General features: G+C 43.1%; 4 protein-coding genes across 7 annotated transcripts in view; 3 read left to right on the forward strand and 1 right to left on the reverse strand.

Annotated features, from left to right (window-relative positions):
- The first annotated feature begins 18,462 nt into the window (after positions 1–18,462).
- Positions 18,463–20,201, forward strand: LOC134025107 (transcription factor HIVEP3-like). 4 transcript variants are annotated; one of them, XM_062467967.1, is made up of 3 exons: positions 18,463–18,523; positions 19,337–19,390; positions 19,506–20,201. In XM_062467967.1, exons 2-3 carry the CDS (start codon positions 19,339–19,341, stop codon positions 20,012–20,014), a joined length of 561 nt encoding a protein of 186 aa, XP_062323951.1. In that variant the 5' UTR covers positions 18,463–18,523; positions 19,337–19,338; the 3' UTR covers positions 20,015–20,201. The 4 variants fall into 4 exon arrangements, with proteins under 4 accessions (XP_062323951.1, XP_062323950.1, XP_062323949.1 ...); XM_062467966.1 differs by having other exon boundaries at positions 18,497–18,631; XM_062467965.1 differs by lacking the exon at positions 18,463–18,523 and adding an exon at positions 18,726–18,870.
- Positions 20,202–28,805: 8,604 nt separating this feature from the next.
- opn8a (opsin 8, group member a) lies at positions 28,806–41,606 on the forward strand. The gene is made up of 4 exons (XM_062467943.1): positions 28,806–28,983; positions 37,312–37,605; positions 38,919–39,244; positions 41,134–41,606. The coding sequence occupies exons 1-4, from the start codon at positions 28,911–28,913 to the stop codon at positions 41,527–41,529; spliced, it is 1,089 nt and encodes a 362-aa protein (XP_062323927.1). The 5' UTR covers positions 28,806–28,910; the 3' UTR covers positions 41,530–41,606.
- A 7,045-nt stretch (positions 41,607–48,651) lies between these two features.
- On the forward strand, positions 48,652–57,815 carry opn8b (opsin 8, group member b). Its single transcript, XM_062467942.1, has 4 exons — positions 48,652–48,992; positions 53,725–54,018; positions 54,843–55,168; positions 56,852–57,815. Exons 1-4 carry the CDS (start codon positions 48,923–48,925, stop codon positions 57,254–57,256), a joined length of 1,095 nt encoding a protein of 364 aa, XP_062323926.1. The 5' UTR covers positions 48,652–48,922; the 3' UTR covers positions 57,257–57,815.
- Positions 57,816–66,817: 9,002 nt separating this feature from the next.
- The window catches only part of mmut (methylmalonyl CoA mutase), a 16,322-nt gene continuing 11,275 nt past the window's right edge, over positions 66,818–71,864 (reverse strand). The window contains exons 11-12 of the mRNA XM_062467894.1: positions 70,126–70,293; positions 66,818–67,625 (exon numbers count right to left, since the gene is read on the reverse strand). Of these exons, the coding sequence (XP_062323878.1) occupies positions 67,497–67,625; positions 70,126–70,293 (297 nt within the window). The 3' untranslated portion in view covers positions 66,818–67,496. The remainder of the gene's footprint in view (positions 67,626–70,125; positions 70,294–71,864) is intronic.

The following is a 71,864-nucleotide window of genomic DNA, read 5'->3' on the forward strand; positions in this document are numbered from 1 at the left end:
CTAACCATCCATTGTAGAGAAATGTCTCCTCAATGTAAGATATCATTTAAAACATTTTATCCTCGTTCAGAGCTGAGGGCAGCCATGTCCGAACACTGCCAGAAAGTTACAACAGAGAATCTCCTGATGACTGATGGTCCACTGAAGATCGGACTCCTTCTTTACCCCCCCCCCTCTCTCTCTCTCTCTCTCTCTCTCTCTCTCTCTCTCTCTCTCTCTCGCTCTCTGGCTCTCTCCATCCTAGCTTTCAGACATGTAGGTCAGAGAGAGAGAGAGACAGACACACACAGAGAGAGAGAGAGAGAGAGTGATAGAGAGAGAGTGATAGACAGAAAGGGAGAGAGAAAGAAAGAATAGAAAATCACCTTTTTGGTTCTCTTATCACCCTCAACTCAAATGAACTATCTCTGTCAGCATCTCTCCCTTTCATTTCCTCTCTCTCTCTCTCTCTCTCTCTCTCTCTCTCTCTCTCTCTCTCTCTCTCTCTCTCTCTCTCTCTCTCTCTCTCTCTCTCTCTCTCTCTCTCTCTCTCTCTCTCTCTCTCTATCCATCGCTCTCTCTCTCTCCTAGCCTTCCCCTATCCTCGGGCATCCCATCAATCATTCCCATTCTGAGCGTCAGATCTTGTCCCGACCTCAGTCTTCTCCTGCCGTCTCCGCCACGCTCGGGTGGGAACGTTTAAAGGTCCCTTTGTCCTTCTGTGAGTGGGAGCCACGGCATCTTCCCCTGTGATGCGATAATATGATGACGGTTCCGCTATTTCCAGGGACACCGCAAAAAAAAATTTTGGTGCTTCTCTCAACACCCGTAATAAGCGGCGCGCGTCTTTGACAGTGATGGTTCTACCTTTCAGCCGCTTCCCTCGGCTTCCCTGTATGCATGGCATCGCGTGATTATGAAGACAGCTGTTTCGAGTTTGAGCCTTCCCGTCGTGGACTAATATCAGACATGCTTCGAATTTATCACGCATCGTAATGATCGCCAGAGTATAGACAGACGGTTGCCCACTCTCTCAACCTCATTTATTTTACTGGCTGTGAGGAATGAAGAATTAGACCCAGAGAGAGGAGAAAGATGATAGAAAGAAAAGAAAATCTGTCACATAGAAGGGCTCTATGTAGGTCATGTATGTAGTAGGCCTGTGTATTTTTTCAAAATGTTTACATGCATCTCTTACTTGCATCTCATCCTCTTCTGTTATTACTCTGGGCCTTGCAAGCCCCGTCAATGAGGTGTTACAGTAAGCCTGACAACCTCAGGCAAGCTAATTGGATAAAACCATTTAGATCTTCTCTCTCTAGCTCTCTGGTTGGTCAGGGTCATTCTGTGATTGATGATGACACTCCCCCAGGCTGTGGCGAAGAAGCTTCTATAGTGTCGCTCTCTGTTTGCACTTCCATATCTGTATCCCCGAGGTCATGGGAAGGCAGATAAATCACTCTAAAGAGTAACCATTTAACACCTAATGTCACACAGCTATAATTCATTTCCTAATCTCGCGGATGCTTGTACAATTCGATGCAACGACTCACTTATGAGAGCAACAAAGGTTAGTTTGTGGAGGTGTGTGGTTTCTTTATGCTTCATCACTGAATGCTGGTCAGTGGCCTCGGAAGTAGATATGAAGGATAATGTTGCTTCAGCATAAAGAGAGTTGCAGAGTGAACAAAGAGTGTTTTATGGAGTACGAGCAGCTGCCAGAAGGGATCTTACACTTACTCCAGCCCCAGGAATAGAGCAGAGGGCTGAGTCAGCCTGGAAGGAAAAGACCCACGGACATGGTAGAGAGAGAGAGAGAGAGAGAGAGAGAGAGAGAGAGAGAGAGAGAGAGAGAGAGAGAGAGAGAGAGAGAGAGAGAGAGAGAGAGAGAGAGAGAGAGAGAGAGAGAGAGAGAGAAAGAGAAAGAAAAGGAGAGAGAAATGATTGATGGATGGATGGTTGGATGGTTGGACAGTGGAGAGCAAGAGCAAGGAAAGTGCTAAACAGACAGGGAGGTGGTAGTCTAACTTGGGACAAATAAAATCTACAATATCAAGAGAGAGACGTGGATTGAGAGAGAGCGATAAAGATAGGGAGGAAGCAAGGGAGATGGAGAGAGAGGGAGAGACAGAAAGAGAGAGACTCAAGACCTTGTTAAAGCAGATTGTTTGAAATTCCTTCCGAAGGCTCTACTTTGTGCCGCCCACTGTTTGGCCGCTCCTGACCTCATAACACAGGGACATGAACAGACCTCGGGCCTCCTGTCTGGCACTGTTTACGGGAACAACTGCTCACTAGAGACAATAAACGCTTGTGATACACACTAGGCTCTCGCCACTCCCTGCTGGGAGAGTGTTCAAGGGAAGCCAAACACACACACACACACACCTCTATCACGTAGACATGCAGACGGCAGAGCTGTGGTGAGTGGCGAGCTGGAACCATAGTGAGGGGTCAGCGAGGTGTTGACGGGGCCACAGAAGTAAACACGTTACTCGAGGAAAGGAGAAGGTAAAAACTCTCTCATTCACTCACTCTCTCTCACTCAGTCACTCACTCACTCTCACTCGCTAACTTTATCTCTCTAAGTAGGAAAGGGTGGGCAGTTAACAGCATGGTATCAATCTACTCATCAATTACCCCTGAGAAAGAGAGGGATTTCCAGATCACCAAAGTCACACTGTTCACGAGACTCCTGTTTAAGCATCAGATTGTTATCTAAGCAACACGTACTATGGTGTGTTAGTGTGTGTGTGTGTGCGCGTGTGTGACACTGAGTGTACTGTATTTGTATGTGTGTGTACTGTATGTGTGTTTTCATTTGGAAGCGATCTCCTGTGTTTTTCCTGTTGCAGAGTACAGAAGCGTGTGGTGTGGAAGCTCAAAGCTCTCGCCCACATCAAGAAAACCCATCCGGCCTGGCAGCCACAAAGGCCTTCCTCTCCTCCCCCCCTCTCAGGCGTAATAACAGAGCCATCAAATAGCCGTATTTATAATCTCAAAACGGGCCAATTTTAAAGTGGTCAACTCCAGGGGTATTGGAATTGTTGAGAGCAATTTGTGGTTTTCATTTTTAAAGAGGCACCATCCTCGTGGCAAATGAAATAAAGTCAATTTTCTTCTTTTTTTTTCATTTGGCAATATGAAAGTTGTGTCCTATTACATCTTGGACTTGATTGTAAAAATCATTTCAGAGAGATATATTCATTTGATTTAGAGAAAAAAAATGATTTAATATTGCAATTTAGCTGTCTGTCTGTGTGCCATACAAATTAAGAAGGGAATAAATAAAAACATCTTAATTTTGAATGGTGTGATTCAAATAAAACGAAAAATGCCCTTTTAACTTCAATAGCGTGGCAATGTCAAGAATCATCACTACTGTGTAGTTATGCATAGTTAACTTAAAAGAAACAATAATTACAAAATTTACAGTGAAAGCTTGACCATAGAATTTCACAATTTCCTGGTGACCAAGCCCAGCCCAGTCAGTAATGTGGCTGGACGTTCAGTGCTGCATCCGATTAGGGTTGAAACAAATCATGGTGATGATACGTTGATCCAGCATACAACAGTACGCATATCTAGCACACAACCCCCTGACAAAGAACAGCCTTGACTGAATCAATCAAATACACTCTCAGATGAACGCTGTCAGATGTCTCTTGATTTGCAGCACATTGTGAACAGGCTGGGTCTCCATTCATGAATATGTACAGCATATTTCATCTGTTACTTTGCAGTCGTGGAACAGCGCTAGCTGCCAGTTTCCACCGTGCCGTCGCTAGCTGGTATCTGACACTGATGATAAATACAGTGCGTTTTGATCCCGCTCGTTTTTTTTTCTACATGTTCAGATCGAATGGCTCCCCAGTGTTTATCTAGAATGATAAATGTAGTGTTGCAGAACACAACGTGCTCTATAAAAGCCTTGCTATTAAAAAGGCAGCTGCCAGATCTGTAATTGTGATAGTTTTGAAGTTTCAGAAACGATTCAGGGATTCAGAAACGATTTCAGAAAAGATTTTGAGCCAAGCCTGGTCTGATGAGCTGTGTTGACTGAGACTCGAGACGCCAAAACAAGAGCAAAATCAGAGCAAAGAAAAACAGATTTACATGGTTTCAGAAATTGTTCTTCAACAGAACTACTTGTACCACAAGGCTGTCAGAGTGCACAAACTTCTAAATAAACTCAGAATTTCATTCAAATGCTACAAAGCAGAGCTGCATTTGATCTAAGGGGCCATTTATAAACAGTTTCTCCTAACTTTGAAAATGACAGACTCAAAGAGTATTTTTAGATGTCTTAATCACATTGTTTACTGATGCATTCTAAGGCTTTTGAATCCCTCTCCTTGGAGTTTGTGATGTGCAAAGCAGACCCACAACCATTAGCTGGAGCCTCCTTTCATCTTCCTGTCCTCTCCGTTTGCCCCAGAAGGGGTGTGCTCGCGCATGCCACCGTTATAATCAACCATTTTGATATTCAAATGAGAAAGGAAATGCTTTATTCGCACATGTGTAGTTGACGACCAGAATACATCAGAGGGACACAGCTGGAAAGAAAAAGTTCCTAACAGTTTTTTATACGTTTTTTTTTCTTCTTCATTGTCTGGATTACATGGATAAACTATTCAGAGAGTAGAAACAGAGAAAAAAGAAACCAAAAGGCATGGAAGTAGTGAGTCGTGGAACTGTTAATGTGCGGTTTAGATTACGCCACTGTCTGAAGAGGAAGGAAACACTGTTTTATACCCTTCTCTATGACTTCCTGTTTAAGATGTGCAAATCACAAACTCACCAAAGGAGGACCACGAGTCTGACTAGGGACCCAGTGTCATCTAAACACAGGCTGGGTATTTATGTGACTGTAGGAAGTTGAGCGGTGCCAAGTTCCTCCTGTGTGTGTGTGTGTGTGGTGTGTATGTATGTATCTAGTGTGTGTGTGTGAGGTGAGAGAGAGAGAGAGCTGTGTGTGTGTGTATTCAGGAGGATGTGTGTATCACATAGAGGAGGATGTTATCAACATGGCAGCGATGAGAGATAAATGGTGTCCCACGAGGCCATCCTAAGCCCCTGCACATGTGCGCTGCACCACCGCCCACTAAAAATACGACTCCTGGATACTTTTCCGACTCGTGGGTCTGTCCATAAATCACTGGCTGGACTGCAGGGCCTGCGCTTGGCAGGGAATCAGAGGTGTCTCCAGCGACTAGCCCTGTCCATCACACCACTGCTGCCGCCAGGCCTCGCTTAATTAATGTGGCAATTGAACGCTGCATATCATAATGAACAAACAGCTCGCTCCATCAGCCCCTTCCTAGCTGTGTTATTCTTGGTCGCTCCTGAGGATACGTCCCTGTGTACGTTTGGATATTTATAGTTAATGGATCTATTAAAATGCATGAGAACGAATTAAAAAACAAATAAATGCGAAGGTGTTCAAATGAGCGAGGAATGTTTGTCCGAAGGTTGATGTGTTTTCACAGCGAAGCTGGCAAATTTATCACTTTCACTTTTGTTGGCGTTGAGACTTGGTCTCTTTTCATCAGTGAGGAACACACAGGCTGTTTTGACCTGGAAGATTTTTCATTTTAATTCGGGTTCCAGCCTGCAGCCGTGAAAGAAATGTCCAGGAACCAGCCCTGAGAAGTTCTAACACCCAGCTCCTGCTGAAAGGCCGACCACTGTGGAGGACAGAAACTCTACATCTGAATCTTTCTCAGAAAATGATCAAAGACACCGAACACCTCTTCAACCACTGACCCCTCAGACTGAGTCGACCTCACTGAACTCTTGGTACTTGTACTTCGCAGGGAGACTTTTACTGGCTGAAAGACGGACGTGATCATAGAAACGGAGTACATCTCAGCCAATCCCTGCCCTTCCGATGTGACTAGTGCTTGGTTCCTTTCCAAAGCGAGTGTATCATTCTGACAGCAGAAGGTAGAAGGTGATCTCTCCCATTTGTAACTCTTCTCAGTGTGAAATGCCACTCCCTGCGTTATAAAAGCTCCATAAATCTCAGAGGTAGATCCTCAGTTTTCTTTTCTCTGGGGAGAGAGGTAGATTTACAGCTGCTACGTCCAGCAGACATCTCATCTTTTATCCTCCTTTATTGCCCCCCCCTCTCACCACTGCCAAAGCACCTATTCCTTTCCCTCTCCTAGGCAGGTCTGGCTTCTGACTTAAGGCAAGTCCAACCCAGCCAACACACACACATGGAATGGACGTCCACTTCCAGAGAGGACTAATAGGAAGTGACACCATTTACGGATGACTGGGGCTAATATGTGACTTTACGTTTTTTTTTCTAAATAAAGGATTTGTTCAGGAAAGTTATACATTTACCGTGGGAGATTACAATAGTGACTGAGAGTAAAATGACCAGTTAAAGTAAGGCTTGCATACACCTTGACGCTAACTACAGGAATGGTTGGACACAAATGTCGCCAACAAACTGACAACATTATGGGATGGCCAACCATCTGAACTCCATCTTCTGTTCAGGTGATCTCCTCTCTGTGTGGGGTTGATCCTCGTTACCATGGCTCCCCTCCAGGGGAGGCCTCAGGAGCTTCCTCAGTCACACTCCATGTCTTTTGACGGCCAGGCCAAGTCCAGGAGTGGGACCTGGGGCCTGAACTGGGCCAGGGGCCTGGGGGATGGACTGAGCCTGGGGGCTGGGGGATGGACTGGGCCTGGGGGCTGGGGGATGGACTGAGCCTGGGGGCTGGGGGATGGACTGGGCCTGGGGGCTGGGGGATGGACTGGGCCTGGGGGCTGGGGGATGGACTGGGCCTGGGGGCTGGGGGATGGACTGAGCCTGGGGGCTGGGGGATGGACTGGGCCTGGGGGCTGGGGCCTGGGGGCTGGGGCCTGGGGGCTGGGGGATGGACTGGGCCTGGGGGCTGGGGGATGGACTGGGCCTGGGGGCTGGGGGATGGACTGGGCCTGGGGGCTGGGGGATGGACTGGGCCTGGGGGCTGGGGGATGGACTGAGCCTGGGGGCTGGGGGATGGACTGGGCCTGGGGGCTGGGGCCTGGGGGCTGGGGCCTGGGGGCTGGGGGATGGACTGGGCCTGGGGGCTGGGGGATGGACTGGGCCTGGGGGCTGGGGGATGGACTGAGCCTGGGGGCTGGGGCCTGGGGGCTGGGGCCTGGGGGCTGGGGCCTGGGGGCTGAGGTTTAGGATCCGGGGCAGGGGTCTGTTCAGGCCCCTGCAGCTCTGAGTTATGAGTTATAGTTTCAGGGTGGGGCTTGCTGATGCACACTGATGCACTTTCCAGACTAATGTAGAGTTCCTGTGGCAGTCGCACAGGACTTTAAGATTCAGTTGAAGTTAAGATCTAGGATTAATACAGAAGACTTATGGAACTGTAAAATTCAACCAGGAGTTTTGTATTTCTAGGATTTCCCTGAAATCACAGAAATGTACAAATGAACAGCTTTCAAAGTCTATACTAAAATCTGTGTTATTTAACCCTCGTGCTGCCTTCGGGTCACATGACCCAAAGGTTCATAACGAACCATTGTTGTGTTTACCCAATTTTACCCAATACAAAAACAAATAAAAATAATTTTCTTTTAACCTTTGCAATGTGGGGGGTCTGAGACAGCCCAACGGTTAAAAGAAAATGCTTCACTTTGTCTTTGTATGCGGTAAATCTGTCGCAATACGACGGTGGGTCACAATGACTGATGGGTCAGAATGACCCGAAGATAACACAAGGGTTAATATCTACAACTTTAACAGTCTCCATTGCTTTAACTTGTGAGTTAACTTTTAACCTTGAAACCATAAATGCATCTTTTGCTCCAGCCTTAACAAGAAATAGACATTTATTCTTCAGATGTTGCATCTGTTGTTGTGACCTATGTCATGACGGCGGTGGTGTTCGCCACACTTGGATTCTAATCTCTACATATAGTATAGATTAAGTGCACATATGCTCACAATTAACTGTACTAAACTATGGAAGATTGTCTTTTCCCTGATCAGACCAGAGTGGGTCAAACCAGACCAAACCAGGCTAGGCCAGGCCAGGCCAGGCCAGGCCAGGCCAGGCCAGACCAGGCCAGGCGGGGCATTGCAGCTCCACCCTGTCAGCCACAGCGGTGTGAAAACAGGCCTCTGTGTCAGTGTGACCGAACAACCTGCTGTTCTCAAGGTGTCACATTGGAGAGACCACAGGGAGGACTGAAGGCCGAGGACCAGGATTACAGAGACATGGAGACAGCGTTCGCTCAGACCTCACACTCGTTCCCCTGGAGCTCAGAGCTTTGTGTTGGGAGCCTCTGCTTGCCTGTGGTCTGTGGTGCCAGAGCTCCTCAAGCCGGCTTCACAGTCCTTTATTAGACCAGGGATCTCTTTATTACACCTTACTCTAACAGCCTGCTGGAAGAGACGATCTAAAGACCATAATGCTTTCAGCAGCAGTGACCCAGCACACAGACCAGACCTGTGAACTGCAGAGACTGCGTGTGCGTGTGTGCGTGTGTGTGTGTGTGTACATGTTGTGCACCACATTGGATCGACAGGATGTTGTATGAGCCTACCCTCGGGACAAATCAACACACGCTCTTTCTCACTCTCTCACTGTCTCTCACTCTCGCTCTCTCTCTCTCTCTCTCTCTCTCTCTCTCTCTCTCTCTCTCTCTCTCTCTCTCTCTCTCTCTCTCTCTCCACTGTCTCTCTCTCACTGTCTCTCTCTCTCTCTTTCACACACACACATGCTGCGGTTTTTCCTGTGGACGCCTGGCTCACTCAGACCCTGACCACCAGTGTCAGCCCCCTGCCTCACTGGTTCTCCTTCCCCAGAGACCACAGTGCGGTGCTGGGCACTCACATGCCCAACAGTGGGCACAGATCCAACAGCTCCAGTGCCTGGAGGATGCAAGAGGGCCTCAGGAACAGGAGAAGGGAACGTTTAGCCGGAGAGGGGGGAGGCACAAGGGAGGAGAGGGGGGAGGCACAAGGGAGGAGAGGGGGGAGGCACAAGGGAGGAGAGGGGAGAGGCACAAGGGAGGAGAGAAAAGGGGGAGAGGGGAGCGTATCACATAGTTGATCATGTAGACCGCGGCCCTCGCCCTGCCTGTCAGCCATGAGGCTGGGGAAGCAGCGAGTTGAAGAGTTTGTGTGATTCTGGAGGAGATGGGGTATGATGACATACAGCACAGTACTGCCATTGTGTGGAAGCCTTGGAGAATATGTCTATCAAACGGACTGATCTATCTCCTGTCAATGAAATATATTTAACGGGAATGTTATGAAGCTGGTAATGGAGCCGTTTCTTTATTTCATAAGAAAAGATACAAATCTAGTCTGTTTATTTGTACATACCGATCGTTTTGTGCTGTCATTAAAGAGCGCTTGCAGTTCTGAGAGCCTGTTTGGAAAGCACCGATCTAAAACTGCTGCTCTGCAACAAAAAAAATATGCACGTCTACTATTGTTCTGGGCCTTCATCAGGGGAGAGAGAGGTCCGTGTCATCATATGGAGAGAGAGACCTGGAGTGGTGCTGCAGAGCGGAAACTGGCCGCTTCCCAGGCCTGCTGTCCTGGCGTTCTGCAGCCTCTCCTTCCTGGATACACATCAGCACATCTCGGGTGTGAGGAGAGGGGGGACGGGGGACGGAGGGGAAAAGGGGGGGAGATTTTGTGAGTGAGAGAGGTGGGTAAAGGAAAAGTTGGGTGGACGAGAGAGAGAAAGAGAGAGGCATGGGAAAGAGCAGAGGACTGAGATGAGGATGCAGAAACCCAGACACGTCCAGACAGACGCGTGAGAGCCTGATGGACAGGTACTGTGGGAAGAGAGACACAACCAAGGAGAGACCAGACCGTCATCCTCCTGTGTCCCCCTCGGTTTCCCTCTGTGCCAGCCCCACATAAACACAGGGAACCTGCGGAAAGTTTCACTCCTCTCTGGAGGGTCCTCTCCTCTCCTTTTCATTCTGCCGATCCGGCCCTCAGCTTGACTCTCTTGTTTTAGGAAAATTCCGGTGGCAGAGGCCTTGTCCCCCCGAAGCCCTAACGTCGACCATGTGATCATTACAGAGCTTTTTATATTTGTTTTAGGCAAACAGCTCAGTTGCCACTTCATCCATCTAGTTTACCTCTCAATTCTGGAAACAGACATTTTTCCAGAGCCTCCCGTGGTGGAGAGCGCATAGTGATGGCCACACCTCCAGCCTCAGACTCCTCACTTCCTGTCTGAGCGCAGCTTCCCTCTGACATCAGACACCGGAATATCAGCTCTGGGAGTCTGGAGATGAAGTGGAACTGGGACATTTGTACAGGCTTGTTAAATGTCACTTATTAGGAAAAATCCCCCACACACACCGGCCTGTATCAGGGTAGCCTGCGTCTCAAATTAGGACAACATCGCCATCTACAGGAGGCCAGCGGAACTTTATACCAGACAAATGGAGTTGCCATGCCCCAGGGTCCTTAGAACAGTATCAGCCGTTCCCCCGAAGTGCTGAGTCTTAGAATTCTGACACCGGCTTTTTATTTTTGACCAGACACCCATAGAGAAGAAAAGCTTATATAAGGGGGCCGCTACTGGACCTCCTCTGCAGTAGGGGGCACTCTAGTGTATTTCCTAGCCTCTGGGACTGTGGTCAGAGTTGGACCATGATCTTGTTTGTTTGGCCGGACGTGTTGATGCCCACCCACAGGTGCTAAAGGTAGAGCGGGTACAGGGCCAGTTGTGTGTTGGCCGCAGGGCTCCCTGCTCTGGTCTCTACTCTGCCTTCCCAGCTACACTACCTGATCTCTCTCACAGGAAAGGAGGAAGTGGTCATGTTATCCTGCAGCAAATTTGAGGTTTATAAAGGGTGAAAGCTCTAAAAAGTTTTCTTGGGGGCACATTCACCAACTCAGCAACTAAGCCTGCTAAGGTCTTTTAGTCTTGAGTCTTTAGCTGTCTGCGCACAAACCAATCAGATGAAAGTATGAAACTTGGCGTGATGAACAGAGACCAGCATAGGCCCAATGGGATATTTTAGGATGTGTCTACTGCATTGTGTTACTTATCAAATGGTTAAACTGAGCTTTCAAGTGTAACATGATTAATCAATGAGAAGGGCGCTAAAGTCTCTTGAAATTTTAGTCATATTAATTTTGAACGAGAAAATATTTTTAGTATGACACAGACATAATTGGGTAAATTATTTTATTCTTACATTCTATTAACGGACTAAAAGGATTTTGTGTAAATTTACTCAACAGAGGAACCACATACTCTGGCCACAACCAGACCACACATAACGCAGTAATGCCCCACTCTGCACAGTTCTAAATGAATGCAACAAGAACTTTTATTCGGACCACATGAATATTTCACAGCGGCTGTGATTGTAGTAGAACATACCTGTGCATTCCTCGCCGTTTTGCAAGAGGTGAAATCTGTGAGGCATTTATAGCATTTGGATTTTATGAATGGTTTACCTTAGCACCATCCTGTCTTTGCCAAGCAGGGGGAGGGGAGGAGAGGAGGAGAGGATGGAGGGATGAAGGGAGGAAAGGAGAGAGGGAGAGAGCTGGTAGTTTTGACTCTCTTGTTGTTGCCAACACAACGAACCTCAGTTCGCATTCAGCTGTAGCGTATTTGGAAGCCTGGAAGCGGAGCGGCAAGGAAGGGGGAAAAAAATGTTTAAATCAGTTCCACTCTCCTGTAAATTACAACCCTGCATTTTTAATTTCCTCTTTCCCCATACAATGTTATTCATTGGTGTCCAAGGCAAACATAGCCCCCGCAGACTGCACTACTCTGCAGAACAAACTGTCTTCTTTTCGCCGTAGCTACCTGTCAGAGACATGATGGAACACATGCATTCCTGGATGAAGAGCTGAGATGTAATAAAGCCCTCTGGAAACAGCAGCGAAACAAAGAGAATCCACAACGGTTAGATGACATGACGAGACTGAGAAGGCACTGGATGTCCGACAACAGCGGTTTGTCTAACGTCGGATCGAAAATAGTCAGAGACTGCGTGGAGCTGTATCTCAGATAACATCTAATGACCTAAATTGTGTTAGATGAAGCTAGTGTCTCAGAGCCAGAGGCTGAGCTAAATGAAGACTGGAACACTCCAAATTAAATTTCAATGGGAACCCAAGGCCTAAACTCCAGCAATGTTGAATGTAAGCATTCACGGAGTTCACGTTGCAGTATTTCATGGTTATAATATTGCAATTACACGCTAAGGAGAGAATGTGCATACCCAAACATGCTTACTCCATGCCCCGGGATCAAGCCTTAACTCCTCTAACCACTAGAAAGAGACAGACTTGGTTGCTGAAATAACATTAGAGGTCTGTTACCATAATACTAGAGACTCATTTGTTAGCATTACATATCTAAATACCATCTGAAAACCATAACCTGCTCTGATTAAGTCAGTTCTTGTAACGGTATAACATTTCCAACAACCCTATACCCACTGTAGGACAATTACCTAATGTAGCAGGCTTTAGGACAAGCTCAGTATGAAATAATCTACAGTACGTGGCTCTGGAACATGAGTGCATCTAGAGGCGGGGGATATCTTGAATAGATTGTGACCTTTATTAAATTACACATTCAACTTATTTTTCAATGTGTGATTGTTAAGGCTGAGAAACTGTACCCACATTGTGAAGAATTAAAACCTCTTCATTCAGTTAGTGAAAGGCCATTGGATTTAGTTTCTATTTGCGACAACTCTTCATTTGGAATGTCATTTCCACTAATTACATTTCATCTCCTCTCGTCTGCCTCCAGTCTCCGCCACACAGAGGGATAAAACGAGTCACCTGGCTTCCCTTTAAGCAGGCGAATCACATCAGTTTAACCCAGGCTAAGGGCCAGAGCTGATTTGAAAATACTAATTAGAGTGGTCCCAAGAAAAGCAACAACATAATCACATTGTTATCGTGGTTATTCCTTCACACAGTTGTCTTATTCAGAGACATTGGATTTGGTGTGAGCAGTCAGTGCTGGCCTTTCCTTGCCGGCCTGGCTAACACAGCAGGGGAACTACCACGGCCCGTATTGTACACTGGCACGGAGCCTGCTCAAACATTTGAACTTTTACAGACAAAAACAAAGTCATTTCTCTTTCTTTCTGCTCCGGGTTCAAAAATAATTGTTCCTGAAGCGTGGAAAGGACATGTGTCAACTAACTTTTCGGGCTTTGCAAAAAAAAAAAAAACGCTGCTTTTGCAAATTCTGCCAAAAGAATTCCTCCCAACTCCCCCTCAGTCTTTCTGCTTCAGTGTTGATTATTTTGCTTTTTTGTCTTTTCCTCCCGAAACGTGTTATTCATCCTGTTCCGAGTGTCTCCAGGCACACTTCGGAACTGGATATAAAATAAACAGTGGCGTTTCGGCCCCCTGTCGCGAGGCGTCTACACGCTGTACCTGGAACAATAAACTCCCGTTGCTCCCAGCGTGTTTACACTCATCTCCAACGGGACCAGGACAGAGACACAACAGGGACCGGCTGAGGCAGACACTGGCTGGATGTGCCATAGGGCTGACGCCCACCAGGGCCAGAGGTGTGGTGGAGACAACTTTTACTAGACCATGATAGAGTTCTGAGGCGGCTGGCAGGTACTGGTTCTGTGGCAGAGCAGAGATTATCTTGGACCTGCACCAACCATCTGCATGCAACGAGGAGCAAGTTGGCAACGTGACGTCCAGCAAGGAAGACAAATCCTTCTGTGTGTGTGTGTTGGTGTGTGTGTCTGAAAGCATGGGCAGAATCATGGCCTTTTGAATAGACAAATAATGCATGCTTCAGTGGATCGGTGTTATTAGTGAGACTGAATGAGACATGCAATGTTCCTTCCTGTTGAGCAAAATGATTTTCGATGATGTCACACACCCAGGATCCCGGGGACTAATCTTGCCACCCTGAGAGTACATCAAAGTCAGAGGTTGCTGTAATTATGCAGGGAAAAGCATGCTGTAATGCTGAAATACGGACCTATTTATAGCATCCTAACCCAGTAGGAATAACTGTCATCGGTGGTTAGCGTGTGTGCGTGTCTTTAATGTTGTGTGTTCTACTTTGTTTTCTCTTTGTGCCTGTGACTTCTTCAACAAGACTTTTAACCCAAACGACTATCTTCTGGTAACCCACGTCCCCTGTGCTGTGTTGATGCCATTTCGCTGCGCTGACTCCTCACAAAGGTTACCAGAACGGATGAGTGCTTTGCTCCTCGGCCAGGAACAATAATACGCTCCAGCCTGTGTTTGGGTTGACTTGTGTTCAAGGCAAATAAGCATAGCATGGTCTCAATCCTAAGAGTAAAGGTTAATGTAAACTGTCCTCAAGTATCCCTCAACTCACTTCTACTGCCTTTTAGCTTGTACCTGTACCAGACTAGCAGATATTCAGTTAGAATTCTGAGTTACACATACGTCAGTTCAGACTTTACTTCAAAAGAGCAGAGTCTCTAACTACTCTCTCACTAGGTTTAAGCCAATCTGCCTTGTTTCATTACTCTTCCGGGGTTTTTGTCTGCCTGCTTGACAGCGGAGAGGCAGAGCTTATAGTGGGACCTGGTAGTACTGTATGAGCTATAGCACTGTGATAAAGCATGACTCGTTAAAGCTCACAGGATTATTACCTGGCCCACACACAACCATCACAGATCTGTCAGATATGTGCCAATGGAATCATAAATCATCTGCTCAGGCACCCAGAACACGAGTGACGCCGGACACTTCAGTTTCAGCTGTTGGGATATTTCAAACCTTTAATTAACCCCCCAGTTTCATGGGACAGAAGAACTTCTAACAGGTCGGACAACTTCAGCACAAGTCTGAACGGGCAAATCCCACGCCTGCGTCTGAGTTCTGATGGGATTTCCAGAAGGATGTGGGACTCAGATGTGTGGCAGCCTTTTAAAATAAAGTGACAATTTTTAATGGGGTTTCAAACCTCAGTGAGACTCGACGCATCCTGCCAAGACTTGGATGAGGGCCCCCTTCCAAGGCCTCTCTCTATCGAACAGGACATGGAGGAGTGAACGTGTTCTTTTAGATTGCTGCCATTACAGGGTCTGGAGGCAGTCGACCATTTTCTGAGCTGCGTTTGCCGTCGCCGGTAGCCTTTATATGTGCCATGTGTGTGGATATACCACTGCAGTCAGCTTTAAACGATTTTAGAGGTGAATGCTCCCTTGACAATAAAGTGGATTGGAAACCTCTGCCAAGATCAGTTAATGCTAATAGGGTCAGGTCATTTTATACATTCATCACAAATTCACCACAAGCTCTGATTTAGATGGGCAGGACTGCCGTCATCATTACTGGCGTAATTTAAACAAAAATAGGTTTCTTTGAACATTTTCTCTTAATATGAGACGTGACTGAAATGGATACACAGTAATGCTCCCTCAACTAGCACTGTCTCCATTGCAGTCTACACTGCAGCAGGATACAGCGCAGGGTAGGCCGAGCGATCAGGCTAACCAGCAAGAGACGCTCAGTCTTGGAGAGAAGGAGTCCCACTTGGAGACTAACAGGAAATGCAATTACTGTCTGTCTGGGGCCTGCATTCCTCAACAGTAGGGCCAATTTCACAGCAATTTCAGTGAGTCAACAGCTCGTAAGTAATGGTAATGAGTGTCTTAATGTTTTCACACGACGCAGAGCACCCCTTTGTGGTTTTATCCCGTCGCAATTTGATCCTCTTAATACTCTACAAGCTGTTTATACTGTACACTCGTACTGTGGACTCGCACTGGTCCCAGGAGAAGGCCCCTGCCTCGGTGTTTGTGGAATACTGTCATTTAAATGCTGCATCAACAGGGATCAGGTTTCCTGCCTTGGCATCTTTCAGGTTCAAAGGTTGGTAGGAGTCAGTGGTCCCTGGGTGAACAGATGGGGGCAGGGGGGGGCTGGTGGATTGATCTCTTTCAAGCTGTAGTTGCATGAGCTTAGCTGTGGGGAGGCGATGCACTGTGATACTCCAATCGTCTGTTACAAACTCTGGGGCATTATTAATCCAATGTCAAGATAGGCAGACAGGCAGCCATGCAGGCAGACAGACAGCCAAGCTGACAGGCAGGCAGGCAGGCAGGCAGACAGACAGCCAAGCTGAAAGACAGGCAGGCAGACAGACAGCCAAGCTGACAGGCAGGCACGTGGGCAGACAAGCTGGCAGGCAGGCAGACAAGACAGTCAAGCTGACAGGCAGGCAGGCAGGCAGGCAGGCAGACAGACAGCCAAGCTGACAGACAGGCAGGCAGACAGGCAGGCACGTGGGCATACAGACAGACAGGCAGGCAGGCAGACAGGCAGGCACGTGGGCAGACAGACAGAAACACACACACACATTAAAAGTAGCTGCTGTGTGAACGAGGTCCAAGATGTCTCTGTATACCACTCTCAGTGCCAAAATGATTAAACAAATGCCCCCTTTGTGAGCAGTAGCCTTGATTAAACTGAGGCGTATGTACCGGCTGAAAAAGAAACGCAGGAGAACGCCTTTGGTGGTGCCAACATTCACTTGCCCTGTTAAAACATTGCTCCTGTCAAAGTTGTTTTTACACTCTCTCTTGGAAACTACATTTATCATGCCCCTCCTGAGATTTCAGATGTTTTTCAGTGAATGAGCATGATTATTTATGTGCAAAATAAATATTGAAACTATATATGCGTTAGTGGTCACAGAATGCTGGCACCAATAAATTTCAACAAGAGATTATTTACAGTGTCACAATAAGAGTGAGAAAGGGCTGTTGTGGCTTTCAAACAGATCCCTAACATATTGACCTGCAGATTTCACCCACTCACAAAAAACTGCTATGAGAATTCTCTTTTAACCCTCGTGCTGCCTTCGGGTCACATGACCCAAAGGTTCATAACGAACCATCGTTGTGTTTACCCAATTTTACCCAATACAAAAACAAATTAAAATAATTTTCTTTTAACCTTTGCAATGTGGGGGGTCTGAGACAGCCCAACGGTTAAAAGAAAATGCTTCACTTTGTCTTTGTATGCGGTAAATCTGTCGCAATACGACGGTGGGTCACAATGACTGATGGGTCAGAATGACCCGAAGATAACACAAGGGTTAAAACTCCAGGTACTGTTAAGTGCTTCTTACACTGATGCATGGTTGTGTGATCAATGCGGAGTTTGTGTGTGAGACCCAGTTTGGTCATGGATGTTTCCTGAGGGTTTTGAATGTGGAGGAAAAGTCACAAGAATGTGTCATTCAATTTGCCATAATTTTGCACTTAACCCTCGTGCAGCCTTCGGGTCACATGACCCAAAGGTTCATAACGAACCATCGTTGTGTTTACCCAATTTTACCCAATACAAAAACAAATAAAAATAATTTTCTTTTAACCATCGCAATGTGGGGGGTCTGAGACAGCCCAACGGTTAAAAGAAAATGATTCACTTTGTTTTGGTATGCGGTAAAGTTGTCGCAATACGATGGTGGGTCACAATGACTGATGGGTCAGAATGACCCGAAGATAACACAAGGGTTAACAGGCAACTTTATCATTTTCCATCAAATTATCAACTGATCAGTGAGGACTGGTGCATCTACTTATACTATTCATATAGAGATCGTTTGAACCAGTGGTGTATGTAATCTTGTCTCCCTCCAGGCATGACATTGATGATGAATGTGTCGAAAAGGTTAGCAATACTGCCCCCTGTTGGACGCGTAAAGCAGCTGCAGAAGAATGAGCTGCCCTCTTGTCTGTACAGCAGATCGTTCCCACTAAGTAGCCTACATATTTTATTTTCCTTTTTGGTCACTGTTTTTAATATACTACATATACTTGTGTCGTGTTATTTTGTTGTTTCTGAAAAGTTGCTTTATACTTGCTTTATAAATGTTCTTTTAGCTCTATATTGAGTTTTGACTCTAGGCATTTAATAGATGCTTATTAAACTTTAAAATACCTCGAGGACTGGTGCAGAGGAGAAAGCTGCTGTGGGATTTTTCAATTCATAAAAAGTTAATACCTCCAAGTTATATGATCTTATGTTAGTATTAACTCTGAAGGTCTTCAGAGGTTTGGCTTCCGTGGAACAATGTTTGGCGCAGTACTAAATGCTTATCTGTTAATGTCTTACCATAGACCATGAACTAACTTGATCTGAATAATGTACTTTTTGTACTTTTTCAGGACTGCAGACGGAGCTTCTCAGCATGGCTGTGGTTTAATATATACAAAGATATCAAACAGATTGGTGAAAGCTGCTTGGGCTGTTGAATTATTGAAGCAGGGCTTTTTTAAACTGGTTGGTCTCTCATCTTCTCTCTCGATGCAAACATAATGATCTGACATGACACCCACAGCTCACCATGGGAAACGCAGTTCTGCTCCCCCAGAAAATAATACAGCTACAGTAATGTTACATGTATCATTAATGAGAGGTGGCTCGTGTGCGTGAACACGTGCCCTGTTGTACCTGTTATCCTGCTGGCCCTGTGGCGCGATTGGTACTTCCTGCTCCTCGCCCGCTATGGCCTCACGTGGCCATTATGATGCCCGATATGGAATATATTCAAGACTCAAAAACGTAATTCAGGGCTCTCAAGCCTCACGCATTCGCCGTGAAACTTACACATTTCTGCCATTTGAATACCTTGTATTTTTCACGCATTTCAACCATTTCTCACGCTAAGAAGTAAGGGATAACTTGTCCAGATATATACAATTAATGGACGAGGCGCAGGCATTCTGAGTTGTACAGAGTTAAATGCCAATCAAAAAACATCACCGGCCCTAGTGTACGTAATGGACTACGTAATATAAACCAATCAAGGCGGTTTTGAAAAAAGAAAACGGGAAGACGTTTGCGTCCATTTTCTGCATCATTTGTTGATAACACCGAACACTACAAAAAATAATCTGTCATCGATTTAAGTAAGATGTAGGCCCAGTACCAACTGAGTGACCACTTAATGGAAGTTTGTGCTTAACTTTCAAGCTGTTTTAAAAGCGGATGTGTAGGCCGTTTAGCATCTCAGATGCCTTAAGATTGAGCGTTTGTATCTGTTGTTTGTTGTAACGTCGTGTCCTAAATATTGCCGAAAACTTAGCCTACTGTGCGTCAGTATTTTGTCTCTTTTATAGCTTAAGTAATATTTGTTTACGTTAAACGAGGTTGTTGATTTGCTATAAAACGGGGGTTCCCAATCCTGGTCCTCAATGGTCCTGCATGATTTAGATCTTTCACTGCTCCAACACACCTGATTCAAATGAATGGTCGTTATGATGATTCACCTTCTGAGTTTTGCATTACTAATGATCTGTTAAAGAGGCAGTGACAGTGACAATTTACTATAATTTAGGTCACAAATTAAATCGAATTTACTGTATTTCTTTACAGTTATGGATAGTAGGGAACCCAGTGATGTGCACCAGGAAGCCATTGTTCCAGACGGTGAGTTACTGAAGGATGTGGGTTACTAAATGAATAGATGTCCTATTAGATGTACTAATATGTATTTGTGTGTTTCCTAACCTCCTAAAGTGTCCTTTTTCTTTCTGATTTAAAGAGGAAACTGTCTCAAGAAAAGAAAACGCCCCAAAGAAGGCAAACCAAGCAGAGGTAGCAGGCTCTCAGAGCAGAGGAGACCCTTTCGCCTCCAGGAACGGCCGACTATACATGTGCCCCGAGTGCTCGTACCTTACTCAACACTCGCGCAAGCTCACAGTCCATCTGAAGACACACACCGACGAGCCTTTCTTCCCCTGTCCTGAGTGTCACTACAGATTCGACACGCAGGGCAGACTACATCGTCACATCGTCCACGGTCACTGCAGAGGCAAAGCCACCGCAGGCCTTCGGAAATCCTCCCGTCGCCGGAAGCGTCCGTCTGTACCTGTGCACAAGTGCGACCGGTGTGTCTACTTCACCACTCACCCTTACAATCTCAAAGTGCACATGCGTACACACACGGGTGTGCGGCCGTATGCGTGTGACCCATGTGGCAGCAGGTTCCGCACCCAAAGTCACCTGTACAGGCACATGCTTAGCAAGCGACACCAGGCTGCCTCAACTTAGTGATGGAGACCTTTGATTTATTATTCAAGTGTTTTTCTAGTATTTTAGTTGTTAGATTAACAATGAAGTTCAAGGTTCTGTAACCGTTCATGTTATATCGATTTCTATATTTAGAGAGCAGTTTAGGTTGGTTTGTTCCAAATACTTAACACATATATTCTATAATAAAGTATATATTTGGACTTGAGATGGAAATGGAGTATTTGTGAAATTGTATTTTGCCACGCTGAGCTGGATTTCAGAAGTGAGTAGTTGTACTTTTTTTTTTTTCCATGCCGTCTCTCCCATGCACCAGCAGACACACACATTACATTACATTTAGTCATTTAGCAGACACTCTTATCCAGAGCGACTTACAGTAAGTACAGGGACATTCTCCCCGAGGCAAGTAGGGTGAAGTGCCTTGCCCAAGGACACAACGTAATTTGGCGCGGCCGGGAATCGAACTGGTAACCTTCTTATTACAAGCCCGCTTCCCTAACCGCACAGCCACCTGACTTGTAGTGAGATCCTCCTGTCAGTGCTGTTCAAGTTTAGTATTTGCACCCTTCTTTGTTGAAGATTCAATGAGAGGTTTATTGACTATGCCAAAATAGGTTGTGGCACCAACAATTATGAAAAGATGGGGAGCATTTATTACCGTTATCTGTTCACATAAGCTGTCTTTTCCAAGTGCTATTATGGCTGCCTAGCAGGTGGGTGATTGTGGCAGACCAGTATTGTTCTCTACTCCTGAATGACTTTAAAAGACTTGGAAGTCGATGGTAAACAACGCACAAAGGGCCAGCCGTGCAACATCACTTGTGGCAATTACCTTTCTCTGAAACACTTATCTATTTTATAGAAATGGTGGAGTGGTAATCTAAAGTCTATTTCTCCTTTAAAACAAATTCCGGGAGCTCATCTTTCACTGATCAATATTTGAATGCAATGTCATTCAGCATCAGAAAAAGGTTTATTGGCAAGTAGGTTTTCACATCCCTTTAACTTCTATGTGAAAATTCCCTGAACCGGGAAGCGTGCTGGTCAGGGATGACAGGTTGCAGCCAGTCTGAGCTAAGTTGAGCTCTAAATTGTTTTGGCCACACCAGGACTCTAGATGGTCACTCACCACCAGAGATGGGCCCAATTAAGTTGTCTGAAAACTTCAGCAACTTGACTGATGACTGGAGATGCTCTCTCTCTCTCTCTCTCTCTCTCTCTCTCTCTCTCTCTCTCTCTCTCTCTCTCTCTGTGTACAGAGAAAAGAGTAGAGGGGAAGGAAAGGATGCAGACTTGAGGGTAACTAGTGCTGATGGGCCATCAGTCACAGACATGTTTCCCAAGCTTGACGTTCAGCTTCCTGGCAGACAGGAAGTCGGTGATCCACCTGCTGTCAGGCAGGCACTTGTAGGCACTTGCAGCTGGGAGAGCTTGTCCTGCAGCAGAGCCAAGATGATAATGTTAAAGGAAGAGCTGGAATCCGCAAATCAGGTGCTGGAGGATGAAATGGGAGTCAGGTGGCTGAGCGGTGAGGGAGTCGGGCTAGTAATCAGAAGGTTGCCAGTTCGATTCCCGGCCGTGCAAAATGACGTTGTGTCCTTGGGCAAGGCACTTCACCCTACTTGCCTCGGGGGAATGTCCCTGTACTTACTGTAAGTCGCTCTGGATAAGAGCGTCTGCTAAATGACTAAATATAATATAAATAATAAATGGAGGGCCATGTTTACAGCATCGTCCACAGACCTGTTGGCTCTAGGTGAAATGCAGGGGGTCCAGGAGTGGGTCCATGATGGTTGTACGGTGGGACTTCATCACCACAGAGATCAAGGGGCAGGTCTGTAATCATTGAGTCCTGTGGTCTTTGGTTTTTGGGGGACGGTGATTATGGTACAGGTCTTAACCCTTGTGCTGCCTTCGGGTCACATGATCCAAAGGTTCATAACGAGCCATCGTTGTGTTTACCCAATTTTACCCAATACAAAAACAAATAAAAATAATTTTATTTTAACCTTCGCAATGTGGGGGGTCTGAGACAGCCCAACGGTTGAAAGAAAATGCTTCACTTTGTTTTTGTATGCGGTAAAGTTGTCGCAATACGACGGTGGGTCACAATGACCCGAAGATAACACAAGGGTTAAAGTAGGCTGGTCTCTAGTGAGGTGTTAGACTAGTAATTCCTTCTTTTCACATCTTCATTGATCTAAAGTTTCTTTGGTCCGACTTCAGGATAAAGCTACTCTATGTATAGATTTCATGGCATATGGCTATTGCTATCCCTATCTACTGTAGCAGTTGCGTGTTTTTAGCATTTCAATATTTTAAATACTCCCAATTATCTCATTTTTTAGCCTTGATATATACTCACACAACGATTTTAGATGACTGCCTTCTATTAAATCCATACAGAGCCCATAGCCTCTGCATGTATGTAATTGTCAGTCTCTGCCTTTTTCTTTCACTCACTTTTTTTCTTTCCCAGTCCTAATTTTTTCCAGCATCCATTTAATAACTGTCCACCCATGAATTTTCACACCAGACCCTTAGTGTCAGAGCAATCAGTGACTGGATATGGAGTGTCTCTTGCCTTGACTGTATACAGCAAGGAGACAAGCTACTGTTCTTGGCTCTGTTTTTTAAAATTGTATTATGTATGCCTGTACTGCGTGAAAAAAAATACTAATCTATTTCCTTCACGCTGGTGGTGTGGTATCAAAGGAATATGTTCCATAATGTTTACAATTATAGAAGCAGGTGGGATATCAGATTATTAATATTAAGTCTCTGGTGATGATTCAGATTCATGTGTTTAATAGAAGTCAGTGCAGAACTAAATAGTTATTTATTTTTCCTCCCTACAACAACTAATCAGTTTAGCTGAAGTAATAACGGTAGTCACTGTTTTGTTTTGCAGGCTGCTCTTGCCGAGTCATTTAAGATGCTTGGTCAGCTCAGGTTAGGAAAAGCATCATTTATGTTTTTCTTGCTCGAGTTCTAGATTTGGAACCTAGCTGAACCTTGTTATTTGGTGACCCAGCCAGGAGTCCCCTGGTTTGAGGCAAACACAAGGGGGCTCTGTTCAATCATGTTGTTGAGCACAACACGATGATGGGATGCTACACTGACTCATGTTCAAGTGAATATGAAGTGGCTTGACACACTGTACCCCAAAGGCTATGTCAAGGGTGCACTAAAATCCTGATTGGTCTGTTAAGGCTCGGGTTCCCAAATGCTATGGCATTTACAGACCATTATTATGGATACTCTTGGAACAAGAGTTAAATCAAGCTCAATCAAAAAACAGGGGGGCACGGCTGTGGCCGTGAAAACCAACCCACGTTACACAGATCGAGATTGATAATTTAGCACAGCAAAAACACGTACATGACGTGTAGCAGGCTGTTTGTTCTAGGTAAACATTCAGAAATCATTCGTTTGTCTCTCATAGCGTTTCCACATTTCTGTTTGTTAAAGGACTTCCTGGTCACATCCTCCCTGGAAGACTCAGGAAGTGACAGACCACAAACCAAACACTGCAAATTTGGCCAGTATTGCTAAAGTATGTGAGAAATGCCTTTGTGTCCCTTGACTGTTTTGTCACTTGAAAGCTGAAGATGTGTTCATGTCTGTCTCTCTCTCATAGATCTGTAATAGACTTCTCTAACCTGAGGGGCGAGCTAAACAAAACATCTATACAGACCCTCCCTCTGACTCAATACTCTCTCACACGCCCACGCACACACCAATCTACCTGAAAATGGCTTCAGGGTGCATCCTAAGCCTTTCAATGATTGAACCATTTGGTTGACCGCTCTGGCTCATCGCTTAGAATGTGCTCCATCTCACCACTGAGCTGAAGGAGAGCTTGTGTGATAGACCAGCTGATGACATGCGCCAAAGACAATGGAAACCACAGATGCAGAAACGTTTATTTTCTTCACATCAAATCCACACAGTAAACATCTAAGGAGAATCCAGAGCATCTTATTAAAGACAAGCGGAGCCAAAGCTAACGTATGAACCCCACAGACTGATGCACATCCCACAAGAAAGAGAGCGTTTGTAGTTGGGGTAAGGGGGGTTAAAGCTAATGGTAGGGTGTATGTGTGTGTGTGTGTGTGTGGGAGGGGATTTGTGTGTGTCTGTGTGAGTGGGTTGGGTGTTGGTTCTGAGATAGAGACATGTTTTTACACGTTTCATGACCTTTAATGGAACCTTTGTATCTGCAAAGATGCGTGATTTAAAATTTTACATTTTCTGTCACCAACACTCAAAAAAATTACTTGTTGATCGAACATTAAAAAATCATGGAAAGGATTTCCACATGATTCAATTGCTTTATTCACGCATTACGCAATTCTGTTATTCCAACGTAATGCACTTGGGTTGGGTCAATTTAATTTACCTAAGTTGATTCAACTTATTTACAATGGTTGGGTACTATTTAATTTAATAGGGTTGGCCTAACAAATTTACAATGTTTTGAAAGACAGTTTTTTAACAAAAGTTTTGAAAAGTATATTTTTTTGTGGGATAAAAGTTTCACAAAAAGGTTTTGCATCATTGATAAGTATTTGATGAGGACTGTACTGTACTCTATCGTGCTGTGCTCTGCTTTACTTACTTAGTTTTTGTTACTTACTTGAACCATACATTTTAACTATCTGTATATTTACATTCTTGTTGTGTGTCTTTTCTGGTGAAGTTGCAGCCCTCATTTAGTTGCATACTCTCTTAAATAAAAAAAAATAAAAAAAGTTATTGTGCAAGGTGTAAAGTGCACCCATCTGGTCCACCATAATGAACAGATGATAACCAGGCTGAATCTCAGAGGGTCTTAACCCTTGTGTTATCTTCGGGTCATTCTGACCCATCAGTCATTGTGACCCACCGTCGTATTGCGACAGATTTACTGCATACAAAGACAAAGTGAAGCATTTTCTTTTAACCGTTGGGCTGTCTCAGACCCCCCACATTGCAAAGGTTAAAAGAAAATAATTTTAATTTGTTTTTGTATTGGGTAAAATTGGGTAAACACAACGATGGTTCGTTATGAACCTTTGGGTCATGTGACCCGAAGGCAGCACGAGGGTTAATAGCCATTAATGCCAATTTCCTCACCCCTGTTGAGCTTATTCCCTGGAATGCTGCCACATTCTGTATTCTGCATCTGGATGAGGCAGTAGCGGCGGGAGCACCCTTTGATTCCATGTTTATGCTAGCACAGTAACGATTACTCAGTCTGAACACAACCTCAGCAACAAGCACTGGGACTGGGCTGTGGTTATAAAGCATTGCATTGGGAGGGGGAGGGTAATAGCAATCCACTTCAGCACCACAATCAGCACCCTTTCTTTTTCTACATCGTGCACTGTGGTGCACTGCTGGTTACTCAGATTGTCTGTATGGTGTGTGTAATGTTGTGAGACTATCACCGTCCTTACAGACATGTCATGTCCATTCAGCTAAAGCTTCCCAAAGCTATTGTCAAATATTTTTAGCTGCTTCATCGTTTGACGCCCTGTCTCTATCATCTCATAGATGATCATTTATGATAAGAGCATCAAACTGCAGATGCTGTAAGCCCTGCATCTGATAAAAGGGAGGAATCAAGAGTCTGAATCGCTCCATAACCTCTACAATGTTGCGCACTGCCCTCGATGTTACACCATTTGTTTGTTGATTAAGTTTATACACTACACAATGGACATAAAAAAAAATCGTGCAAAGCATTACGAAATGTATTGTCCAACGTATTATGTTGGCTACACTACTTCATAGGCCTCATAAAGATAGGCCACCACAAAACAACACGTCGCCTACAGCTGCTAGTGAAATCGATAAAGCCACAGGAATCGGAAGTGCAAATGACTGAGTCATCACACAAGTCAGTCCTTTGAACTTCCGATTCCTGTGGCTTTATCGATTTCACTAGCAGCTGTAGGAGACGTGTTGTTTCTTAAGTGAATGTTTTGTCTCAATCTGGGATTCGCATAGCTGCCGTTATTTTGGACGTTTTTTGTTTAGGTTAGCTAGCTATCAAAATATTGCCAAGATTTTAAATTTACTAGCTAACACAGCATACTCGTCGACGTCATATGCTCTATAGCAAAATAATGAAAATGTATTCTCAAACAAATTGGTGTCCGAAATCATATATTTCTTTCACTTACACCCTATGCAAGGCAGTAGACTGAGATAGTGGTTCTAATTTAGGAAATCGAGAACAGTTTATAATAAGTAGTTCCTGCTTCCTGACAGCGTTTTTCGCATCGCTGCGCTGATTGCTTTTTCCCATAATGTAACTTGTTTGACCGTGGCAGAGTAATTAAAGCTTCTGTGGTGTAAGATTTGCCATGTTCACGGTAGATTGAAGAGTTCAAAAACAGATACAACTAGAGAGGGTACAATTTCTGGGGAAATTGTAGGGTGTGCTTGCTTGCTTCGGTTGCACAGGGGTCCGTTTTTGAATGACATTTTTACAACTGATATATCTGTATATTTTATATTAAAATGCATACTTATTATTTATAAAGATTACATAGATTTAAAAGCATTTTTTTTGTGCTGCTCATTTACAACTGAAAATACGAGTGAAGTGTAGAATTAAATATGATGTCTTCTCATTTCCCCTGCAAGAGGCAGCCTCATAGATGAATCAAAACGAATAAATTTGTCAGACCGGTGTAAATATTGACCTAATCTCTATGACTTAAACGTCCTTTTAAGTTTTCCCTTCTCGTGATATTTTCAGGCATTTAGCCTTCTTTATTAATGAATGAATGCAATATCATATTGCATTCATTCATTAATAAAGAACCCCCTTTGAAGATTATTCTACGACGTTACCGGCAGTAGAAGATGGAATCGCGATTCAAACAGTACCATCTGCTAACTGAAAATATGCCCCCAAAAACGTAAATAAGCTTGACATTTATTTAGTGGAAAATCGCTCATTCATAAAAAGCTCACTGGTAGCGATCATTGTCAGTAACAACGCAAAATGCGATATAGCCCTGTGTGGAGAAGCTGCCCCGGTAAATTGTACTACTACTGTACAATACTAGACTACTGCTGTGTTCGTCTCTGTAGCGATTGCGTTGGTTGAATTGGATTTAACGTTCCGTTGTACGGTTTAGGCTGAAATTAATTATTTTCATGAACAGATTGACAAAGTTTAGGCTGTGGCAATGAAGTTCAGGTTAGTAGTTAGATAGACTTTTGATTTAAGTAAGGGGAGTGCCGAACATGTTCTGTCGCCGTTTGACTTCCTACAGCTGTGTAGATGTTTTTGTAGTGTCTCGCGTAGGCTACAGCGTTGCAGGGATACACTGGATTGAAACCACAGGTAATGATAATTTCACTCACAAATCGTTTACTTGTAATTTAATGTCATAATAAATCCTACAACGAAAATGTATATGTGAGGAATGTTTATTTTAACGATTGAAAACAGATAACGCTACATCATAGACCACTGTAGTATGTGTTGCCCGGGCAACACAGGCTAATGTCATGATGCTAATGCTTCAGTGAAATAGTAGACTACTGTTTCCGAAAGTAGATGTACTTCCTTAATAATATCAGCTTATACTGTACATTACACATCACAATTGTGTGTCATATCACAAAGTAAAATGAGTAAATAGTTATCACCCTGGCCTCTTTGCTTGTGGCGTTTCTGCAGCTGCCTTGCAGTAAAGCTATAGTTAGCCTAGCTATCCCCCAAGTTAACAGATGCGAAACGAATGTTCTGCCAAAGGTAGTCACGCGTGTTTTCGTGACGGTAGTGACGTAGTGACGTTAGTAACGTCAGTGACTGTGGCTAGCAAATTAGCCACCGTTAGCTTCACTTTTCGCCACAAAAACTTAACTTAAGCCCAAACCATGCAACGGAACGTAAATTCCAATACAAGCAACTCAATCGCTACCAAGACGAAACTTTTGACACCTACGTTGTCTATGTAGGCCAAATATTGACTGAGTTTTAGGGGGGCAAAAAGAAAAAAAAGAAAAATAATAATAATATATATGTGAGAGAACAAAGGTTGTGCTCTCGCCGAAGGCTTGAGCACACCCAATTAAATCTAATTGATTTGTCATTGATTATTATATTCGTGATACAGGCTGTATTAAAAATTGAGCAAGGACACAACATCTGCGCAGAACATAGCAGGCACTTGATGATTTTGGACATCCCAGCTTTCCAAATTTAAATTAAAATTTCACTGCAACATTGGATGGATAAACTTAATTTAAATTTTAAATAGTGCTGGTGGATTTCTACAGGTTGCCAAGGTAATTCTTTGCAGAGTGACTACCGGTTTCACGGTTGAGGTCCTGATTGAGGACTAACACGGTGGAACAGCTCTGCCAAGAACCCTCTCAGATGAACGTCCTAGAAGCGACAGACCCTGGGCTTTCCCTGAACTTACATCAGACTGTTTCATGCCATGCCGACCCTGCCCTGCCACAACATGTTAGCTGCTCAACATGAGAAGGACCAGGGAACTTTGGTTGGATACGACACATTTTCCATTTCGGCCACACACACTCCACTGATTCACCGACATACTCTTCAGCGCTCTGTACTGTAAGTCTCCAGTTGTGAAGACGGGTGCAAGTTCTATTGGATTGCAACTGGATTTTTCCTCCAGTGCAGGTCACACACTGTGTGTGTGTGTGTGTGCTGTATCTATGTCAGGGCATTGTGCTGGGTCTCACTGGAGTAATCTTTGCAGTGGGTTTAGTGCGTGTGTACGTGGGGGTTAGAATGTGTTGGTGATTAATATGGATATAAATTGCAAGCAAAAAAGAGGACATTCTAAACTGTCATCAGCTTTGAGAATTGAGATTTCTGCCTGAAGTCTTTTGGGAGATTGATTTCCTACAGTACATTACCGCTCTGTGGAAGAGGATGGAAAACAAATATACATCTAAACTGGCTCCCGCTGTCGACTTTGGAGCAGGGATGTTCCTAGTTGTGGTAGGTGAGTATCAGGTTTCTATTTACCCTTGTGCAGAATACAGCTTTTCTGTGTTTAACCTTGAAACTACTGCTTTGAAACTGCCAGGATGGATGCATTAAGAACAGAAAGTGTTAAAAGAAGAATCACATTCTCATAGCAGGGCTATTTGGATTCAGTATTGCATCTGTACATTTGCTGTACAAATGTAAAGGACTTTTTTTTCTTTCACATCATTACTTTCATTAAAAAACACAAGGAATTAGCTTAAGTCTCAGGCTTTTCAAACATCTGGGAAAATAAGAGCCCAAGAATGTCTGAGAATGTACAGCCTAGGCTATCACTACTGTAAATTATTTACGCATACATTTTTAGCTTTCTACAAACTATGTCTGTGAATTCAAGATGAATTATGAAACAAAAAAAGATGATGTGAGTAATACTTCTGTTCAAAAGGTATTTTCTAACATCTATGACATTATCTATTTTCTAGTGAATGAGTGCAGTTATATACAGTACTGTGCAAAAGTCACAATAAAAATAAAAAAGGTTAAGGAAAAATGCTTTAAGAAATAATGAAATTAAAAAATGTAACAAAAAGTTTAGCAAAATTGCACTTTTATACTGCTGCACAAATAAAAAATGATATTACATATATTTCTTTGATTAAACGTTGCATTCAAATCTGATACACTTAAACGAAAAAATGCAGCAACATTAAATTTAGATTTACTATAATTCTAATGTATTTTTACTACCAATAGGTACGGTACAAAACTTTCTACATCACTATTAGTATCCTCATCTGCCTCCTCACCGACAAGACACCAGAGATGTCGCCTACTAATTAATAAACTGATTTGCGCAATTCCTGTGTTGTTCTTAATTACGAATTAAATAATAATAATAAAAGCTGCCCTCGTGTACACACCGCCCTCATCGAAACATGTAATTCAAGAAAAACTGTAGCATTTAATTGAAGAAATACAGTATAACACATTATTTGTGTAAAAAATCTTGGGTGCCCAAGACTTATGCACAATACTGTATATATTTTGCTATTTAGTAATTACGTGAAATTATCAAATGGTTCGGTTGTTGTCACAGCAATATACTTTATATATTCCTTATGCCAAGAAAGTAAATTACAAAGCACTTTATAAGGCTATTACTCATTGTGAAAATTGCCACAGAGATACAGTAAACCCTATATACACTGTAGATGTGATGACATACTGTCTACATTTTTTTTTCTATTCCTATGTGGTTGATGGTGTCAGACCTAAATGCAAGTAGTGTTTTGTTGGTTGCTGTTAGCTGAGGTAAATGGTGTGGCCCAAAAGGGATTTACATACACATCTGAGTCAGTACAAAATATATTTTGTAGAATAGAGTATCGAAGAAATAGACAGGACAAGACAAAGATTATTGTTGAGTTGGGGCAAATTTCCAAATAGGTGAGGGATGTCATACTCAAACCTATCAATACAGTACATCAAACTATCCATCCATCCATGCATCTATTCATCTATCTACCCATTAGCCTAGAGACCATTAACTCTCTTGTGAAAGCTGTAAGAGCTGAGATAATAAGAGTGATTAACTCCTCAGACCTGATCCTGGGGTCCTCTGCCTCTCCCTGTGGGTTTGATCATGAATCCTGTTCCACAGAGTGACTGATCACCCAGATACCATCTCATTTTACCCACTTCATCCAAAACATACTTAATCTTAATAATAATAATATTTTGAATTTCTATAGCTCCTTTCCTGAGCTCAAGGACACTTTACAATGGTAGTACAGTACAAAAACATGGACAAACAACATGTCAAACAAAGAACAAACACTGATACTTGAGAGTGTCCGTTTGTTATGCACCATCACACTGTTCCCCAGCTCTTTGCTGGGGAACAGTGTGTCCCTTTGTCACTGACTATGGACTGCTCTGACGGATACATGGTGATGTGGGGCTATTTTAAAGTTACTGTAGACTGCTGTGGCCAAAACTATTTGTCCTTGTCCTATTATCATCCTTAATATAATCTGTTTGGACAAAAGGTGACAGATTTTTGCTGTTTCAGATGCAAATACAGATCAACACACGTTTGTACATTCAGTGGCATTCCCACACAAATTAGAGGAATATATTATTTTTCAGAATCAGAATCAGAAAAGGTACAGTACCATAATTATTGAAGCTCTGTCATATTAAATTTCATGGTAAACTATTAAGAGTCTAGTCTCTTGTAAATGTGCTAAAATGTTCTCTTAGAAACATTACAGTTGGACTATGTGTACAGTACATCTCTAAATCTTTGTATTTTAGTCTCATTAAAAAGTTCTTGTTGACCCTGCCAATCTCTGTGTTCCAACGGGAGAAACAAAGGTTTAGAATTTGAAGAGACCACTCAACAGACTAATCAGCTTCTGAAAGTGCCCATGAATAGTCATGAGAAAGACGTGCTTCGAGATTCTTTGGAAAAAAACTAAACAAACGACTCTTAAGGCCCCGAAAAATACCATCCAACAGGCTCTTCAAAAGTGTACATCTTCTAAGAGCCTTCACACGCAACATTTGATAATGCTCTAAACAGCTTCACAATTCCAAGGAGCAGGGTTCTACTGGAGAGGACCAAAGAGGCATTCCTCGCCCCTTCATGTCACACTTAACATCTGAAAACCAAAACAACACTGTACCACACAAGGCAGTTTGATCACACATTGTCCGCTGATAGTGTTACAGAGCAGAGCCTCCCCCAGGAGAAGGAAGTGGTGCTTGCCTGATTCCACCCGAAACATGGTATCATCTGCTGGAAGCCTCAGTTATACTGTTTGTTTTCTCTTGGCCCAAATCAAATGCTTAAGGTGGTAGAAAGGAATATCTATGCCAGGTAAAACTGGGTCATTGGAGCGAAATATGGTACTTTGCTTCTGCCCAACGACTCGAAACGGTGCTTCACTGAACCGTAAAGGAGGACTCAACCAGGTGTCCCTTTTCAGATGCCCTGGGGAGGACCAGCCTTCAGGAAGTGCAGGGTTTCTCCCTGATGGCCAGTAACAACCTGCAACCTGCAACCTGTGTGGGCCTCCTCAATTGGCCTTTTACTTTCTCTTTTACTTTTTGTGGGCAACTCAATGTCTGTCTCTCTCTGTCTCTCTCTGTCTCTCTCTGTCTCTCTCTGTCTCTCTCTGTCTCTCTCTGTCTCTCTCTGTCTCTCTCTGTCTATCTCTCTCTCTCTCTCTCTCTGTCTCTCTCTCTCTCTCTCTCTCACTCTCTCACTCTCACTCTCTCACTCTCTCACTCTCTCTCTCTGTACACACACACGCAAATGAGATCTTTGACGAGGCAGATATCGAAATCTATATCACACTCATTCACTCTATATCATTCACTGCGAATCTCTCTTCCTCAAAATGGTATGCCAAGGTCCCTGGCTTCACTGCAGCAATGAAAAAAAAAACTCCTGCATTTTTCACAGAAGCTGTGTACAGATTGCGTTCTGGAAAGGCATTTTGATTCAAGTGTTTATGTGAGTAACATTACAAAACATAAACAGTGTAAGACCAGCATATGAACCTCACGTCATACATATGTCATACATAAGTCATACATATGTCATACATTGTTCTCAATGATTCACTGGGTACAACTTAACCACCAGGTGGTCAGTGAAGAACCATACTGTCTTTGGGCTCTTTCAGTGATTAATCCGCAAATTATTTTGATTCTCAAATGGAAATTGATTTAGAAATAGCACAACAACATGGTTTAATTAATTTTCCATCAGCCAATAGGTTTGGGGGGATAAATATTATACAAAGCAGATTTAACCCAGAGTTCATCACTCAAATCTTATTAATGGAAGAAACATGGATGGCAATCAAATTTCTAATGATGTTCCGTTCTCGTGTTTGATTGGATCCATGTTTGTCAATTACTGAAGTCAACATTGGCTATGTGAGAGGATATCAAACAATGTCGAATAAAATGTACTGTTTAAGTAAAACACTGAATAATTGAGGCTGACTGACAGCTCCTTGACTGTCTGATGTTTATGAAACACTCTCAGTAGTTTTTCCATCATTGGACAAACGGGTTAGGTAGACTAACAACCTTTTCTGGTTTGTGTGAGGGAGTCAGGTGGCTGAGCGGTTATGGAGTCGGGCTTGTAATCTGAAGGTTACCGGTTCGATTCCCGGCTGTGCAAAATGACTTTGTGTCCTTGGGCAAGGCACTTCACCCTACTTGGCTCGGGGGGAATGTCCCTGTACTTACTGTAAATCGCTCTGGATAAGAGCGTCTGCTAAATGACTAAATGTGTAAACTGCTGTTGCAGAATTCTGAACCAACAAATGCAGCATAACCTGAGGAGAATTCACACCACATGTTACCCACGAGACTTACTCATAAAGCTACCACCCTCATAAAATGCCCCTTTCTCTCCCTACATTGAAAACAAAGCCTTGTTTTCTCAAAGAGAAAATATATTTCAGTGGCTGAAACCAGATATATGTCCATAGGAAACAACAGTGTTATGAAACAAAGCAGTCAATTGAGTAACAAAACTCGGACATTTCAGGCCTCAAGTCTTGCACTAAACTATGAGGTCTATTATAATAATTGGTGTTTTCCTGTGTCAATTATTACAATAGTTCCTCAACACCATGTTCTTCTTTCCCGATCAATCAGAATCAGGACATGCAGAAATAGTTGCTGTGAGTCGTTTCAGAAAAAGCACTATTAAACATTGCAGAGAGGAAAACTTCATTAGTCATGTGAGATGAACATATGTACACGCATGCAGGAAGTGGCAAAAACAGACACACATGGTTGAGTGTCCACACATTGAAATTTAGTTCCACGTCATTATCATGCATTACTGTTGTGTTGTTTTTCACTTTTTCCTAATATTTTATTGGACCGAGTAGATAAAAAAACCGGCCCACAGCTTAAACAACAAGCAAGTGAAGACCGAGATGCAGGATTGTTATGCTAGTAATTAGCCCACCTACAGCATTGTCAGGACTTTTACAGTATTTTTCTCAACCTTTTCATGAAAGTACAGTTGAACAGTACTTTAGTGTTATATGCCCACACTGCTGTTCCATCTATTTACAATTTATCAATATCCTCCTATCTTTTGTTTTTCTGATTCTGTCTGTCTTTTGATACGCAAACATACATGCCAATGTCAGAATGCATTCAACTATTTCATATACATCTGAATAATATACATCCTATTTTATTTCGATCTTTGTATATAGATGCATCCTTATCCTAAAACGTAGTTGTGAATACCACAAACATGCTGAGCTGGGTGTATCCACATCTGGTAAAATGCTCCCATGTAGAAATAAGAATAAGATAATTTTCTTCCTCTTGATAATGACATGGTTTGGAAGCATACAGATTCTGTAGTATTGATTATTGTGTTGCGCTACCACAGGGATAAATGGGCCATAGATTGGTTGTTTGGCCAATATAAACCTACACTGCTGACTCTATATGGAAGTGGTGGAAAACCATCTGTGTAGAACAGAGGCTTGGGTACAGGGTGATTGTTCTGTGTAGAACAGAGGCTTGGGCACAGGGTGATTGTTCTGTGTAGAACAGAGGCACAGGGTGATTGTTCTGTGTAGAACAGAGGCACAGGGTGATTGTTCTGTGTAGAACAGAGGCACAGGGTGATTGTTCTGTGTAGAACAGAGGTACAGGGTGATTGTTCTGTGTAGAACAGAGGCACAGGGTGATTGTTCTGTGTAGAACAGAGGCACAGGGTGATTGTTCTGTGTAGAACAGAGGCACAGGGTGATTGTTCTGTGTAGAACAGAGGCTTGGGCACAGGGTGATTGCTAAGGAGGTAGTGTACGCTATGCCTTCTTTAAGCAAAGGTTTTCAGGGTGAAATGCAGCGTTTAACTTTTTGTATTCGCTTTTTAGATTGAGATTATATAGTATATATGCTTGCGTTTGTGGCTGCTGCATAACATTGACAACATAAGTCCAACTCCAGTCAGTTTAATAATGCATGGTATTTCAGAGTTCTATTAGCGTCTTCAATGCTTGTCAGATAGGCTATCTGTTCCACAACCCCATCAAATTAATGAATCGCTCATTTCAGGTTTTCCACTTAAAAGGGGTTAAACAAAGGTAAACTCACTAATCCTTATCTCAATTTACAGGGAAATCTGTCAAGTAATGGAAAACGAGTCGTTTAAAGTTACCATTATACTAGCGTATAGTCTACCAAGGGATACTCTTCATAACAGGGGCATAGCCACGTGGTGGCCAGGGGGGGCCACGGCCACCATTGGTCAGAGAATGGCCACCATGCTGCCCCCCACCCTTTTTTTTTTTTTAACGCTCCTGAACAGAAATGGTATAAAGCTGAAAAAATGCATTAGTATTTTTTTTATAAAGTCTTCTTATATTGTCATTTGTCACTTACGCTACCGGCCCCATATTCGCAACATGTTGGGCCACGCCCCCATCAACAGCCCAAGACGCAAACCAACGTACCTGCACTCTGACAGCGCTTCAATGGAGACTAGCAGCTAACCACTGGATACCGTTAGAAAACTGCTGCTCTGAGTGATGCAGTGTGTGAGTTTTAAAATAGTAGTTTTTGACAATCAAGTACCACCCCAAATAAAAGACTGGCCAGAGCTGGCCCTCCCAGAAATAATGTCCTGGCTACGCCCCTGCTTCATAACCTTATCCAGCCTATAGCTTTGTAGGCAGCTAAAATCAATCATACAATCATAAAAGCAATCTGACTGATTCATAGTCATAACATATTTTTTTACACAATGTATCACTCAGTTTCTGACAAAAATATATTGCTTAACAAACAATAGGCTAGTAAGCTTGTTCGCAAAGTTAACTATCTAACAAAATGTCAAATATTAAAGGAAAAAATAATGCTAGCTGCTTGTGTGCACGATGCATAGCAACCGTCTCTCACTACGTGTGGGAAGTCAGAAGAGCCGACGTTACAATATAAACAGTATTATTTAGGAATAAAAACTATTGAACTTGCAGTGTCTATTTTCAAATGGCCATACTTGGTGACTCTTTTATAAAAGAAAAAGAGTCACTGTGAGATAGGGGCTTTGCATCAGGCTGATTAACGCTAGCTTTCATGTGGCCAAAGACCTTGGCCTGTTGCAGAATAGGTTTGTTGTAAATACCCTGACATTATTTGTCTCATTTCTATTCCAAAGGCGTTGGATGCTTCTTACTTCAATTTAACTTTACTTGCGACTTTTATATATATGTCACAAAGCATTGTTACCTTTGTTAACCTATTTTGCGAGTGAAAGAGTTTTGTCCTTCATAAATACACACAATGATAGATGCTGTGGATCTGGACAAAAGGTTTTCGTAATAGATTTCCATAGTCAATGGGAATTTCACATGACAATATATAAGGAGAATGTATTTTAATCTAAAAGTATGTCATAGAAACAGGATGACTGAACGTGGTAGAAAGGTAATAGAACAAGCTTGGTATGTCCAGTTCAAATTGTCGCAAATCGGCATGAATACCTTCAATTCACCGACATAACCCTACCTATAATAGTCAGAATCAAACATACTGTAGAGCTAGTTCCTTTTGTAGGGCTTGCTATACCCTTTGTGACATGGCTATGAATCAGGATTTTCTTTTTAACCGATTGTTGAAAGGATGTTGGGTGTCGAAGCATCTTGGAAATGAATGCAATAATTCCTTAAACGGATGTGATATTTTAGTGTCTTGTTTGTAAGTGTAAGTGTTTTATGTACCGGGCTGCTCGTTGCTAGGAGAATAATTGCTATGGATACATAAGATGCCAGAGTCTCAAAAAAAGACCTGAAGGGCATGTTCCATTGTGTTCTGCTATAATACTGTACAACACAGAACTAAAGATAATCTGAACTCCCATCCAAACATAGTTAACCGTAAACTTAGATTCAGGGGAAATCAGTGGTTGTGTAATATTTACATTTAGTCATTTAGCAAACGCTCTTATCCAGAGCGACTTACAGTAAGTACAGGGACATTCCCCCGAGGCAAGTAGGGTGCTTTGCCCAAGGACACAACGTCATTTTTTGCACAGCCGAGAATCAAACCGGCAACCTTCTGATTAGTTGCCCGATTCCCTAACCACTCAGTCATCTGACAGAGCGGTTAGAGCAGACTGTGCTCTACCCTGCTTGATAATCCACTGTTGATCAGTGGAGGGAGCTATTTGTTTCCAATGAATGATCAGTTGGGATGAATCTAGCTCTGGTCTCTCTCTCTCTTTCTCCACCCTTCTCTCTCCCTTTCTTTCTCTCTCTCACATTCTCTCTTTCTCTCTGCCCTGCAGCGATTCTGTCTATCCTGGGAAACGCCGCGGTGTTAGTCACGTCTGTCCGTCGCCAGACCCTCCTGAAGGCCCCGGAACTGCTGACGGTGAACCTGGCTGTGACGGACATCGGCATGGCCCTCAGCATGTACCCTCTGTCCATCGCCTCTGCTTTCAACCATGCATGGATCGGAGGGGATTCCTCCTGTCTTTACTATGGTCTGATGGGAATGATCTTCAGTGTGGCCAGCATCATGACCCTGGCTGTAATGGGATTCATCAGGTACCTGGTGACAGGAAGTACGCCCAAAACAGGTAACTTGACTTCCTGCTACACTGTGGGGGCGGGAAAGTCTTTTCTGGAAGGTCCAGTCTTCTGGTTTGATTGGCTGTTCAGTTTTTACAGAGAGTTGTTTGAGAATGTCTAATTCAAGAAATTCAGTGCAAAAATATTTTTTACTGATTTTTACCAACATGATTCCAGTATTATGTTAAAATCCAAATGCGTCAGATTGAATTTACTTGACTCTCACTGTAGTTTGCTGACTGGTAGTAAATGAGAAATGATATCAACAAAGCTAGTTGATAGCTTTGAAGTCTTGCACTGTCCATTTCCATATCTTATGTCAAGAGAACACATGTTCAACAGGGGTTTTTAATGGGAGTCAGGTGGCTGAGCGGTTAGGGAAGCGGGCTAGTAATCTGAAGGTTGCCAGTTCGATTCCCGGCCATGCCAAATGGCGTTGTGTCCATGGGCAAGGCACTTCACCCTACTTGCTTCGGGGGGAATGTCCCCCTGCGTCTGCTAAATGTAATGTGCTGACGTATTATCAAAAAGTGCTGCGGATAAATCAAGCTTTGGATTGATGTCAGACAGGAGGTGCAGTGATTAACCCTCGTGCTGCCTTCGGGTCACATGACCCAAAGGTTCACAACGAACCATCGTTGTGTTTACCCAATTTCACCCAATACAAAAACAAATAAAAATCATTTTCTTTTAACCTTCGCAATGTGGGGGGTCTGAGACAGCCCGACAGTTAAAAGAAAATGCTTCACTTTGTTTTTGTATGAGGTAAATTTGTCGCAATACGACAGTGGGTCACAATGACTGATGGGTCAGAATGACCCGAAGATAACACAAGGGTTAAAGTCATACATCAATGTCCTCAGATAAGCAGCTGTCAAATGCATGGAGAGCCCCTGGCAGTCCCAGCAGGAAACCTTCCCTTCTTGTTTGTACAAAAAGGAGGTTTATTCCAATAACATTCCATGACAATAACAGTGATGTGACTAAGATGATGATGACACTGGTGATGAAACAATTAAATATCACAACACTTCAGTGCATATACAAAGGCTGAAGCACAGAAAGCTGCATTATTTTCTCCAGATGTTAACTTCTCTAAATTGATGAGTATGTCTGAGATCATGTCTCACATTAATTGTAATCGGCACTTTCAATCCAACAAGATAAATCTTAATAAACGAAACGTTAGTTAGGCATTGTAAAGTAATGCTGTCTGCTTCAATGCAGTTTCGCTTCACCTCGGTGCCAGACATGACCACCCTGTCCAGAACCTCAGGAGTGATGGCCGCCACTTCAGCATCTCTTTCTGTCTGTTCCCCAGGTAACAAGTTCCAACGACGGACCATCACCGTGGTCATCGGTGCGATCTGGCTGTATGCGGCCCTTTGGGCTGTGTTCCCTCTGATTGGCTGGGGCGGCTATGGGCCAGAGCCGTTTGGACTGGCCTGTTCTGTGGACTGGGCTGGTTATCAGCAGTCTATGAACCGTTCCACCTTCATAATGTCGCTGGCCGTGCTGTGCACCTTCATCCCCTGCCTGGTCATCCTATTCTCCTACTTGGGGATCGCGTGGAAGCTCCACAAGGCGTACCAAGCCATTCAAAACAGCGACTTGAACTACGGCAACATAGAGAGGAAGATTACTCTGGTGGGTTGAGTTTTATTCATGATCATAGCGGGTATCTACAGCATAGAAGATGGATAAAATCCTTTGCAGACTCATTCCAAAAGTCTATGGGCGATTTTCATTATATTTTTTTATGTTTTCTTGGTGATGGATTGAAGCTTTCCCAGTTGATTATCATTCATACTCGTTTGACTGACTTGAAAGGGAAATGTAGCAAACGATGCAGGTGCACTTAGGACCCAATATGCAGACTTACTAATTCCATCCTCCCTTCATATCCCAGCTGATCAACTACTGATGTAGTATTGTGTGATATGTGGGAGCAGTGTAGAGATACATATCCTGTCACCGCAAGTAAATAATCATATTGGTCAGGTGTGTCTGTGTGTGTCTGTCTGTGTGTCTGTCTGTCTGTCTGTCTGTCTGTGTTGTTTGTGTGTGCGTTTGTGTGCTTGCATGTCTTGAGATAAGATAAACCTTCAGCACATATATACTTAAAATTCAGGTCAACAGCTCCCACAACATTCAAGCTGCCAAGGCAGATGAAGTGTTTCTGTTGTCTAGGATCTACAATCAATGCTCTTATACTAACACATACCACTGTTAACCCATTGAAAAAATGATTTCAGAGCAGAGATGGATGAAATTAAACAGGCGTCACTGTGTGGTTTCTGGACAGGGGAAGCTGTGATCTGAAAACCGTGTTTTACAGAGCAGACAATCAGAATCAGAATACAGAATCAGAATTTGGCTTATTCGCCACGTATGTTACACAAACACAGAATTTACTGTGGCAGGAAGGTGCAGACAATAAACATATACAGATCTTAAATTAAGTAAAAAAGTACAATAGTTTAACTAATTCTAAGAACTAAACAATTTTTCCTCGGCCCTCTGAACAATGCCAGAGACATCTCCACAATAATACGGGACACATCCTCCCCCAATATTCAAATCTGGCCAAAATGTCCCCCCCAATATATTGATATAAAAATATAAATAAAATATAGATGTGCTACACTACGACAGGCAACCAAATATTTAAAAAAGGGCTCAGGGCGGGACCCTCAGACTCCCCAGCAGATTTCGTCCCCCCCCAATGTTGACTCCATGGCTACGTCCTTGCTCCGGCCCATGTAATTTTCTGTTACAGACCGACCCGGCCCCATATTAAAGAAAGGAAAAAAATATCTGTCCCTCGCAGAAAAAAAGTTTGGGGACCCCTGGTCTAAGCGAAGCTCTGGAAATGAGTGTGTAACGACAAATGTCCTCACACCTTGTGTTCTTATTACATTTACATTTAGTCATTTAGCAGATGCTCTTATCCAGAGCGACTTACAGTAAGTACAGGGACATTCTCCCCGAGGCAAGTAGGGTGAAGTGCCTTGCCCAAGGACACAACATCATTTTGCACGGCCGGGAATCGAACCAACAACCTTCTGATTAATAGCCCGACTCCCTAACCGCTCAGCCACCTGACTCCCATTAAAAACATAAGTGCATTTCTTCTGTTTTGAACAGAAGAGTGATTTTTGTCCTTGTAACATGTGCCTCACTCTGCCTTGACATGAGTGAAAGGAATATGAATCCTGTGTGTCAGGAGGTAGACTGACAGAAAATCTCCTGTTATTCCTTACTTCATCCTCACCACTAAGATTTCCAGTGACATTGTCCACAAGTAAGTGACAGTTTGTGGATTTGGCTGATAATGTTGTTTATCCTCTCACATCTTCTCACATGAATAGACAGTCTGGAGGTCAATCTGGACTTGGGCACTACTTGCATCTTCTGGCTCAGTGGATACGTTGAAAGGATTCTCAAAACATTTGAGAGACAATGTCATGCCATTCTATCTCTTTTTTCCCTCCCTCCCTCCTTCCCTCCTTCCCTCCCTCCCTCCCTCCCCTCAGATGGCAGTGTTGATCAGCTCGGGATTCATAGTATCCTGGGCCCCCTATGTGACCGTCAGCCTGTGGAGTATATTCCACACACCAGGAAGTAACAGCGTGACGCCCATAGTGAGCCTGCTACCCTGCCTCTTCGCCAAATTCGCCACCGCGTACAACCCTTTCATCTACTACATCTTCCGGCGTTCCTTCAGGCAGGAGGTCCGTCAGTTCTGCGGGCTGCTGTGCCCCTGCTCTCCCCGGCCCTCTCATGGAGAGAGGGACGAGTCCCTGCCGGGGAACAGCCCGGACCGACGCAGGAACCTGCGGAAGGACACAACCGTCACCTCCCTAGTACAGGAGGCGAGAAGCGCAGCCACGGAGAGACAATCTGAGAATGAGATGATGAGCGCGTTTTAACAGGTGTGATAGCTGATCCAGCTGGTTCTATACAGTATGAATCCTTTTCCAGTAGCTCCTCTCTTGCTCTCTCCATGTTGTTGGATCAGTCAGGTCTAGAGGGTGGGAGACATGCAGGGGGGAGGGGAATGCAGTGAAGCCCTGGAGCAGATCTGGCCTCTGAGGCAAGACGATAAGAGGGAGTTCATCTGTTTACCTACAGGGAAACAGTACCATCATTTTACACCAACTTTACACTAACTGAACACCAATGTTACACCATGCAGACCTGAAGAAAGGGCCATGGGAGGGTGGTGCAGCAGCTATTTTGAATGTCTTAGCCTGATGCTTGGGAACTCAGGAATTACAGTAAAAACAGTGGATAGTACTGTCTATTGTCATTCTTTGTTTTAAATAGGACCTTTTTTTGTGGCCACACTGTGATTGTAAGAACATGTGAGAGTGTGTTAAAAGACCGTGATAGTAACGTGATTCCCACTTTTTCTCTTTCTCTCTGTCCTTCTCTCTCCCCCACTGTGAAGTATTCACTTGCCTCAAACGCACAAACGACAGTACTGATTTATACATATACTGCTGACTGCCACTCTCCGTCTGTTTCTCTGCTTCCCGCTCCCTCTCTCACAAATCTGTGATTACTCTGTGATTATCTCCTCACCTCCCCCTGTCCAGACTTAATATATCTCCTCATCTCCCCCTGCCCAAAGAGATCCTGTGTGTGTGTGGAGACTAAGGTAAAGTTATTTTCTCAACAGGGGCCTGAAATTGAAAGAAAAGGTGCATTCAGGTACGAGAATGTACAAGAACGTACACCTGATTCATGTCGTTTATGTCATTTATGTCAGTTATCATCAGGAGTTCGTATCTGTTGCGTCGTTTGTCTAATCTATTCTGACCACATGGAGCTGGAGCTTGGGTTTAATAGACTCCAGAAGATTGGCAAGACATGTAAGATTCAACAAGCAGTGTAACTAATTGAAGTGAGAAAAATAATTTTCTAACCGAACGATAAAGGAAATCCCTGCTATATAATAGAAAAATAGTCGTTTCTTACTTTCCTTGTCAATTTGATTTAGGTCCCACTTGAAATGTTCCCGCATTTTGTAAAGTAGTATACAAAAAATGTTATGACCATAAAAAAAGGCAGGGCCGGCCCAAGGCATAAGCGAACTAAGCTGCTGCTTAGGGCCCCCGTGGCCACCAGAGGGCCCCCAAGAGCACATGAAATTACAGTTTAATGTACCGTGTTTCTTCGCTGCTCTCGTTTAAACGCCGCACCAAAAATGAACATTGTGTAATAAACGCCGCCTCAGAAATACGGTAGGAGTAGCATGTCCTGAAATACCTAGTAGCAGCATGTCATTTTAATGAACATTCTCGTGTTGCACTAGGGGTCCACTGTTGGCTAAATATGTTTCAAATATCACATCAACATACCTTACTTAGCAAATTACTTGAGGAAACTAACATCGGGTCAAGCGAACCATTCCTAAGTACCGTTGTACTCCCGGAACAAGTGCGTCTTGAGCCTTTTCTTGAAGGTGGAGAGACAGTCAGTGTCTCTGATGGAGGTGGGGAGTTGATTCCACCACTGGGGGGCCAGACAGGAGAAGAGCTTGTGTTGGGACCGGGCGGTCTTGAGCGGTGGGACCACCAGGCGGTTGTCTGAAGAAGACCGTAGGTGACGGGTGGGGGTGTAAGGCTGCAGGAGAGACTTGATGTAGACGGGTGCAGTCACGTTCACTGCTCGGAAGGTCAATACCAGGGTCTTGAATCTGATACGGGCCATGATAGGTAGCCAGTGGAGAGAGATGAGGAGCGGGGTAACATGAGAGCGTCTGGGTAGATTGTAGACCAGGCGGGCCGCTGCGTTCTGAATCCTCTGAAGAGGGCGGGTTGCACATGCTGGGAGACCAGCGAACAGCGAGTTGCAATAGTCCAACTTGGAGAGGACAAGTGCTTGGACTAGCAGCTGGGTGGAGTGCTCAGACAGGTATCTCCTGATCTTCCGGATGTTGTAGAGGGTGAATCTACACGACCGGGAGACCGCAGCAATGTGGGCCGTGAGGGAGAGCTCGTCGTCCATGGTAACCCCAAGGTTCCTGGCAGAGGATGAAGGGGTCACCGTCGCAGATCCCAGGGTGATTGAGAGATCGTGGGAGATGGAGGGTTTAGCCGGGATGATGAGAAGTTCTGTTTTGGCGAGGTTCAGCTGGAGGTGGTGCTCGGTCATCCAGGCGGAGATGTCTGTGAGGCAGGCCTCAATCCTAGCTGAGATCCCCGGATCGGTCGGGGGGAACGACAGGTACAGCTGCGTGTAGTCAGCGTAGCAGTGGTAGGAGAAGCCATGGGAGGTGATGATTGGTCCAAGTGAGGTGGTGTACAGAGAGAAGAGGAGGGGTCCAAGGACGGAGCCCTGTGGGACACCAGTGGAGAGCTGGCGAGGGCCTGACAGTTTGCCTCCCCAGGAATAAACGGCGCACCAAAAATGAACAATGTGTAATAAATTGAAGTTTAATCGAAGAAATACAGTAATTAAGAACAAATAATAACAATTGGTGACGTCGAGGGGCCCACAAATAAATTCTGCTTAAGGCCCCATAAAGGCTTGGGCCGGCCCAAGGTATAGGTCCAGTCAGACCATATGTTATACCAATATGGATAATTCAAAATAGGAAGAACCTGCAGAGCTAATAATGCCTGTCAGAGCTGAGATTATATTTTAGTGATCTCTGTATTTAGTTTTTTTAATGTTTAGATAGTGACATAATTCTGCAGTTTGTCTTGGGTTTACCTCATCACAGTCAGGGACATGCTGGAGATGCAGTGTAAACATACCACAGCTACAGAATTCCAACTAAGAGGCACTGCAAATAGAACCGAGGTCCTTTCATCCTTTACATGCCAAGATAGACAGCTGTGACTTATCTTCGCCCTAAACAGCACGCAGTTCCATCTAATGAAGCTTAGCGCAAGTTCAGTCAGGCAAGACCGCTCCCTGCACTCGGGCATCTTCGACAATGTTTCACTACTAACTCCCCCCACTAAGAACACTCTTCTTTCCCTCTCTGGGCTGTCATATGGTTCAGTTCGATTATCGCTCCTGTCTATCAATTAACGCTGTCGAAGAATCACATGATCGTGCCTTTAAATAAGATTCCCTCCCCGTGTAGTTTGTCCAGGTTATCAAGTGCGCGACCCTCCACCTTCCCGTCGCCGCCCGGTTCCTGTCTCTGTCTTCGACTCGTTGGTCGTCGGCTGCCGCCACCGCCACCAGTGTCTGGACTCCGTGGGGGATTCTTCTCGGATGTTGGGCAGGCGCCCTTTGATCTATTATTCCCCATGGGGTCTAAGCTCCAAACATTGTAGTACGATTATCATTCTGTAATAAACATCACTTTACTCATACCAGGTCTCTCCTGATTGAAAAATGGTTTGATGTTTTTTTGTATCTGGGTTTAGCTTTGCTTTCTCCATCTAGCATCTCATGAAACATACATTTGAGAGATGTGACAGATGCCACCACTTGCAGTCCTTGACTGTCTTGGCAAATCAATATGTTCTTATTTAAACGATCGATATGCACACCCTTGACAAATCTGTCATTACTAATCTAATTACATTGATTTATTTTTGAAGATCAGTCTTTCAAAGTTTAAGATGGTCCAGGTGGGTTGGTCTGAGAACCAGCTCCCTTGTGTATCAACTGTGTGAACTGGTCACCGGTTGCATTGACAGTAATGAAACATTACATTATCCATTATGTATGCCTTTCATTTGTTTCTGCTGATGTTGTGTTGTAGTTTCAAAGCCCACCGCGCCCATGTTAACCCCCAAAGTGCCAACTACCATCTCTCTGTTCTCTCTGGAGTGTTCCCTCCGTCAGCTCTCTGCTATCCTGCACGACAGCCTCAGCCCCATCCTCTTAGATTACTGTCTGGATCAGCGGGATGGGTGCTGATAGTCCAGCAGCGGGCCTTACTGTCGCCTGCTCCCTCTCCTCTCCAATCAACGACTCTTCTCCTTGTCTTTCGCTCTCTGCCTCATCTTCTCTGACCTCTACAGCCATTGGAGCAAAACCCAGAGGCCGAGAACAAGGGATTAGATGGGGGGAAAGGGATGTGAAGAGAGTAGAAGAAAGGAAAGTAAGAGAGAGGTGGGATTATGAAGAAGATGGTGATGATAATGGCACAGGTGCATGAAGATGATGACGTCCTCTAGTAAATGTTCCCAAAATCATCAATGAGTCATTACCCACACATCGCTTTGATTGCTTACAAATGCATGCATGTGCTATATGACGTGCACAATTAACTAGTGTGAGAGGAGTCATTATATTAGCCCATTAAGCAAACCCATCAGAGGGAGAGAAATCTATTCCATAGTATTATAATAATTATAATTTATGAAATAATAATAGCTTTTTGTCTTGTTATCATTAAAACATGCATAACGCACGTTAAGGGCACATTTAATTAGGTTAATTTTAAGTAGTCTACAAGTCTGGCATTCCAATTAAGTTCACATGCAACTATGACATTGCTGAGCAACCTTCACTCCTTTTGGTCTCTACACCTCTCTTCTTTGGTCTCCACGTCTTTCCTCTCTACTCTAATTATATGTCCTCTTTTCGACCATGTTCAAAATGTATCTTCTCAGAGGGGTGTGTTTCCAGAGGGGATTCGCTCCAGTATAATCAGGCCTGGGAGAGCTGTGATCTATATGGAGGATGCGTGAGGTGATGGCTGTGTGGGGAACACCGTGCTGTTACAAATCAGAAGTAACAGCTCAAATCAGCAGCTGGAACACCCTTGCATGATGTAAACTCCAAATCTCGACCACAGTATCTTCAACTGGATACACATATCTCATTAACTTCATTAACTTAATGTTCTTCGATCTAAGATTATTGATACAATGGGGATTAGTTTGACCTAAAGGGGAAGTTCATGAAAGGGTCAGTATTGTATATAATGTGCTAATGAAGCAGCTTTTTGACCTTTTTCTGTTTAGATCTTTTGTTATTTACAATCCATTATGGAGAAGAATGTGTTACCCAGAGCGACTTACAGTAAGTACAGGGACATTCCCCCGAGGCAAGTAGGGTGAAGTGCCTTGACCAAGGACACAACGTCATTTGGCACAGCCAGGAATAGAACCGGCAACCTTCTGATTAGTAGCCCGCTTCCATAACCGCTCAGCCATCTGACCCCCACATATAAGACCTGATGTGTTTTGGAGTCTCATCACTCGTCTGTGCTCTAGCACACAGTGTCTTCATATTTTCCATAACAGCGATCAGTTTGTACAGTTATTAAAGTTGTTGTCAACTACTGTTTGTTTGAATATGTCATCAATGTTGTCTAAATGTCAATCCACGATGAAAATTAAATCTGCTGTGTTGCTATTTAAGACAATGTGTGCCTAAGCATCATTTGTGTGGTTAGGGGGGGGGAGGGGTTAGGGTTACTTAACAAATAATCATTGTGTTTGGCCTGGATAGTCCAAGTCACGACCTTTAGGGGTTTTAACAATTAAGTTGGTCAATGTACATGACAAACATAGGGTCACACCGAAAAATTTAAAAAGTTAGCGTTTGGACATAACATGTTTCTCCTGATAATTGTGTACAGTGTATAAAACACAAAACTACTTAAAATCACACCTACTGATAAACAGCTCATTAATAAAAAAATGTTTCTCATTTGTTTTGCTACATAAATGAACAGGGTTTTGTGTGCAACGGCTGTGTGAATGTAGATTGTCGCTAACCGCACCAAAGGCCTTCCCATGCTAATTAAAGGTATCTGCAGTTTGGCTGTGTATGAGCATGCACATTTGTATTCCAATTCTGACTGATCAAACACATATTCTAGGGAAACTAATTTAGTGTTATCAGACTGTAAGTCGATAATCGGAAATTACTATGTTTTTGCTTCCAGTGAATGAAAGCGTGATCTTTAGGATTTGTTATGTTATTGACTACTTTTCGATCATTTACCACAGTTTAATTGATAGACTTCATTGGAGGGAGTTGGGAATTTGGGGGACACCCGAGAGCGAAACTGTTCACAAGGTCTCAATTTGAATAGCGTTGAATTGTGACATCCAGACGAATGTTCGTCTGCGGTTTCAGAACAGATTCCTACACAGATGTCATGGCAAGGAGTATGTGGCTCTTTGTGTTCAACTCTTATAGAGCTTGAGTGGCTTAAAAATAACAAACTTCACTCAAACAATCAAGCCCTCATTAACACTATTTACAGTCTGTTCACACACTATTATTTCTGAAATCACAGGAAGGGATAGTAACACTCACTGAGTGGCACTCAGTTTGAATTTAGAGGTGAGGCATTCATGAACAGATGGAAATGTACCTTTTATCCATGAAACTGAATTAATGAATCCATCAGTCAAGTAGCGATTGTGATGTTGCATGTAAGCATTGGTGTTATGCTTTAAACTACATTCAGATGGATGGAGCCAGAAACTCAAACATTGGGAAACATCAGACCATTAGGCTACAGTTGGACCCAACCTGAAGTGCATCGGTATGACAGTTAGAAATGTAATCTGCTGCAGCCTGTCTTCTTGTTAGTGCCGGTCACTAAACCACAGACCCAGCTCTGGAAAGTCATCATACCTTCCAAATGACATGCCAAATGAAATAGTTTTTTTTGGAGAGCTGTTGAAATAGATAGATATAGATGTGATTATACTTAATAGATATTAAGTAGCTTTATTGATCCAATAAAGGAAGTAAAGAGAGAGAAATAAGAAAGATAATAATTAGGTCTTCATTTCATGAAGAAATCAGATTTGTTGTGAATCTCAGTGCTTTTCCCGATGCAATAACCTACAGAATTGCTACATTAGATGTTTATTTATGTCAACATTTAAAAACAATATCATTAATGAAAAGACTAAATCAAATCGACTTAAACCTGGAAGAAGAAGGTTTACGTCGATTTGATTTGAAATGACCATTACAATGTGCATTTCAAATTCACTATGTAATGGTCATCTTTCATTTTTCTAAGGTCTGTTTACAAAAACTGTCTGAAACGGCCTGCGCAGTCACGCCCTCTGCCAAGTTTCTTAGCAAAACAGCGACAACGAAATGCATGTACAACAATTGCCCATCTGATTCCGGTTTGAGCTTTTCGCCGGCAACGCACAGACACACGCAGCTTGTACATGTTTGGGGCAGCCTATGGGGCAGTACTTCGTTGAGGTTCTTGCGCACCAGTGAATCTCAAACGGAGCAATGTTGGCTAGTTTTAAACCTGGGACACAAGAATAGACGTTATCATTTTTTCCAATAGTTTATCAAGTGATGGACGCGAGCAGACGCATTTTTTAAAATTAGATAACAGTTACATAAAATACCTCCAAAATGGACATCTATTCATCCAAATTATCACCTGCTGTTGACATCGGTGCTGGAATATTTCTTTTTATCATAGGTAAGTTTTTGTTTGCGAGTTTTATACTTGTGGTAGAAATTTTAGAAATGTTATTTACCGGACTTGAAAAGAAGACAATTTACTAATCTTTATACCTTATGGGCCGCATTTTGCAAAATACTTTAAATCCTGTTTCCTATGATGAAAAGTCAGCGGCAGTGATGCACGTTATACAGGACCTGTGGCTGCAGGGCATTCCCCAGCATTTAGTCAAAGCTATATCAGATAGGAACAGAGGAAGAAAATATGTTTTACATTTTTAAAATAGCAATGGTCTCAGTTAGAGAGAGATAGAGTCAGAGACATTTAGCTTTAAAAAGCATCTGTAAACTGTGTTCCTTTCGATAGGCAACTGTGTTTGACATGAAATACGCAACCGAGGGCTGACCGGCACTCTCTCTCCCTCACTCACTCTCTCTCCTCACACACACACACACACACATAATGTTATGAGGTCAGAAGTTTATGGTTGAGGTCTGTAGTCTGTGCTTGACTGACAAGAGGTTGCAACACCCCCATCCCCTCTTCACACACGGTTTCTCTTACAAACAAACACCCACACATTCACACACACACTAATCCCAAACACTGCACACATCACATGCAGGTTACTTGTTGCCTAGATACTTGTTCGTATGTCCATCTGTGTGAATGAACTCTCATTTGCCTTGCCACCGATGAAGAAACCTCTTCCCTTACAGGACATTGGTCATGCCATCATCCACTTCACAAACCAATTTAGGAAGATAAATTGGAAGAGAGGAAGAGATGCAGAAGAGAGCTAGAAAGAAAGGGAGAGGGTGAGATAGAGATTCAAACATGCATAGACAAAAGGGAGTACTGTAATCTACCTGCTTCTACTGTCAAAATCAGGTTGAAACTCCTAATTGATTGTCTTAGAGATTAGAGGCCTGTGGATATTAGAATCCTGATGTCTGCATAACATGGCATGTTTGACGTGGACTTTTTTTCTATAAAAAACCAAGACTGAACAGTGATGTTATCTTGATTTTGCCAAATAATACGTTTTCCAGGTTATGGCCTGTTTTCAGTCAACCTTTAGTTTTCAAAGTTGTGGATGACTGGTGATTGCGCTGGAATACTTCAGTTTAATACTTTAATCAGGCATTCAGAAATGAAATATTTCTGAAAGTTAACTGTTCAGTCTCATGTCCTGTTCAATTGTTCTTCAAAAGGGACACACATGAATGTAGAGAAAATCCATTCCCTGATAACTTTTCCTTCATTGAACAGTTGGGATCTTCCTTGTTAAACCTCCCCTGTTCCACGATCACCATTTTTCCCTCTGACATAATGAAGGGCTTTATGAGAACAAACACAAATTTCAAGTGTACACATTTCCTTGTCAGAATGATTAGAAACAATCATCAACATATCTATGCTCACAAGAATAATATTTTTTTGTTGATAACCTTGTTCATTTTGTCATTTCATATAGAACATTTTTTGAATATGCTTATCATCCGACAATATATCTATTCATTCCTACCTTGCCTTGCAGCTCTCTGGGCTGGCTCTCAAATGATTACAGTTCCTTTCAACCTGACACCCTGTTCACCATACCCATCTAGCATGTCCGCCTGAAGAGGGTCTCCATTCAGATAAACCCTTTTTTATGCCCCTTCTATTTTTCTAGAGAGAATGTGTTATTTACCATTAACCTTGAATCATTATTAACAGTAAGCATGAAGGGTAGAGAGACAATATGAAGGGTCTGGAGAGAGGGAGAGGATGGGGGGCTTGTGATTGGTTCCCTGGACCTGAGGGGTAGTCTCTTGCATGAAGCTCATAATGGGGGGAAAGGTACGCAGGAGGAAGTCACAGTGAGAGAAGGGGGCGGTGCTGCCGGGCGTACGCAGGAAGTTGCCTCTAGTGATGCCTCTAGTGATGGCTCTAGTGATGGCTCTAGTGATGGCTCTAGTGATGCCTCTAGTGATGGCTCTAGGGATGGCTCTAGGGATGCCTCTAGTGATGCCTCTAGTGATGCCTCTAGTGATGGCGCTAGTGATGGCTCTAGTGATGCCTCTAGTGATGGCTCTAGTGATGGCTCTAGTGATGCCTCTAGTGATGGCTCTAGTGATGGCTCTAGTGATGGCTCTAGTGATGGCTCTAGTGATGCCTCTAGTGATGCCTCTAGTGATGCCTCTAGTGATGGCTCTAGTGATGGCTCTAGTGATGCCTCTAGTGATGCCTCTAGTGATGCCTCTAGTGATGGCTCTAGTGATGGCTCTAGTGATGCCTCTAGTGATGGCTCTAGTGATGCCTCTAGTGATGGCTCTAGTGATGCCTCTAGTGATGTCTCTAGTGATGGCTCTAGTGATGGCTCTAGTGATGCCTCTAGTGATGTCTCTAGTGATGCCTCTAGTGATGGCTCTAGTGATGGCTCTAGTGATGCCTCTAGTGATGCCTCTAGTGATGCCTCTAGTGATGTCTCTAGTGATGCCTCTAGTGATGCCTCTAGTGATGCCTCTAGTGATGGCTCTAGTGATGGCTCTAGTGATGCCTCTAGTGATGCCTCTAATGATGCCTCTAGTGATGGCTCTAGTGATGCCTCTAGTGATGCCTCTAGTGATGGCTCTAGTGATGCCTCTAGTGATGGCTCTAGTGATGCCTTTAGTGATGCCTCTAGTGATGCCTCTAGGGATGCCTCTAGTGATGGCTCTCCTATGTTATAACATCAGGGATGGTATTCAGACACAACAGCCCGGTGTGTGTGTCAGTTTAGGTTAGACTTTGTTTACCATAACGCAAGATAATACTTTTGAGGGTGTGTAGTTTGTGAGTTTGTACACAGTAAATGCAGTTAGGCTGAACAGAGTTTAGAGTAATTGAACTGAAATACATAGTTATGTCTAATAATGGAAGAGAATTAGCTAATAGAAATGCACTGCAAGTTGTGCAACAAATTGCCCCCTGGTGATAGTAAAAATTACCTTATGAGGAGACAGGACTGATGTAGACAGCTCCTTTTATAGCCGACTCCCTAAACCTCAGGTGTTGTTGACATGTACTGAGTGAGACAGCCTGTGAGTAATGCATCCATCATGTATTTCTTGTGTATTTTCTACTTCTGCCTCTTATCTGTGGTTATAAGTAGAATTTCTTTGGTAGCATGACATGAAGGAGAAACCGTTGCCTCTCAAAGCAAAACAGAGAAAAAATACTTTCTAGTATTGGTACATTATGTAAGATAATATTTTAGATTTCTTGCCAATAATCAAATTTCAAATATATCTTTGAAAATCCATATAAAATCTGTTTATTTGAGCAAGTAGAGAACCATTTTGTCAACCAGCAAATATGTATTCTTTAAGCTTTGGATTGGTGTACATTTTTTACAGTTGTTATGCAATTCAGACTCACACTCTTAAAATGTCCAATTAATCATGAACTGTATGTGGTAACACAATTCTTGGCAACTCCATTGAAACACGTTTACTGACTGACAATTAATTAAGTAAGTAAGTAAGTAAGTAAGTAAGTAAGTAAGTAAGTAAGTAAGTAAGTAAGTAAGTAAGTAAGTAAGACTTTATTTATATAGCACATTTCATACAAGAATTGTAGCTCAAGGTGCTTTACATAAAATCAATAAAAACTATATTACAAGTGATAAAAGTAATAATTAAAATAGCAAATTTATAAAAACAATAATGTAACTAATAAAAGTAGTAAAACCCTTCTGCGATAAAATTACTTAAATGCTTCGGTAAAAAGGTAGGTTTTAAGCTGTCTTTTAAAAATGTCTAGCGTGTTTGCTTCCCTAAAATTTATGGGTAATTTGTTCCTTAGTTTTGGGGCGTAATTGACAAAGGCCGAATCACCAATCTTCTTACGACTGCTTCTGGTGACCTCTAATAGGCCTGCATTTGATGATCGCAGTGTTCTAGCTGGTGTGTAGTTTATAAGGGAGTTAACAATGTAGCTAGGTCCTTGTCCGTGTACAGCTTTGCATGTGAGGAAAAGGACCTTAAAGTCAAGTCTGAAGGTAACAGGGAGCCAGTGTAAAGTAGCTAGGACAGGACTAATGTGTTCTCTCCTTTTAGTTTTGGTTAATAATCTAGCTGCAGAATTTTGAATGAGCTGTAGTCTATCTAGTCCCATATCTCACCCATCCACATCAGTTATGGTTCTTCCTGTAAAGAGTGGAATACCACAGTGGTTTTCCTTCGAATGTCACATGCCCTTTAAAGGGAGTTTATAAAGGGAATTGAGGAGACTCATGTTTTTGGTATCACATTCCTGAGAAGATCCCGCTAAAAGCTGACAAACAGATCCCTTACAGCACGGAGGTGGAAATCTGGCTCCTGTCTGTAACTGCATGTGCCTTAACAAAGCCAAAGCTAGCGAACTCATCTGTCTCAGAGCACATAAAAAGAGAGCCATATTGTCTGCAAAACATTTTCCTCCTGTGCTCTTTAACCCTTGTGTTATCTTCGGGTCATTCTGACCCATCAGTCATTGTGACCCACCGTCGTATTGCGACAAATTTACCTCATACAAAAACAAAGTGAAGCATTTTCTTTTAACTGTCGGGCTGTCTCAGACCCCCCACATTGGAATGGTTAAAAGAAAATTATTTGTATTTGTTTTTGTATTGGGTAAAATTGGGTAAACACAACGATGGTTCGTTATGAACCTTTGGGTCATGTGACCCGAAGGCAGCACGAGGGTTAACCTTTGTGGTCATAATCCACATGACCCCATGTCCCAGCTGTGCTGTCCTTCGTGGGGAACCTGTTGGTCCTCATCATGGCCTTCAGGAGGTCGTCCAGTATGAAACCACCGGAGATGCTGAGTGTCAACCTGGCGGTGACAGACTTGGGGGCCGCTGTCACCATGTACCCCCTGGCGGTGGCCTCGGCCTGGAACCACCACTGGCTGGGGAGCGATGCCAGCTGTGTCTACTACGCCTTCATGGGCTTCTTCTTTGGCACAGCCAGCGCCATGACCCTGACGGTGATGGCCATGGTGCGCTTCATGGTGTCCCTCAGCCTGCAGTCTCCTAGTAAGTACTCTCTCTCTCTCTCTCTCTCTCTCTGGATGAATGCAATAAAGGCACCTGCTCTGTCTCTATGGTATCACTCCTTCCAGAAATAGAATGCTATTTAATTGAGCTAAATCGTCCATTTTCATGTGTACTGAAGTTAATCGAAACAAAAAATCCATTCTCTTGTGTCTACATGAGGAGGGTCCATTGAATTAATGAAGAGCACAAATCACAGGACATCTAAAATCACTCGAACTACGTATACAAATGTTTCAAATCCTGCCAGGTCCTGTGAAATTGCGTTATAGTTTCGAGTTATACTTTCTGCCACTTTTAGGTTTGCTTTTGACAAACCGTTGTTGTCACACATGTAGCTTTACTCAGAACCCTGTGTTTGGACTGAGTGGGGACTGGGTTGACCCCGTAGCACTAGCCAGAGAATACAGCAGTGTTTAGCACGTAGGAAGCCTCGCGGGACTTGTGTGGACATTTTGAGGAGGAAATGTGGGGGAGAACGTGTGAAAAGCTTTCGGAATTTAGAGCAGCTATTTCAGCCCTTCCACATGCTCTACAGTGCGGGTCGTCCTTTTGCCTAATCTTTCAGGGAGTCAGTTGGCTGAGAGGTTAGAGAGTCAGGTGGCTGAGCGGTTAGAGAATCGGGCTAATAATCAGAAGGTCGCCGGTTCGATTCCAGGCCGTGCAAGATGACTGTGTCTTTGGGCAAGGCACTTCACCCTACTTGCCTCGGGGGGAATGTCACTTTACTTACTGTAAGTCGCTCTGGATAAGAGCCTCTACTAAATGTAAATCTTTCTGTCTCTTTTCTCCGTCTTTTCCCCCAGAGGAGAAGATCAGTCAGAGGAACGTAAAGCTACTGTGTCTGTGGTGCTGGCTGTACGCCCTGCTCTGGGCCCTCCTGCCCTTGCTAGGCTGGGGGAAATACGGACCCGAGCCCTTTGGTCTGTCCTGCACCCTGTCCTGGTTGGAGATGAAAGCCCAGGGCTTCTCCTTCATCATCGCTATTTTTATCTGCAACCTGCTGCTCCCCTCCATTGTCATCACAGGCTGCTACTCTGTCATAGCCCTCAAGCTTTACATCACCTACAAATCCATCAACAACATCAACCAGGTCCCCAACATTGTGAAGATGAACAGAAGACTCATGTTGGTGAGTAAGAAAGACCCACAAAAAAAACACACACACACACTCATGACAACAGCTTTCCTTCATCAGCACAATACTGGACTGTGTGATTGTAGTTGATAATTGAACATATATATAGCTATAACAGCTATAACCCCCTTTCGCGAGTCTTGATGTATCACTCATTACAACCTTCAAAACACAACCTGTTTACGCTCCTGTTTCGCCCGCGTGACAAAAATGCTGCCTCCCCCTCCCTCAGTTAGGACGCACTAAATTCTAACAAATATATTTTTTAGACGCTACACATGTTATACATCGTTGGAAAGCTACGATTCTTGTGCTTCCATTGAAATAAACCAATTCAAGATCAAGTCGCAATAGCAAGCAAAGTCAACGTCTTTTTCCGGTGAACATTCCTTCAACAATGCCAAAGAAAAAAGTTGTACTCACCCTAAGTGGTTCAAATAGGTCCAGGTGTGCAAATCATGCCATCAAAACTTGATCTGCGTAAGTCCCAAGGGTTCAAAGTATCTAACCATGTAAAGTAATTCGTCCAAATACAATGTTTTACGTTCATGAATAGCCATTATCCTTTGTTTCATTATGCAAGTTAGCCGACGGAAGAAACAACTTGTTCACATAAAAGTGTTCTTTTCTCCGGTTAGCAACGGAGTATTTACAATATGAAGGTATCAAAATGTCCGTTGAACCCTCCCCTTTTGATTGACACCTTGATTGACCCAATAGGAGCTTCCATGCCCCGTTGACAGTGAATATTCACCCCCCCCCCCCCCCACACACACACACTCGTTCTAAACAAATTTCTCGAACTGGCTTCGACTGGCTCTGAAATTAGCTCGTTAGCCTTGTAGCTGACAGCTAGCTGAAAATGCCAATACCTCATTTGTATGCGTCTGTGGAGCCTTCAAAATAACAGTCGATTGCGCAATATGGTTGACAGAATCAGTGTTCTTTGTGCGCCAATCCTTGGAATCAGATAAAGCACTCCAATGTGTTCATGCTTCAGTTTTTGTGTTTCAGTAATACTAATTAGGGATTTAGCTATTATATATGATAGTTCTAAGTACCACCTTTCATTAGAGATAACAATTATGAAAAATAATACCTTTTTATTTGACCTTGACCTTGGTTACAAAGGGTAATTTTGGAGTCTCCAAAAGACCCTTTTAGAAAATTCCTGGATGTACTCTTATAAAAACATGTGTCAAATATGAATATATTGTGGTATTATGTTTGACTTTTGATTTGAATTGGGTAAGGCTTCAACCTGTGGTCCAATTTAGTCTTCCAGATAATACCTACGACCTCTAGGCCTCTTCAGGCCTCTGTTTTCAAAACAAAATCTAGGCGGAAATATAAATTTTCACTTTCCTTGTGTTCAAGCTTCTATTACTCAACACTAGAAGGACTGACAGGGGTCCTGACAACAGGGGACATAACTTCAGAGTGTCAGCTTTCAAAAGAGATCATTTACATGCATGTACTCCAAATGGTTCAAGAACAGCTTTCAATTTACTTTGGGTATGCTGTTTAGGCGTTTTCAGGCAAATTTAACAGGAATATAAAAATTAATTATTTATATTTCTAGTTTGGACTCTTTTCTCGTTTTCTATTCGTTATGTTTTTCTTAATTTAGCGCAAACGTGTAGCTTGTAGCCTGAAACTCTATTCGGCTCATTGCAGATTGCTGTGCTGATCAGTGCTGGATTCATCGGCTGCTGGACACCCTATGGGGTTGTCAACCTCTGGTCCGTTTTTAACAACGGTTCGTCCATCTCTCCGGGCCTGTCCATGTTGCCCTGCCTGTTTGCCAAGACCTCCACAGTCTACAACCCCTTCATCTACTACACCTTCAGCAAGAGCTTCAAGAAGGAGGTGAAGCAGCTGTGCTTCACCTCGGTCTGTGCTGCGGTCTGTGGGCGCTACAACGCCTGCAACGTCTCACAGGGTCACGTGACCCACGGGGTCTACACGGGGTGTGAGATGTCCAAGGTGCCCGACGAGAGCATAAGGATGTGTACCAGGGACACCAGACACATACCCGAACTCCACGAACTGTCAGCAGCAACCGTCTCTCCGCTCGCCTAGCAGTGAGTCACACACCCGTGTGTGTCAGTGGAGGTATTGATTTCTGGGCTGACGACAACGGCAACTTGTGCTTTATTTAACGTGAGTGGTGCTGTGTGCATAAGGAGGCTATAGCACCAGGAGGAAGCATGGACATTCATTTATCACTCATGCCATGAACTGAGATGACGAATCAATACCTTTATAAGTACCACTGGTGTGTACAGTGTAGAGAGCGGTATTATTGTCTGACCCTTCACGGATGGTTGAATAAGAAAGGACACAACTGTGTCATTCTTAGTCGATCAGACACAGGACTGACAGCTGATGAACACTGAGAGTTGAGTACAGGAACCAGGAACGTGAAAATAAACAAAGGCTGCTGTGAAAAAATAATCCTTCTATGGGATTACAATTTCAGGTGAAAGGTAAACTTTGATGTTTGACAACTATCTTGACTTTGAATCGTGATTTGTGTGTAGTTGTGTAGATGTTTTTGGTTTGGATGTGACGATTCTCCAAATCTAGTGTCCAGACAAAAGTATGATGTTTGTCCGAACCATATTAAGTGTAAACACATACATAAATGGAGAGGTAATTTCTCTTACAAAAATATCCCTATACAATGCAGCAATTGTACTGTCGGTGCATAGTTGAATTTTAGAAGCTGTGATTAAGGTTCCTAGGTAATTAAGTCACTTTGAAATGAGTTGCATGACACTGGGTAACACTTTGAGTGAAGAGGGCATTGATAAATATTCATAACCTTCATAATACATTTATAATTTACATGTTCATTTTCCCTATTTAAATGGAATCAAAAGCTTTAAACTAAGATTCAGAGCTGAAGTAAGTCACCACCTGAGTGGTAGAGATTTTCTGAACTTGTTCATACTCTTTTCATACTTGAAAATATGTTGTGAAATGGAATCAGTATGAATTTTGGAATGTTAATGTCATACAAGGTAGACTTTACACTGTTAACTGTACATTCATTATCATAGCTCCTAATTGTTTAAGCATTAAACATCAAAATAAATTGATAAGCCAGTGACTCTTGAGAATACATTTACAGTATACATAAATATATAAACACTGTCTATAAAACTGAAGATATGTATCACAGATGCACAATAGAGATACAAAATGTAATATGTACACAGTTCTAGAATGTAGTTTAGAATAGAATAGACATAGATATATAACTATTGATATAGTTTCAGTTGTTCTAGAAATAAAGAGCAGTTATGGAAAACAATATCATAGTGAAAACATCTGAATATATCATATTTAAACCATACCACTGCCTCCTTTGGATGTTATACCTCTTCAGGAAACTGCATTCTCCTCAGCGCCCCTCGCTTGTCTGCACTGAATGAGTTTGTCTGTATTTTCCCTCATTCTGGAGTTTGCAGGAAGACCCTGTGTAATGTTTTCTTCAGGCTCAACCAGACTCAGCTTGTCTAAGACCCTGTTTTACTGTTTTAGATGTGAATATTCTTATAAGTGCTGTGTTTGAACAAAAAGTTCAGGTGCTGTTGCCCTGAAATTTTTTCCCGTACCTCAATTGTTGTGTTTGGCTTATTGCCCATTCCATGCTATAATAAGAAAACATACACAGCCCCTTTATTATTCTATAGTGTTTCTTAATTTCGAATTTGGATTCAGTTTCATTGATGTTATGGTTGACGTAATTAAGAAATTCTATATGTTACTGTGTTCCGCCACTATGTTCAGTATGTTCAGTAAGTATGTTCAGTATGTTCAGTAAGTTCATTATGTACAGTTTTTCACGATTGCTAATACATATTTCTTGAAACAGTCATCCATTTTCTCAAAACTGTAAACACAAAACCTCATCTTCAAGTACTATTTACAAAACCTCTGAATCCTCTTGCAAAATGAAACTTTCGCCTCAAAACTGTTTTACCTGTGCTCAAAATCAAACTTTCACCTCAAAACAGATTTACCTGTGCTCAAAATCAAACACTGCTCTCAAATCATAAACAAAATGATCAAAATGATATACACTATCAAGCAGTCAGTAAACAATACACCAAAAAATAGAAAACACATTGTTCAAAACTTATAGTTCTCAGGGGAAAGTACATTTGTAGTAATCTCAAAACAAATTTCATATTTATCCGTCATTGTCTTTTACGTAATGAACGAAAACATGTTCTATCATAGTAGCTCAAAATTGATCAGAAATTACTACTCTGCTTTGCTCTTTGCAATTTATTTTGTTCTTTCTCCTCCTTGTACCCCTATACAGTGCTGTACCCTGCATCTCACGACTCACAACTCACTCTTGTTCTTTGTTGATATGAATCTGCAACCAGTCAAAATCTATTGAGCAGTCAGTACTGTTACTGTAACAAATGGAAAGCACAATGTTCAGGGCCATAGCATTTGTTCATTACAGCCTACAAGGCTGGGTCAGGCCAGAGCACTTCGTTGACATCACAAGCAATATTTTCCCACCTTCAACAACCTGTTTGCTCTCTGAACTGGCTTATATTGGTTGTGTCACATCATTTGAAACAAGTGAAATCAATTTTGAGTGGTTGTGTTTAGTCAATGACATGTTTTCTCTATTTGTATTTGATTGTTGCCATTTGTGTTTACCAGTATGGATGACATGTGCATTAGAGTGCAGAATGTGTTTTGAGAATGAGAATGTGTTTAAAGTTTTGCTGAAAAGTCTATGTGAGATCTGCAAATGTGTTTTACCATGTGAAATGGTTTAAGGTATTGACAGACTGCACAATTAGCTACATGAGTTCAGGCAAATGAGAACTTTGTTCAGCCAATGGGTTTTAGTGTTTTAGCAATTGAGAAAAACTGTAACAGTCACAGTGAAGACACACCTTATTTTGTGTAACCTTTTTTCAAACAGCTTAGAAATTGTGTACACTTTTTATTGAGGACAAATCTTTCTCTTCTTAAATGCCCTCATAATCTTTTTTAACCGCTGGTTACACTTTAATACAACCATCCTTTAAAAGCTAAGTTACGACAGCAAATGGTTAGTAAATGGTTTGAGAACAGTAATAAAGGATCAGTAAGATAATGAAGTATTTACTTAATTTTCTAACCATCTGACATCTTCAGATGGTTGTTTAATTATCTGCACATCATTTTTACATTACCTGCAAAGAATAGTTATAAAACTTAACCCAAACTTAACAAAAGAAGTGTCAACGCTGGACATGCAATACTGTAAATTTCAGACTGATTATTCATGACATTAAAAGGTATAGAGGGTCCAGGGTTGGAGAACCATTGATGACACTGATGACACTCACACAACAATGACGAACAGGCTCAGAATGTGTCAGAGATAAATGTCCGTTGGGTTTGAGTGTTAGCGGGGTGAGTGGGCTGTCTGGATAATGGTTTGGTTGTTGTGGTTACAGCCAGGGAGCCACAGTCTGCAGTTCCTCAAGCTGTGCTAAGTGCTAGCGTAATACACCAAATACTCTATTCAGAGAAGCAGAGAACGGGTTGATATTTCTAGAAATATCACAAATTCAAGCTAATAATTAGTGCTGTCAAACGATTAAAATATTTAATCGCGATTAATCGCAATTAATCGCGAATCGCAATTAATTATTTTTCTCATTTTAATGCTCTTATCAACATGGAAAAGTGTATTGGATTGCTTGGTGCAAATGTTTTTTTTAAATTGAAAACAACATCAATCGCCTGGCTTTGACGAGGGGGCGGAGAATTCGCATCAACTGTGTGCTTGGCCATCAAGTGGTATTTCAGACTGGACGTGCTGCGATGATAGCTCAGTTCACAACGACAAAACACACAGATCACTTTGGTCTTGTCAATGGAACCATTTGGCAACTTTTTAAAAGTAAACTTTCCATTCAGAATCTTATTGGCATCCATTTCGGCGTCTCGCGCTCGCCATCCACTCAAAATGTAACGTTAGCCTACTACTCTTTACATTTACATTTAGTCATTTAGCAGACGCTCTTATCCAGAGCGACTTACAGTAAGTACAGGGACATTCCCCCGAGGCAAGTAGGGTGAAGTGCCTTGCCCAAGGACACAACGTCAGTTGGCCTGACCGGGAATCGAACAGGCAACCTTCAGATTACTAGTCCGACTCCCTCACCGCTCAGCCACCTGACTATAGCCGGCTATAGACTAACTATAGACTTTAGCCGGCTCGCAAGGCCAAACAAGTGAGTGTGGCGTGCCTGTTGTTTTGTTTCCGGTCTAGCTAGATCTGGTGTGGTGTTGTAGTCTTTCTAACGTCAGTAGTTGTTGCAACAGCGTCTGAAAAAAACTACAACGTTTGCTAGGCCAAAAAGAATGTTAATCGCGCGATAGAAAAATGTACGCCGTTAAAATGGGTTTGCGTTAACGCCGTTAATAACGCGTTAAACTGACAGCACTACTAATAATGTAAGCAAATGTGTTGTGTATGCTATTCATTATTTGTTACAACGTCACACGTTCATTACAACGTCACAATGATAAAAAAAAAAATGATTTCACCATTAAAAAAAGACTGCTCAATTGGTGAGGTTGATGGTTATTACAGTTTTTCTCAGTCGCTTAGTGCATTTCTCACATCACTATTTACATTTGCACAACAGTTAGTTCAACCTCCACAACATTTAGTCATTTTTAGTAGCAGTTTCTCATTCCTTCCAACAAATTGCAAGTGCGTTTGGACATGCGTCAATTGCTTTCATACAACTCTCTGCTGTTTTATAACATTATCATTTGCTTATGTCATGTCAGTCAAAATTAACTATACTTGTGAATGCTGAATAGTCATTGCATATAAAACTAATAGTCCTCATTTCATTGTTTGAGTCATTATATACAAAAATGTTGAACTAGTTGTCAAAATCTGTCAAGCAAATTTTACAAAGTTTTTTTAAATATTTTTTTTTCCTGAAAATGTCTCCTAAATTGAACCATTTCTCTCAGGTGAATCTCAGCTTTCACTGAAGAGAAGGGGTGTGTGAAGTATCAGTTGCAACCAATGATAAGCCACTTCTCTATAATCACTGTCAGAGCTGAGTCCCATAAACCCCCCCTTTACAAGCACATATGAACCAAGCAGGACATAGTGTGTACCATTTCTACAATACTGTGACACAGAAATGGAAGGTCAGCCTTGAGGAAGAGGGGTGAGGGTGCGGGGAGGAAGGAGACAAAACAGGGGAAGAGGAAGAAGAGGCCAAGTACGTAGGCGGATCCCTGATGTTGTTGTTGCATGTTGTACTGCAATATTGTTTACCGTTGTGCACAGCTGTACCCAAAGGGAGTTTATATTTGTTATAAATAAGGGTGTATTTTTTCGTTTGCACAATGCTGTGAACAAATTAGAATTGCAAAGAGCATATGCAGTAAAAATGTGAAACATACATATTCAGTGTCTTGTACTCATTTACCTCCCTAAATACAGTAATGTGTAACTTTACTGTATTTTTCAAATGGCTGTGCAAATAGTATATAGTGCTGTCTTGAGCATTTTCAGGTAGTGTCACCAAGATCTGACTTTTTTGCATTGGAAAACATTTACAGAGTAAACTGTCATAATGAAAACATGACAAAGCCATTTGACTATCTTGTTCATAAACAATGGTGTCATGACTTTTCATCTTGATGACACTGACACTTTCATTGACATGAATACTTGCTTTTGAGGAATGAGTTATCCATTTTGAGCAAGTGACACACTTTTGCAGGTTATCAACTAGGTTTTGCAGTTTGCAGTTTGTACTAATTGTTTTGAGAACTGCATTTACTGTTGTGCAAATGTAAATAGTGATGTGAGAAATGCACCAAAGCGACTGAGAAAAACTGTAAGTCAAAGTTTGTGTTACACCCATGATGTGTGATCACATTTTTGAGCTTTTGTTAGTTTGTTATTTTGAGTAATGTTTTGTGAAATATGGCCCATAGAGGCCAATAATGAGGAAAAAAACTGAACATTTCAGTGTTGTTGCCAGTAGGAACTAATGTGGCGCTGTGTTTTCATCAGGGACTCTGCAGACGGGTGTTGGTGCTTCCTCAATATGCTGAGCGGAGCGAGAAGGCAATAAGAAGCACCTCTCGTCTGGTCTCAATTATTTTCCTGTTTTTCAGGATATTCTTATCTGTCCATTGGTCCTCTGACCTTTAATATTTGCATTCATTGTCCTTTGCCTCATATTCTGTTTAGTTATGTAGTTATGTAACTATATTAGCTGGAAGCTATATCGTCTCTTGCCCCAAGCTGTGCCCCCTGATTATATCAGATCTAATTACCTGCACCAGAGGGCACATCTGATTACCTGCACCAGAGGGCACATCTGATTACCTGCACCAGAGGGCACACATCTGATTACCTGTACCAGAGGACACACATCTGATTACCTGTACAAGAGAGCACAGATCTGATTACCTGTACCAGAGGGCACAAATCTAATTACCTGTACCAGAGGGCACAGATTTGATTACCTGCACCAGAGGGCACAAATCTGATTAAATGTACCAGGTACAGATCCATTACCTGTACCAGGTAATCAGACCAAGACCTGGGGCAACATGGCACTCTGAAAGCCTGTGGATGTGAGGAACAACATTTCTATTTCCAGAGAGCTTTCATCCTGTCTGACAGTCTGATCTCAGCTATTACAGAGACATCCCTAAATAACATGGAGACTGTTGATTTTCATCATCTTCCATGATTTCAGGGTGGCAGTAAGTAACTTCTAGGGATGATGGATGCACAGGTGGCAGACCAGAAGGTATAATTATCATGAGGCAGCTAATGAGACATCTGATTAGGGATCAAAGTGATAGAACAGAATCTCAGGCATGTTATTAATTCAAGCTTAACTGTAAATTAGTATGGTTGAGATGGACCTCTGGGCAGTTTCAGACGAATTCAGAAAGGTGTTTTGCCTGGCTTGTTCCATTCAGCTGTTGTTATTTTTATCTTATTTTAAGTAAGGTATGGCCATCTTGCTTAAAACACCATCAATTATTTAGTGACCTGGATATGTCTAAGAGATGACAAGGTCAGGTTTCACACCACTAGGGAGGTGGTTGTTATAATTCGCATAGTCGTGGCTGCCACACCAAGAACATCAATCCTTTTTCTTCCTCTCAGCCCTGAGGCTGTTAAAACCACTTAAACGTGGGGTGTCCTGGTGACACATGTGCCATGTAGGCTGAGGCCTTAAAGCAGCGGCATGGGTTCCATTCGGGCCGGGGTTGTCTTCTCTCTCTCTCCCTCCTACGTTTCCTGTCTATTATCCAACAGTCTGTGCAATAAATATGTATATATGTACAGCGGTAATAAAGATTATATAACCAAATAACACCCTCCTGAGGAGGCTATCCGATGCTGTCGCTGGTTCACAGGTTTAGGGTATTAAGAAATAAAAAAGAAAAAGGAAATGTTCCCTGAATCCAAGCTACAACGAGCAGGACATCGTCTATGATAAAAACAAAAAAACAACGCTCATTAAAGTTACTGAGGATTTAAAGCAGTTTGACAGTTGACTGTTAAAAGTAAATAGAATAGGATAGAGAAAATGCGTAGACTACACTGGGAAAATTGCTTAGGACTCATTATCAATATAAATTATCCCCATAACGATCACATATTGGACTCTTATTATGATGCTCTTTTTTGTGTAATAAGAACCCTTTCCTCTACTGACTTTCCCACACCCATGACTAGTCTGCATCACCTTCACAGTCCTTGGTGATGCCTCTACCTGGAAAGGCCAGATTTAGCATGAAGAGATGGATCAATAGGCAGGTTTAGAGGTATTGACTTTGGACGTTGGAAGCTTTTGAAAGCCATGCTTCACTAGGGCTTAGTGGGCAGATTTGGCCTTACTGACTTCTTTAACAGAATTTAACAGGGTTCTAACGTATCAAAGTAAGAAAAAGCATTTGCCCCAGAGAGAGACACGGACAAAGCAAGTGAGGGAAAGCAAAGGAGACTAAGTGCTTGGGGATAAGATCACATCAACATCTACCCTTGAATGAGACTACACACAGTTACATATATATTGGTGTTAAACATGGCCTACTATGCATTTACTCATTATCCATATCATCAATACGACTGTCCTTCAAGACAATCACCGGAAAACTTGAAAACAAACAGTATTTATTGGAGTACATATACCGTGTACATGTTGCGGTGCAGATCAATTTTTTTCACCCTGCCTGAACTGTGCTGAACTCTCGTGGGACACAGTTCCAAAGTGAGTGGACATAATAGAAAGTAGACTGTCTCGTTGTTGTCAACAGTAGAGAATGAAGCTTATTTATGCAAGGCAGGGCCAGGACGCAATCCCATCATTCCACTAAGACAAATAAGTCCAAAATGATGGGATTTAACAAGATCAAGATAATACAAATCGTTTTATGTAAGGCAAATGCCATTTGAGTAAATATATAATGTAGAAACAGCCCACTATGAACTTAGCATAGACTGTCTTCTCTGTTTAAGCTTTGTCCTCTGGGATTTATGATGGTGCACTTCTACACAGCCATCATTGAGTCCATCCTCACCTCCTCCATCACCATCTGGTACGCTGCTGCCACTGCCAAGGACAAGAGCAGGCTGCAGCGTATCATCCGCACTGCTGAGAAGGTTATTGGCTGCAATCTGCCTACCCTCGAGGACCTGCACACCTCGAGGACCCTGAGGCGAGCGAGGAAGATTGTGGCCGACTCCTCCCACCCTGGTCACTCCCTGTTTCAGTCACTCCCCTCCGGCAGAAGGCTGCGGTCCATCAGGACCAATACCTCACGCCACAAAAACAGTTTCTTCCCTTCCGCTGTTGGCCTCTTTAACAAGGCCAAGGGTTCACACTGACTTCATGACTTAATGCCCTTAAAACAACACTGCTTTTTGCACTGGACAATACAATCCTGTACCATTTGTATTTTTTGTAATATTTGTATTTTTATATTGTAAATTACTGTGACTTATTTTTATTTTTTTACATTTTATTGTATAGTTTATTTTAATCTAATTTCATTGCTAGTTATGTACCCTTAGTTTGCTAGTTATGTACCCTTAGTAGTTAGTCCTCATATTTAAATTTTAGATTCCTATATGTTTAATGTTTGCACCTTCCTGCCAAAGCAAATTCCTTGTCTGTGCAAACTTTCATGGCGAATAAAACCCATTCTGATTAAAGCCAAATCTAAAGCAGTCTAACGTAAATTTGTATTTTTTTTTACATAAATCTCCCTTTGACAAAACACAACATTTATGATTCATTTCTCATAAATCAAGTAGGTATTCATTGTGTTTCCTGCTTCAATGAACTGTGTTTAACAGATAACACGATTTCATCAGCATCATTTCCCTCAGATATTCTTTATAATACAAACACATACTGGTTAAATATTGACCTGTCTAAATCTGATTTAAATAAATGTAATGCAAGATTACAGTGGCATTTGATCGTATCAAAAAGTGCAGGATTATTATTATTTATTTTTTAAACAGTCGGGTTGCTGTGACACATTATTAAAAATCAGCGTTCTTGGATGCATGGGAGGCCGCATATAATACAAATGAACGTACAATTCCTTTAATCACAACTTTATTACATTATGCATCAATGAGAATCTAACCTGATTCATAAAACACATTATGTATACCATAACTTTTTATTAAACAGCCCAATGGCTCTAGTTAAGCAGTCAGATTATAACACTTTCCAACTGTAGCATCTTTCCCACAGGGTCAAGACAGAGGCTGAAGTGTAGATGGTCATGTCGTGGTGTGGGGTCGTGGTGTGGGGTGGTGGCGTGGGATCGTGGTGTGGGGTCCTGGCGTGGGGTTGTGGCGTGGGATCGTGGTGTGGGGTGGTGGTGTGGGGTGGTGGTGTGGGGTTGTGGCGTGGGATCGTGGTGTGGGGTCCTGGCGTGGGGTCCTGGTGTGGGGTCGTGGCGTGGGGTGGTGGTGTGGGGTCGTGGCGTGGGGTCCTGGCGTGGGGTCCTGGCGTGGGGTCGTGGCGTGGGGTGGTGGTTTGGGGTCCTGGCGTGGGGTGGTGGTTTGGGGTCCTGGCGTGGGGTCGTGGCGTGGGATTGTGGCGTGGGGTCGTGGCGTGGGGTCCTGGCGTGGGGTCGTGGTGTGGGGTCCTGGCGTGGGGTCGTGGTGTGGGGTCCTGGTGTGGGGTTGTGGTGTGGGGTCCTGGCGTGGGGTCGTGGTGTGGGGTCCTGGCGTGGGGTCCTGGCGTGGGGTTGTGGCGTGGGCTCTTGTTCACATGGCCTGGCGGATCTTCTCTAGGCTCTTCTCGATGTTGTCGATAACCTCCACGGCTGCCTGGGGGATCCGGGTGCCCGGGCCGAAGATGCAACACACACCGCTCTGGAAGAGGAACTCGTAGTCCTGCACAGGGAACGTGGGAGGGGAACAGAACATTCTCAGATCTAGAGAACTGTGGATTTGTAGTTTGAAAGAGACAATAGATAAGCAAGACGTGTACATACAGTATAGGCTGGCTACCGTACATATGCTGTCCTGACTCTTATATCACAACCAGCCCCTAGAAATATCTACAAGGATATAATTCATCGACCAGATCAGACAAAAAACGACAGGGGTGCTAGAAACCTACAACTACAAATCTTGTTCTGTAACACCATTCTCTTCTCATAAAAAAACCAAAATGACTACAACTAAGATTATTAATGCAGCCTTCTAAACAAGAGGACATCCAACATGAATACAGTGATGATTCCTACTCAAGTTGTTTACACTTTTCCCTTTGTAGAAGACAAATAAAGCTTCTTTTAAATTGATTACGTAGGTACAGCCCAGTCGAATGTTCTACTGACAAGAGCTAGAAGGAGCATCAATTAAAGTAACATTGTTAGTCAACCATAGACTACTATCTATGACAACATGCCATTTCTAGGAAACTCCATGTACCCTTTCAGCGGCTAAGTATTTATCATGTTCTAAAATGGTTTGGACTATGTCCATCTAACTATAACAAGTCTTTAATTCACAGGTGTCAGGTGGCTGAGCGGTGAGGGAATCGGGCTGGTAATATGAAGGTTGCCAGTTCGATTCCCGGTCATGCCAACTGACGTTGTGTCCTTGGGCAAGGCACTTAACCCTACTTGCCTCGGGGAGAATGTCCTGGTACTTACTGTAAGTCGCTCTGGATAAGAGCGTCTGCTAAATGACTAAATGTAAATGTATAATTGACACATCTGTGTATTTTATATAACGGTTACAGGAGTGTAGCTAATGGAAAGCCTGTGGAAAAAAACATATCTAATTGTGGTTGTTCTCCCAGCACCCCCGACGGACTTGACCGGGGCTGTGTGTGACGTGAACCGGACTGGGAAGAGGTGATCACTAGAACCAGACAGCCCGAGACAAAGCTATAGATTTATATGTCAATTCAGATCTGCAACTTGTTTTGATTCACACTCACTACTCGAGAGCTCTCCATCCAAAATCACTCAATACAGTTGTATTGACAACCCACAGACTCCTTGTGAAAGGTCATCAACATGGTAAATGATCAGGATGCTAGATCCCAAATGCCTTTCGTGGCCTTCATCCTTCCCCCCTGCTACAGTGTGTCTTGTGATTTGCTGGACTGTGTTATGCTACTGTGTGCTAGACCAGAACACAAACACAGGGGACTGTATTCTACAGCCAATTAGGAGAAAGCTGCTCTGTGCTGTAGCCTCCAGCCCTCTAAATACAGTCTTCTTCATCTTCGTTGTTAGAACTGTGTTTTATCAACCCTTGTGCTGCCTTCGAGTCACATGACCCAAAGGTTCATAAAGACCCAAAGGTTCATAAAGAGCCATCGTTGTGTTTACCCAATTTTACCCAATACAAAAACAAATACAAATAATTTTCTTTTAACGTTCGCAATGTGGGGGGTCTGAGACAGCCCAACGGTTAAAAGAAAATGCTTCACTTTGTTTTTGTATGCGGTAAAGTTGTCGCAATACGACGGTGGGTCACAATGACTGATGGGTCAGAATGACCCGAAGAGAACACAAGTGTTAAGCCAGTGATCGTCTGCTCCTTCCCTCTCCCAGTCAGCGGAGACGAGGCTGAAACAGCACGTGATACCTTTCTATGAAAAACCACATATGAACGGGGAGGAAATCGCTGCTTTCAGCATCGACCCACAGTCCTGCAGACAAAAACACAGGTCGTCATGCATCACCCTTTTCGTTCTGGCAAACAAGTTTCATGCTCGCAACATGTAATATCCATCCACCTCCTACCCAGGAATCAGAAGGATTATGTAGGAAGGAAGGAGAAGTATGGAGCCCAAGCCTCGCAGGGCACTCTGCAGGGGTGGGAGAGTAAGTGAGAGATGGAGAGAGGGGGAGTGAGTGGAAGGGAGAGAGTGACGAACTGGGGGAATTCAATTGATTCTGTAAATCAGAGATGAAAGCATTTTTACAGGGTGCACTCACAGCTTCTCCTTAAGTTCATCATCTGGATTGGCGAGTGTGAGGCTTGGGGAAGGATCCTCTCCTACTTATATAACCTTCCTCAGCACACTGTCAAAGAACCCTTCTGAGACTAAAACCACCATTCCAGGGCTTTAACTGTGAGAGGACACTGTGTTGGAGAGTGCTATCCAGCCTTCCCCAGACAAGCCCCCCCCCCCTGAGAAACAGCCGGAATGTAAGACTAATCCCAAGCAAAATATTGTTTCTGTTAAGGTAAGAGGACATCTGACAGGGAGAAAGAGAAAGAGAGAAAGAGAGGGGGGAGAAAGAGAGAGAGGGGAGAGAGAGAGAGAGAGAGAGAGAGAGAGAGAGAGAGATGACAGAGACCAGAAATATATCCGTCAGCGGGGAGACAGGAATTGACACGCGTTGATCCTCAGGAGGTCAGAGGTTACCTGTGGTGGAATGACGCCCCCGCAGATGACCAGGATGTCAGGGCGGTTCAGGTTCCTCAGCTCCTTGATGAGCTCTGGGACCAGCGTCTTGTGCCCCGCCGCCAGGGTACTGACGCCCACGCAGTGCACATCCGCATCCACCGCCTGCTGTGCCACCTCCAGCGGAGTCTGCTCTCACAAGGGAACACAGGAGAAAACCTGACTGAGACTCGCGCTAAGGATTTAAAGGTCCCATGTCATGCTGTTTTTGGATGCTTTTATATAGGCCTTAGTGGTCCCCTAATACTGTATCTGAAGTCTCTTTGCCGAAATTCAGCCTTGGTGCAGAATTACAGCCACTAAGAGCAGTCCCACAATGAGCTTTCCTCAGGACGTGTTGTTTCTGTGTCTGTAGCTTTAAATGCCATGAGGAGGAGAGGAGAGGCGGGGCTAACTGCCATGCTTCGGTCGTTTGCAAGCCATGATGTCTCGAGGAAAAATCGATATCGCGCTTGCATGGTCGTAGTTCATTTTCTCATGGGCGCGCCAGATTCTCTCGGCGGGCAAAGCAGAGAAAGGGGAGGTAACCTTTCCTCTTATGACATAAGAGGAACATTTTCAAATCGGAGCGTTTGAGCTTTCATTTTCTCAAAGGCGGAGAAGAATACCCAGGGCTTGGTTTACACCTATCAAAATTTTTTGCCATGTGGGGACCAAAGGCAGGCTAGGGGGACTCATATTAATGTTAAATAACCTCTGAAAGTGACATTTTCATGTCATGGGACCTTTAAGGACAAACTGTTCATGATGAAAGACAGTTATTTTCAGGAAATTTTTTATTCTGGTCAGGGAGACGACAAAGTGAAGCCCGGAAAGGATCCTCAGACCAACTCAGTATGGTCCTTTACCAAGGACAGACCCTTAATCTGACAGCCGCCTTGAAAACTATTGGAGAAAAAGAGATCTGTGAAGCTACACAGGTGCAAATGAATTAGATTCAACTTAACAGCGATCAATACCTTAAGAAAAGCCTGTTTACATGTAGGTTCACCTGGAATGACATGTATTAGCCATAAAAAATAGCAGCCAGGTGTGAACCTACAGGGAAGCTGTCCCAAGGGCAGGCAGAGGACACAGGTTAGTGAGCGCTGGATGTGTGATGATGCCTTTTTATCAAGGATCCCCGAAAGGTGTAACAACAGGAGGAGGACGTATGTACATGTAAATACTGCCAGGTGAAGTCTTCACTTCAATGACTTCTCAGAGGAGAGATGACACACACACACACGTGGCAGTTATGAAACACAGGTTCCAGTCATGTGAGAGACACACACGGGTCCCACTCACCCACCTGAACAATCGTCTGACATTTCCCTTGGTCACGTACTCGCAATTTTTATGGTATTTATGATTGATGGATTTTTCTGTACAAAAATAAATAATGACTTGGCCAGAGAAAGTTTAATCTTTGGCTGTGGTGGGAAGTAAAACAAGGTTGATGGATGACAGCAAGAGATTTGATTTAGACAAAAGTTGAGACTTATCTTGGGGACACAGTCACACACATCTCAACTATGAAGGTGAAGTCATTACACACTAGATTTGACACAAAGTTGTACAAAGACATGGTTCTGTCACTAACGTCAGCTAAGAGATAAGAAACTTAACAGACTGTCCGTATTGTACGTCCTGCTTCAACTTCATCCAAGACGCGTACGATTTCTATCAAAGTCGTTTAAGGAAACGTCTCTATTGAAACT

Source organism: Osmerus eperlanus, chromosome 8 (assembly GCF_963692335.1).
Source record: "Osmerus eperlanus chromosome 8, fOsmEpe2.1, whole genome shotgun sequence".
NCBI classification, from domain to species: domain Eukaryota; kingdom Metazoa; phylum Chordata; class Actinopteri; order Osmeriformes; family Osmeridae; genus Osmerus; species Osmerus eperlanus.

Bases quoted from the DNA above. Each gene is read 5' to 3' on its own strand.
- LOC134025107 (XM_062467964.1), top strand. The intron at 19,391-19,505 runs GTGAGTTACTGA...TCTGATTTAAAG, and splicing joins GGAAGCCATTGTTCCAGACG to AGGAAACTGTCTCAAGAAAA.
- opn8a (XM_062467943.1), top strand. From the start codon at position 28,911: ATGGAAAACAAATATACATCTAAACTGGCTCCCGCTGTCGACTTTGGA. The intron at 37,606-38,918 runs GTAACTTGACTT...TCTGTTCCCCAG, and splicing joins AGGAAGTACGCCCAAAACAG to GTAACAAGTTCCAACGACGG. The intron at 39,245-41,133 runs GTGGGTTGAGTT...CCCTCCCCTCAG, and splicing joins TAGAGAGGAAGATTACTCTG to ATGGCAGTGTTGATCAGCTC.
- opn8b (XM_062467942.1), top strand. From the start codon at position 48,923: ATGGACATCTATTCATCCAAATTATCACCTGCTGTTGACATCGGTGCT. The intron at 48,993-53,724 runs GTAAGTTTTTGT...CCCATGTCCCAG, and splicing joins AATATTTCTTTTTATCATAG to CTGTGCTGTCCTTCGTGGGG. The intron at 55,169-56,851 runs GTGAGTAAGAAA...GGCTCATTGCAG, and splicing joins TGAACAGAAGACTCATGTTG to ATTGCTGTGCTGATCAGTGC.